The sequence below is a fragment of the Gossypium hirsutum genome, chromosome A10 (assembly GCF_007990345.1).
Source record: "Gossypium hirsutum isolate 1008001.06 chromosome A10, Gossypium_hirsutum_v2.1, whole genome shotgun sequence".
NCBI classification, from domain to species: domain Eukaryota; kingdom Viridiplantae; phylum Streptophyta; class Magnoliopsida; order Malvales; family Malvaceae; genus Gossypium; species Gossypium hirsutum.
In genome coordinates, this window is record NC_053433.1 from 106,640,021 (window position 1) to 106,712,109 (window position 72,089).

General features: G+C 35.5%; 1 protein-coding gene and 1 pseudogene across 1 annotated transcript; one reads left to right on the forward strand and one right to left on the reverse strand.

Moving 5' to 3' along the window:
* Nucleotides 1–27,487: 27,487 nt before the first annotated feature.
* On the forward strand, nucleotides 27,488–27,588 carry LOC121208745 (uncharacterized; annotated as a pseudogene).
* An 18,760-nt stretch (nucleotides 27,589–46,348) lies between these two features.
* Nucleotides 46,349–47,005, reverse strand: LOC107895428 (uncharacterized). The gene has a single exon (XM_016820711.1). The coding sequence runs from the start codon at nucleotides 47,003–47,005 to the stop codon at nucleotides 46,349–46,351; it is 657 nt and encodes a 218-aa protein (XP_016676200.1).
* Between the last annotated feature and the right edge of the window lie 25,084 nt (nucleotides 47,006–72,089).

A 72,089-nucleotide genomic window follows, 5' to 3' on the forward strand; every position in this document is an offset into this window, starting at 1 on the left:
AGACGAATTTGAACATACCGAGCATTTGAAAATTGTGTTACAAACACTGAGAGACAAGCAACTGTTTGCTAAATTCAGCAAATGTGAGTTTTGGCTACAAGAGGTAGGATTTTTAGGGCATATTGTTTCAGCGGAAGGTATATGAGTTGATCCTAGTAAAATTTCAGTAGTTGTTGACTGGAAACCACCAAGAAATGTGTCTGAAGTCTGAAGCTTTCTGGGATTAGCTGGCTACTATTGGCGTTTTGTAAAAGGATTCTCGATGATTGCTACACCGATGACTTGGTTGCTACAGAAAGATGTAAAATTAGAGTGGTCTGAGAAATGTCAATAGAGTTTTGAGCAGTTGAAAGCATTGTTAACTGAGGCACCAGTTTTAGTTCAGCCTGAGTCGGGTAAAGAGTTTGTGATTTTCAACAACGCAACATTGAACGATTTGGGTTATGTTTTGATGCAAGAGGGTAAAGTGATAGCTAATGCTTTTAGACAGTTTAAACTGTATGAAAAGAATTATCCGATGCACGACTTGGCCGCTATTGTGTTCGCATTGAAAAATTGGCGACATCATTTATTCGGTGAGAAGTGCCATATATTTACCGATCACAAAAGCTTGAAGTATTTAATGACTCAGAAAGATTTGAATTTGTGACAACAAAGATGGCTTGAGTTGCTGAAAGACTATGAGTTAGTAATTGATTATCATCCGGGGAAAGCGAATGTAGTCGCGGATGCTCTGAGTAGAAAATCTTTATTTGCTTTGCGGGCAATGAACACACGGTTAACTTTGTCTGATGATGGTTCAATTTTAGCTGAGTTAAAAGCTAAATCGTTATTTCTTCAGCAAGTATGTGAAGCTCAGAAATGTGATAATGAATTGCAAGCTAAAAGAATGCAATGTGAGTCGACTACTGATTCAGATTTTCAGATCGGATCCAATGATTGTTTGATGTTCTGAGATCGAATATGTGTACCAAAGAATCCTGAGCTTCTTCAGAAAATTTTAAACGAAGCACATAGCAGTTGTTTATCTGTTCATCCGGGAAGTTACACGGGGTACGACACGAGCTGGGACACGGCCATGTGATCCCATTTCGATTGTCCACACGGTCGGGCCACACGGGCATGTGTCCCCTATTTTTGGAAAATTTTACTAAGTTTTCTGAAAATTTTCTAAATTATTGATATAGTCTCGAACCACTCCGAATGCATGTTTTGGGCCTCGTAGGCTCGTAATAGGGATAATATAATTGTTTATGAATGATGTTTTTACGGAATTGGAAAATGTATGAGAAATGTATGTTTAAATGTGTGATGAGTTCAATAATACTCCATAACCCTAATCTAATGTAGAATACGGGTGAAGGGTGTTACATTTTAGTACTGCAATCCATCCCCAAATCGACGGTCAGTTTGAGAGAGTAATCCAGATTCTTGAAGATATGCTTCGTTGATATGTTTTAGAGTTTGAAAGCAATTAGGAGAAATATTTTCCATTGGTTGAATTTGCTTATAAAAATAGTTTTCAATCGAGCATAAAGATGGCACCGTATGAAGCATTGTATGGTCGTAAATGTTGAACCCTGTTGTACTAGACCGAACTTAGTGAGAAAAAGATTCACGTGGTTGATTTGATTAGAGAGACTGAAGATAAAGTGAAAGTAATTCGTGACAATTTGAAAGCAGCTTTAGATCAACATAAATCTTATGCGGATTTGAAATGTAAAGACATTGAATTTCAAATCGACGATAGAGTATTTTTAAAAGTATCTCCGTGGAAGAAAATTCTTCAATTTGGTCACAAAAGGCAAATTGTGCCCGTGATTCATCGAGCCGTATGAGATCATCGAAAGGATAAGGCCAGTGTCATATCAGCTAGCTTTACTGTCAGAATTAGAAAAGATCCACAATGTTTTACATGTTTCGTTGTTATGACGGTATCGATCAGATCCATCGCTTGTAATTTCTCCGACGGAGATTGAAATTCAACCTGATATGATGTATAACGAAGAACTAATCAGAATTCTAGCTCGAGAAATTAAAGAGTTGAGAAACAAAAGCATCGCTTTAGTGATAGTACTTTGGCAACATCATGAGGTAGAAGAAACTATATGGGAACCTGAGGAAGCTATGAGAAAACAATACTCTAATCTTTTTTCTGGTAAGATTTTTAAGGACGAAAATTCTTAAGGGGAGAGAGTTGTAACGCCCGTTTTTAGTCAAATCGAAACAGTGGTTTTGAAATCACAAATACGAGGTCAAAATAATTATTTAATTATTAGTTTAATGTCTACAGTATGATAGTATGACTATGTGAAATTTTTGTTAAGAAATTTTATCGTTTAAATGCTTAATTTAATAAAAAGGACTAAATCGCGTAAAGTGCAAAAAGTGATGTTCTAACAACTAAAGGTATTAAATGGCTTTGAAATTAAATAGTTAAGTGATTTATAGCCCATTTTTAATATGAGTGGACATTCTTAGACATCATTTAAGTGATTTTAATGTTTTATAATAAAGGTTAATTTTGGTATTTGGTAATTAATGGTTAAAATAAATAAAACAAAAACCATATTTTATGTTTATCATCTTCCTTAGCTGAATTTAACAAGACTAAAAGCCAATTTTTATTTCCTTCATTTGGCCATGCTATCCTTGCTCATTTAGGTATGGTTTTTGTTCTGATTTTAATGATTTCTATATTTTTGAGATCGTTGCAGCTTAATCTAGCTAGCCTAGGGACTAATTTGTAAAACTGTTAAAGGTTTAGGGTTTTTCCATTGATGAATCTATGTGTATTTTGATGTTTGATGATCGAAAATAGACGCTTGTTGTTAGATAAACAACATTTGTAAAGTGATTTTTGACAAAATTGTCATTTAGGGATTTAATTGAGAAATGTTGAAATTTTATGGTTAAATTGTGAAATAAATAAAAAAATATGGGCTACTAGGGACTTAATTGAAATTTGGCTATCATGGGTATAGGTTGAATTACATGATTTTGTATTTTTATGAGATAAGGACTAAATTATAAAAATGTTAAAATATTAGGGGTAAAAGTGTAAAATTGCCTATATAGATCAAGAAAAGTGAAATTTAGATTTAGATCAGGGGAAAAACAAAGTGTTGGATTAATCGATAAATTTCGTCGTTTTTGCATCCGAGGTAAGTTCGTATGTTAATAAGCATTATTATAATTGTGTTTTAAATGCTTTAATATTGAATAAATTGTGTAAACGACCTTGCGGATATGTTCGACGAAGATTTGACAATGAGAAAGCCTGGTTGAACCTTAGGAATAGATGAGGATACGAATGACATGTAATTAGGGGTTATGTGATTGGGTGTTGGTCCGTACGTCCTACCGGTGGCTAAGTTATCTCGCATGTGTTGCGAATTCTCGTTAGCTTGTGTGAGCAGCACCGTGTAGCTACGTCATGACCGTCAGCTTGTGTGAGCAGACCCATTGATAGCTCGAGAGTGAGCATTATATGTGATATGTGATTGAGATAGTTTCGACTATATATGTGGCACTTAGTGTGTGAGATTCCCGAGTATCCGGTAGTATTCCGAATGGTTCAACGAGTATATCAAAGATACGGATGAGTATGAGATTAATATGAGATGTTACAGGTATGTATATGAACCATATAAGCTTTGAATCGAAGAAAATTGTGAAGTTCACATTTAACCTTGTGATTGAAAATGTGATAGGTTTGTGTATTTATATGAGTGTTATATTGATATGTTCACTTGTTTGAATTGTATATTTTTGGTAAGTTGAGTTTATTGTTATATGAACTTACTAAGTTTTATAGCTTACTTTGGTTATTTTCCTATGTTTTATACTGATATCGAAGCTAGCTCGGATTTGGGAATTGTCAGAGACTTCATCACACTATCAAGCTATCACTTTGGTACTTTAGAATCTATGTATTTGGTTATATGACATGTATAGGAGCTTCGCTCATTTTGGTATGTCTTGGTGATGAATTTAGTCATTTTAAATGGCTAGTAAATTTTATGTGATTGGTTTTGTGTATTGCCATGAGAGTTGGCTTATTTTGGTTTATTTGGTAATGTATATATATGTGCATATGGCCTTTGTTATGTGGTTGATAATTTCCATGTAAAAGCTTACGGTGAATGGTTGTTTATGATTTGGTATTTAGAGTACCAATTGGTTAAAATATGATATCGGTTGACTTGTGATTTTAGGTAAAGAAATACATAAATGAAAGTGACCATTTAGGTGATTTGTCAATGTGATTTTGGTATGTAATTGAATGGCTTGTCTTAAAATTTTGAATCTTATGGGTTGATAGTATGGAATTAGCATGAATTAGGCTTGGTTGTGATTAGTTTAAATGCCTATTTATGCCTTTTGTTGTGCCATTTTGCTTGGTGTAGGTGTATACAAATTTGGGTGGCAAGATGGCTTGGTAAATAGCCTATTTTTGTTTGCACGGGCAGAGACACGGGCACGGCTACACACAGTTAGGTGACACGAACCTGTGTCCCATGGTGTTCAATTAGAAATCAAGTGAGTAAGCTCCACATGGCCCAACACATGAGCGTGTGACTTGGTCGTGTGACATAAGTCAGTATACCCTATAGGTTTGGCACGGCCTAGCACAGAGTCTGGCACATGGGCATGTGAGGCCATTTCGAAGGGCACATGGGCTGGTCACACGGGCATGTGGTTGGCTGTGTAACCCAAGTCAGCGAGTTACATGTGATCCCATTTCGATTGTCGGCACGGCCTGTGAAACGGGCATGTGTTCCTTATTTTTGGAAAATTTTACTAAGTTTTCTAAAAATTTCCTAAATTATCAGTTTAGTCCTGAACCACTCTGAATGCATGTTTTGGGCCTTGTATGCTCGTAATAGGGACAATATGATTGTTTATGAATGATATTTGTATGGAATTGGAAAATTTATGAGAAATGTATGTTTAAATGTGTGATGAGTCCAGTAATACTCCGTACCTGTATTTTGGCTTTGAATACGGGTGAGAGGTGTTACAGGTATAACCTGTAACCAAACTTCCTTTGCTATCGAACAATCTCGAAGCATGTGGAGTGTGTCTTCTATTTCATAGCCACAAACAGGTCAAGAGCTATTATGACCAATTCCCCATATAGTTCTCTCTAGATTAGTCATAAGTTTTTGTCTGAAGGCTAGCCAAAGGAAAATTTTAACTCTATGTGGCCCATGATATTTCCAACTATTCTTTTGGAAAGCATCCTTAGGATTCCAAGAACTTTTCTTGATAGACCAAAAGTGCTATGGATCGAAAAGGAACCATAAGCCATGCGAGTCCAAATAATGTTGTCCATTCCTGAAGAAGGATAAGGAGGAGGAATACATACAATATGATTGATCACCTCCTCAGATAACCTGATGCGAAACAAATCAAGGTTCCACCCTGTATCTGGCATGATCATTTCACTGAGAGTACAACCCAAATCCAGATGACCATGAGCAAGGATTTGAGATACCAATGGACCTATAGTCATAATCCAAGAGTCTTTCCAACAGAGAATGCTATTGCCATTACCAACTAACCATGCTAAGTTCTCACGGAGTAAGGGCCAAACCTTAGATAAAGGTTTCTAAAGGCACTAGGTATGAATTCTAATAATGGATTCTGGTAATCGATCTCTTATACCATACTTCACCTGAAAAACTCATACCCATAAGGCATTATCCTTAGTCAAAAGATTAAAACCAATCTTCATAATAAATGAAGTGTTTTGATCTTGCAAATATCGGAATCCAAGACCACTATGAGAGCATGGTTAACAAATGGAGTCCCATCCAACTAGAGCCATCTTTTGCTATCTTTCAGAGCAACCCATTCCAAAAAACCTATATAGTAGAAGAATAAATGGCAGACATTATCACTTTTCGGAGGAAATTCGAAACACCAACTACAAAAAGTAAAGCATCGATAAACTCCCATCTCACCCTGTCATAAGCTTTCCCCAAATCAATTTTAATTGTGATCTATGTCCGACCAGTTCACTTCCTTTTCATGGAATGGATTACTTCCTGAGCAAGAATTATGTTATCAGAAATACTATGCCCTGCAATAAATCCAGCATGCTCTTGGGAATTAGATTAGAGAAAACCAATTTGAACTGAGTAGCAATAACTTTCATGACTAACTTACACAGAATAAAGTGTAAATTAATGGGACGAAACTACATGAAGATCTCAAGATTGTTGACTTTAGGAATAAGAACAAGTGAAGTGTTATTCAAATCCAGATTGATGTCTTTGCCTGCAGAAACCTCATTCAGCAATTCATAAATGTCTTTTCTAGGATGTCTCACTGACTCTGAAAAAAGAAAGCATGAAAGCCATCGCTCCCCACTGCCTTCAATGGTGCCATATCAGATAAAGCTTCTTGATTTCATCCTTTTAAACCTGTTTGTTCAAGAAATCAATATCCAAAAGACTAGACATGAGAAAGTACCTGAAGGGAGACCTCTCATGGGCTCTAGAGCTTCCCCATAAAGTTTCTGAAAGAAATTCACCGCCTCAGTATGAAGAACATTTTGATCAGAACTCCACTCCCCATTGTCGAGACGTTAAGCAGTAATATAGTTAAACTTTCTTTTCTACCTATGAAAGTACTTTGTATTTCAGTCCCCCAAATTAAGCCAATCACACTTGACCTTATGTTTCCAAAGTAGTTCTTCATGGTTCAAGACACACTCTAGTTTTTTTTGAATATCCGTCTCAAGTTGGATCAGACGGAGAGAACTTGACCATTTGAGGACCCTTTGAATATTTGAAAGGTACTTCATTAACTGTCTCTTTCGAGTACCAATAAATTTATAAATTGACTTGTTCCACTCCTTAATGCATAAAGTAAAGTGAGATAAATAATCAACCACATTACCTGAGAAGCTCCACTTCCCTTTGACGTCAGAGTGCTTCGTCCAACAGGCTAAGAAACGGACAGGTCTACCTCTGCTTGAATTATGCTCTGGTTTCATAGAAAAGATGATAGGTCTATGATCGGACTTGATCCATGGGAGGTGATATACTAGGAAATTTGGAAATGCTGACATCCAAGCATTATTAGGAAGCACTCGGTCTAATCTTTCAAATGTGCCTCCTCTCTGCCAAGTAAAGGATGGGCATGAAAACCCTAGATCCTGAAGTTCAGTGGATTCCACAAAATCACCGAAAAAGGTGCACCTTCTTTCTACGGTAGAGCTATTTTTCTTTTTGTAAGGAGATAGTATGGCATTAAAATCACCAATAAGCACTCATGGACAAGACCTCTACGGCATAGACAATTTCAAAGTACACTAAAGAGAACTTTGCTTTTTCCTGTTAGGGCTACCATATACAAAGGATATGTAAATTGAGTTGGAAAAAACATTGCCAATAACACAGTGCATAATAAACTACAGGTGATTTCGAATAATCTTAACCTTGACAAAACCTTTCCAGCCAATCCAAATACCCCCGAAAAACCAATGGCTTCAACACGGTAAGAATAGTTATAGCCTAGCTTAGCAATGATACTGTCGAATTTCTTCCCACTAACTCTCGTTTCCAATAGACACATGATATCTAGCTTAGCAATGATACTCCCAAAAAATTATTTTGAATTTAGCGTTAGCACAACTTTAACAATTCCACGAAAAATATTAAGATTTAAATATAATGCCAAAGGGAAAGAGACAAACATTACTACCTGGGATGCTCTGAACTGATTTGATGCTCGTCTACCTTGATCGAACCCCCTAAATAAATGTCCACCATATTCTGTGAGGATATCGAATTAGCCATGAAGTTCATTGACTCCCACAAAGGGACATGTGAGCTATCGGATGTTTTAAAATGGCTCCCTCGATCGTGAATAATTTTATTGAGCTTCTTACCAATTCGACCATCCCCATTCTTTCCTCCAGGACTTTGTTCATTGAATCGTGCCAAAATTCTATCAGGACCTAATTTAGAAGTTCCTTGTGAATGTTCATTTAGAGAAGGATTTTTGTTCCCTTTAAAAATAATGACAGAATGCTTCACTGGGTTAAAGTCCCTATCCTTCACTGACATGACGCACTCAGCATGCTCCATAGTCTTCTTTTTTTTGATGAAAAGACCCAAAGGGTCAAACCTTAATTTATTAAATCATTCATGACTATTTCATGGATATCTATAGGATAATCCAAATTAAAAATCAAATTACAATTCTTATCCATTGCCATTTTACAAAGATAATCTGCAATCCTATTACAACTTTTATTGGCCTATATTATTTTGGGCGAATTAAAGTACTCCAGAATCTTACTAACATCATTTATGCAGTGGCCTAGCAAGGTAATATCTTGACCTCTTTTGTTAATTTTGTTGACCAAACTGACGCAATCAGTTTCAAACACCACTTTGAAAATGTTAAGGGATCTAGCAAAATTAAGGCTCTCTGTAAATGCTCTCACTCCACCCATTCAACTTGCATGTCTGTCTTAATGAGGCCAACGCTTCCACCTAGAACAAATTCATCTAAATCACGAACCAGCATCCCATAACCCATCTTGTAACAGCCCGTTTTTGACCCAAATCGAAACAGTGGTTTTGGAACCATAAATCTGATGTCAAAATATTTATTTTATTATTTTAATAAGGTTTATAGCACAATATATTTATTATGTGAAAGTTTCATAAAGAAATTTTATCGTTTAAATGCTTAATTTGGTAAAAAGGACTAAATCGTGAAACGAGTAAAAGTATAATTCGGCCGTGTGTGACACATGGCCTTGGCACACGACCGTGTGTCCCTGGGGTAGCCTTGAGAATTAAAGTCAGTATACCCTACAGACTTGGCACGACCTTGACACATGGGCGTGTCTATTGGCCATGTGTGGCACATGGGCTGGCACATGGGCGTGTGGTCGGCGGTGTGACCTAAGTCAGATTCGACCACGGCTAAGGCAGACGGGCGTGTCTCCGGCCGTGCGATGCAAGTTAGCATGTATGCCCTATTTCCACACGGCCTGGACATGGGCGTGTCTGATGGTCGTGTGAGCCACACGGGTTAGACACACGGGCGTGTGGTCTGGCCGTGTGAAGTAAGTCAGTAAGCTCTACAGGGTTGAGAACGGGATAGGACACGGCCATGCGAGTTCAATTCGAATGTCCACATGGCTTGAGACACGAGCATGTCTCTTGGCCATGTGAGGGACACGGCCAGGGCACACGGGTGTGTGACCTTTGTAATAAGGAAAATTTCCTAAGTTTTCGAGATGTCTCCTGAGTTATCAGTTTAGTCCTGAACCTCTTCTAAGCATGCTTTAAGGTCTTATAGGGCCTTATAAGGGATAATATGAATGAACGTTTAAGAGTTTTAAATTGTATGCAAAAATTATGATTCGAATGTACTTAAATGTTATGTATAAGTCTGGTAATGCCTCAAACCCTGTTCTGGCGTTGAATACGGGCAAGGGGTGTTACATTTAGTGGTATCAGAGCTACGGTTTACTCGATTCTAGGACTAACGTAGTATATATGAGTCTAGCTATACATGTCATATATTAAAATTGTGATAGTATGATGACTCCTGACATTTATAAATGTATTTTTATATAGCAATGGATCCCGAATGAGTACTAGCAGACAACGTAGAAAGTAATGCACCAGCTTCCGCTCATGGGACAACGCCTTTTAAAACTAGACCTGTGACGAGTAGTTATGAAGCTGAGGCGAAAGACTCCTTCTTTCAAGTAATGAATGAGTGGTTCACTTAGTATATTCGTTCGAACTTGCAGTTCAACAAGCTCCACCCCCACAAGTTCCTCAACTGATCCCTATAGCTCCTCAAGGTATCGATCCTTTGCGATTGAATAAAGCACAGGTTGACAGGATACGGAAACACGGGGCTAAATATTTTAGAGCTGCTGCTGGCTTGAGAACATGATTCGGGTATTCGATGAATTATCTTACACACCCGAAGTACGCTTAAAATGTGTTGTATCATTGTTGAGAGACGTTGCATATCAGCGGTGGAATACCTTGATATCTATAGTTCCGCGAGAGAGTGTTACTTGGGATTTCTTTCAATTTGAATTTAGAAAGAAATACATCAGTCAAAGGTTCATTGACCAGAAAAGAAAAGAATTTCTTGAATTGAAATAGGGTCGTATGTTAGTAACAGAATATGATAGAGAGTTTGTATAACTCAGTAAGTATGCTCGTGAATATGTTTCTTCTGAAGCTATAATGTGCAAAAGGTTTGAGGATGGGTTGAATGAAGAGATCAGAGTGTTAGTTGGAATTCTTGAGTTGAAAGAGTTTGTTGTCTGGTTTAATCGAGCCTGTAAAGCCGAGGAGCTTTGCAAAGAGAAAAGAAAAGCTGAAACGGAGGCTAGAGATGTTACAAAAAGATTTGCAGGCAAATAACATCAGTCAACATCAAAGAAATCTAGAGATTTTCATCCTCGTTCTACAGCTTCTGCGAGAATCTCGATTAGAGACAGAGATGCGAGACACTACAGTTCTAAACCTTAAGCAACATCCGTTGCTAGTGTGGGAAGTGTTAAAAATGGTGGACCTGAGTGTAAATAATGCAATAGGAGACATTACGGTGAATGTAGATTTGTGAGCGGAGCTTGCTTTAAATGTGGATCTCTTGATCATTATCTCTAGGACTGTCCTAAGAAGTTCACAGTTGAAAGGGATCAACCGGCGAAAGTAAGTAATACGGCTACTAGAGGGAGACCACTCCGAAACACTGGAAATACGACTAGTAACCGAGGTGCTATGAGAGATTCTATGGTTAGATTCGAGGCACGAGTGCCTGCTCGAGCTTATTCTATACGTGTACGAGAGGAGGCATTATCTCCAGACGTTTTTTATACTGATATAGTTGCGTTAATAATCAACCCATTCATATGTTTGTATGAATTTAGTAATTAAAAAAGATTTTACATGTCGAGTCTATAGAGTTTGTAACTAAGCTATCGAACCCCCTAGGCAAGTTTGTCTTAGTTGATAAAATTTGTAGGAATTTTCCTTTGATAATTTGGGGTTATTGTTTTCGGGCTGATTTGATCCTTCTATCGTTCAATGAGTTTGATGTTATTTTGGGAATGGACTGGTTGACTATGCACGATGCAGTTGTGAGCTGCAGATAGTAGACTATTGAATTGAAATGTCAAAATGGTGAGATTCTTCGGATTAAGTCTAATGATTCAAATGAATTACCTATTGTGATATTGTTTATGTTAGCTCAAAAATATTTGAAAAAGGGTTATGATGCATATCTTGCCTACGTACTGGATACAAAGTTGTCTAAATCAAAGATTGAATCTGTACCTGTTGTTTGTGAGTTTTTGGATGTATTTCCAAAAGAATTACCAGGTTTGCCTTTGATCAAAGAAGTTGAATTTGGTATTGAATTAGCGAACAACACCAATATCGATATCTCTGTACAGAATGGCTCCAACAGAATTAAAAGAATTGAAAGCTCAGTTGCAAGAATTGACAGACAGCGGTTCTGTACAACCGAGTTATTCATCCTAGGGTGCACTGGTATTGTTTATAAAGAAGAAAGATGGCACGATGAGAATCTGTATCGACTACAGACAGTTGAACAGAGTGACTACAGAGAAAAAATATCATCTACCATAGATTGATGATTTGTTTGACCAGTTGAAAGGGGCTACAGTATTTTCAAAGATTGATTTAATATCAGGTTATTAGTAGTTGCGAGTCAAAGAGGTGGATGTGTCGAAAACTGCTTTTAGAATAAGGTATAGACATTAGGAATTTCTCGTTATGCCTTTCGGTTTAACTAATGCTCCTGCCATTTTTATGGATTTAATGAATAGAATATTTAGGCCATATTTAGATAGATTTGTGGTTGTATTCATTGACGATATTCTGATCTATTCACGTAATGAATCTGAGCATACCGAGCATTTTAGAATTGTGTTACAAACTCTACGTGATAAGCAGTTATTTGCAAAGTTCAGTAAATATGAGTTTTGGCTCAAAGAAGTCAGATTTTTAGGGCATATTGTTTCAGCTGACGGTATTAGGGTTGACCCAAGTAAAATTTCTGCTATTGTTGATTGGAAACCTCCGAGAAATGTGTCTAAAGTTCGTAGTTTCCTAGGCTTGGCGGGTTATTATCGAAGATTTGTGAAAGGGTTCTCAATGATTGCGACACCGATGACGCGACTGTTTCAAAAAGATGTGAATTTCGAATGGTCAGAAAAATGTCACAGAGTTTTGAATAGTTGAAAGCACTGTTAACTGAAACACCAATATTGGTTCAACCGGAATTGAGAAAAGAATTTGTGATTTATAGTGACGCGTCATTAAATAGTTTGTGATGTGTCCTGATGCAAGAAGGAAAAGTTATAGCTTATGCTTCTCGACAATTAAAACCTCACGAGAAGAATTATCCAACGCATGATCTGGAGTTAGACGTGATTGTATTCGTATTAAAAATTTGGCGACACTATTTATACGGTGAGAAATGCCACATCTATACGGATCACAAGAGTTTGAAATATGTGACGTCACAGAAGGATTTGAATTTGCGTCAACGTAGTTGGCTCGAGTTATTGAAAGATTATGATTTTGTGATTGATTATCACCCGAGAAAAGTTAATGTGGTTGCTGACGCCCTAAGCCAAAAATCCTTGTTTGCATTGCGAGCGATGAACACCCAGTTGATGATTTTTAGTGATGGATCGATATTAGCTGAGTTAAGAGCTAAACCAATATTTCTTTTACACATTTGTGATGCTTAGAAAGTAGATCGTGAATTACAGGCTAAATGAATTCAATGTGAGTCTATTTCTGATTCAGAATTTTATAGTGGAACTGATGACTGTTTAATGTTCCAAAATAGAATTTTTGTACCGAAAAATACAGAACTTATTCAGAAAATTCTGCATGAAGCACATAGTAGTCACTTTTCTGTTCATCTGGGTAGTACCAAGACGTATAATGATTTGAAATAGTTGTACTGGTGGTCGGGTATGAAACGAGATATATCAGAGTTTGTGTCGAGATGTCTAATTTGTCAGTAAGTAAAAGCTGAACATCAAATACCATCTGACTTATTGCAACCTGTAATGATTCCCGAGTGGAAATGGGATAGAATTTCAATGGACTTTGTATCGGGATTGCCTTTAACTCTGAAAAAGAAAGATTTTATCTGGGTTATCGTTGATCGACTAACAAAATCTGCTCATTTCATACGGGTACGTATAGATTATTCACTTGATAGATTAGCAGAATTGTACATTTCAGAGATTGTTCGATTACATGGGGTACCATTATCTATTATTTCAGATAGAGATCCGAGATTTACATCGTGATTCTAGAAGAAACTGTAAGAAGTTCTAAGAACAATGTTGAATTTCAGTACTACTTTTCTTCATCAGACTGATGGTCGGATCGAAAGAGTTATATAGATTCTCAAAGACATGTTAAGATGTTGTATTCTTAAATTAGAGGGCAGTTGGTAGAAATGCTTACCGTTGATTGAATATGCGTATAACAATAGCTTCCAAACGAGTATAAAGATGCCACCGTACGAAGCCTTATATGGTCGCAAATGTCAGACTACGTTATACTGGACTGAATTGAGTGAGAAAAAGATTCACGGGGTTAATTTGATTCAGGAGACTGAAGAAAAGGTGAAAATGATTTGAGACAGTTTAAAAGCAGCTTCAGATCGATAGAAGTCCTATGCGGATTTGAAACGTCGAGAAATTGAGTTTCAAGTCAGAGACTGAGTATTCCTAAAAGTGTCACCATGGAAAAAGGTTCTTCGATTCGGCCGAAAAGGGAAATTGAGTCCGCGTTTCATTGGGCCATATGAGATCATTGAAAGAATAGGTCCTGTAGCATATCAATTATTGTTACCGTCTGAACTTGGAAAGATACATAATGTCTTTCATGTTTCTATGCTACGTCGATATAGATCCAATCCGTCACATGTGATTTCGCTAGCTAATGTTAAAATTCAACTCGATATGTTGTATAGTGAAATCAAAGAGTTGAGAAAAAAACGTGTAGTTTTAGTAAAGGTTCTCTGGCATAAACACGAGATTGAGGAAGCTACGTGGGAACCTGAAGAAGCTATGCGAAAACAGTACCCTAACCTCTTTACCGGTAAGATTTTCGAGGACGAAAATCCCTAAGGGAGGAGAGTTGTAACAGCTCGTTTTTGACCCAAATCAAAACAGTCGTTTCAAAACCATAAATCCGATGTCAAAATACTTTTTTTATTATTTTAATAAGGTTTACAACACGATAGATTTATTATGTGAAAGTTTCGTAAAGAAATTTTACCGTTTAAATACTTAATTCGGTAAAAAGAACTAAATCGCAAAACGCGTAAAAGTAGAGTTCTATTGTTTAAAGACATTATATGGTTATTATTTGAAATATGGGAGTCCTTGCATGTCAATTAGACCTTTAGTGACATAGTGGAAGTTGTTGGCTTGGTAATTTTGAAATTATCAAATGTTTTAAAGGGTAAATAGGTAAATTAGCTATTAAGTTAATATTAACATAACAAATAAAAACTTCTATGCATTCATTCTTCATTTTTGTCGAAAATTGAGAAGAAAGAATAGCAAAACTTAGGTCTTCATTCGACCAAGCTTCAATTGTCATTTAAGGTACGGTTTTGGCTCGATTTTTAATAATTTCTACGTTTTTAATATCGTTGCTTTGTAATCTAGCTAGCCCGTACCTTGATTTTTTATTTTACTTATGATTTTGAAGGGTACCATTGTTGAATACTTGAATTCTTTGATGTTTAATGATAGATTATGGAAGTTTGGTGATAGTTAAGTAAGTTTTGTTATGTGATTTTTGACAAAAATGTCAATTAGGGATTTAATTGTGAAAAAGAGAAATGTGGTAGTTCAAATGATGCCTTGTTATGTGATTTTCATGAATGAATGATACTTGGTTATAGTTTGGTATTTGAGTACCAAGTTGATTTGGTATAAAATTTTGTGGAATTTGCACGTTTTGGTTGCTTATAAATGCATGAAAATGGTATTAATTGAGATGGTTTGGGTATGCTTGTGTTGGGTGAGGAATGTGGCTTAAACCAAGCCTATTTTCACTCTATACGGCCGAGCACACGGGCCTGTGACTCGACTGTGTGTGACATATAGCCTTGGCAGACTGCCGTGTATCCCTGGGGTAGCCTTTAGAATTAAAGTCAGTATACCCTCCAGACTTGGCACGGCCTAGACACACAGGCGTGCCTATTGGCCGTGCGTGGCACACGGGCTGGCACATAGACGTGTGGCTGGCCGTGTGACCCAAGTCAGATTCGACCACGGCCAGGGCACACAGGCATGTCTTCGGCTGTGTGATGCAAGTCAATATGTACGCCCTGTTTCCACACGGCCTGGACATGGGCGTGTCTGATGGCTGTGTGAGCCACACGGGCTAGACACACGGGCATGTGGTCTGGCCGTGTGAGGTAAGTTAGTGAGCTCCACGGGGTTGAGCACGGGCTGGGACACAATCATGTGAGTTTAATTTGAATTTCCACACGGTCTGAGACACGGGCGTGTTTCTTGGCCGTGTGAGGGGCACGGCCAGGGCACACGGGCATGTGACCCTTGTATTGAGGAAAAGTTTCTAAGTTTCTGAGTTGTCTCCTCAGTTATCGGTTTAGTCTCGGACCTCTTCTAAGCATGCTTTAAGGTCTTGTAGGGCCTTATAAGGGACAATATGAATGAATGTTTAAAAGTTTTAAATTGTATGCAAAAATTATTATTCGAATGTGCTTAAATGTTATGATATAAGTCCAATAATGCCTTGAACACTGTTTCGTCTTTGAATACGGGTAAGGGGTGTTACACATATTTTTCATCAACACAGTGGCATCAAAGTTAATCTTCACAATACCATAAGGGGGTTTCATCCATTTCTTTTCAATAGTAATCATAGGCAGCAAAGGCTTTTTCAACAAGTTATGAATATGAAAATCATGGCATAAGGTCGCAACTCTTTCCCAAACCACCCTGGCCTTATCCTCTTTACCCTGGAAAATAAAATTATTTTTGTTGTTCTAAAATTCCAAAAGGTGGTGATGAAGTCGGAGAAGGCTTTTTGATCTGGCACCCTCATTGCATCTTCAACCCAGTCAATACAGTCTGTATAATCACCAACAAGAAGGTTATTGTTTAGGCCCCCTAAGACAAGGATTTCGTGAGTAGTGAAACAGTCTTTCAACATATGGATAAGCGTCTCAGTGCAAGCTCCACATCTATGGCAGTCACTCTTAAACTCACGACGAATGGTGGAAACTTTCTCATAGGTTGATAGGATGTCATGCCCCATTCTCTAGTAGAAGATGCGGATTTTAGGCAGTGTTTTCAGCTTCCAAATAATTCTCTAGAAGATGTGGTGAGGGCCATAGCCAACATGCTTAAGAAGCAGCTAAGAGTTCGTTGACTTTGAAGAATAAAATCTATAAGGGTTGTGAAACCATATTCTTCAATCGTTAGGGCCATTAGTAATAATGAGAACTTTACAAATCTGCTCCCCCATATTTTTTCCAAAAATCTCATTGGCCCTATTTTCGTTCAAGCCCACGTTATTCGTATTCCAAATATCACACGCTTTTTGTTCCTGAATAGTCAGCCTGCTCAGGCAGATTGATTCACCAGTCAGCCCCTCAAAATCCCAATTATCACGCCGAATATCGATGCTCTTCCTGTCGGCCACCATCCAATCGAAGCCATTTTTGAACATTCTAGCAACCGAGGCAATGCTTTGCCAAGTATATGAAGGCTTATCAATACACTTGGGATGAAAGATGTCCCCATTTGTAAAATACTTAGCATTCAACATATGGAAGCACAAATCGTCTTTACATGTGTTTAGCCGTCACACCTATCTACTTAAGGGGGCCAAATTAAAAAAATAGAGGCCCCTAAACCCAAGACCACCATACCTTTAGGGTAACAAATCCTCTTCCAAGCAAGCATAGACTAGCCCCGACTTTTACCAATTCCCCTCTACCACATGCAACTGATTTTTAACTAAACATCCTCAATGTTGCCTTTAGGAGCAAGAAACATCGAGAAAGCATAGTTTGGGATATATTGGATAATGGACTTAACAAAGATTTCTTTACCCCCATAAGATAAGAGCCTTTTTCGACCAACGGTCGATTTTGCATGAAATGCGGTTAGAAATACTTTGAAAAGCAATGGATTTTTTCTTCCCAATGGGGAGAGGGAGGCCGAGATAACTATCAAGCTTGTCTACCACTTTCATATTGAGTAAGCCACCCAAGAAAAGAAGCTGAGACATAGGAGTTTTAGGGCTAAAAAACACCACAGACTTGTCGAGGTTGATGATTTCTCTCGACATTTTTTCAAACGTGCCAAGGATATTCATGAATGCCTCCACTTCACTTTTTTTGTTCTTAAACAAAAGAAGGGCATCGTCAGCAAAGAAGAGATGATTAATACTAGGGCCATTCTTGCTTGCTTTAATGCCTTTGATAGTATTAGCATTTTGAGCATGAAGTAACATACTCGAGAAAAATTCCATGCAAAACAAAAAAAATGTAAGGGGATAAAGGGTCCCCTTGCCGGAGACCCCTTTTCGAAATAATAATGTCGGACAGAGTCATATTGCATTTAACCATATAATGAACCGAACGCATACAATGCATGATTTTCTTGACCTAATTGAGTTTAACACCCAATTTAATCACCACTTTCTCGAGAAAACTCCACTCGACTTAGTCATAGGCCTTACTCATGTTGAGCTTAACAATAAAACCTTTGTTCGGGCCATTTTTTGAGCTCTGAAGGTAATGCATCTGCTCATGCGCAATTATAATATTTTCGTGAATCATGCAACCTGGGACGAAAGCACTTTGGTTCTAGCTAATGCAACATGGGAGGAATTCTTTGAGATGGTTATCCAAGACTTTGGAAATAATTTTATAAACAACCCTGCACAAGCTGATGGGATGAAAATTAGTCATATTAATCGGGTCTTTAATTTTTGGAATCAATACAAGCAAAGTATCATTAAGGCGGGCAACATCTTTGTTGCTATTGAGCACATCCTAACACAACTTTAAGATGTCTTTCCCAGCAACTGCCCAATGCTCTTTAAAAAATTGCATGAGAGGCTATCAATCCCTGGAGCTTTGCGTAGGTCCATATTGTTAAAGGTAGCAGTGATCTCATCATCAATAAAATCCCTCTTCAATCTAGAATTCATATTATCGGTAATGCACATCCAGATATAATGCAAGTCAGGATCATCATTTGAAGTGGTGGTAGACTTGAAAAGATTGTGGAAGTAGCCCAATGTAGTTTGACAAATGTCCATCTTTCTTTTTCAGTAGCATGCACGTGGAAATAGCGAGTGTTCCTATCACCCTCTTTGATCCACTTAATGCGAGCCCTTTGCGCCCAATATCCCTTATCCATAGCATACAAGTGCCCAAGCTTAAAGTGAGTCGATTTAATAAGGTTAGCCGTGTTCTCCCTGTTTGGACCATCCATAAGCTTGTCGATCTTCCTCTCCAACCCACTAATATGGTTCTTCATTCTTCTATATCATTTTTGCTACCACGGCCCAAGATCATCACGCACCTTCTCTATTTTATTCAAGATATCCCCATTGTTCTCAGTCCAAATTCTATTAATGATTTCTTTAGCTTTCTTATCTTTAGCCTATCATACATCATATTTGAAGATCAATCTAGGGTCTTTAAAGTTCTTAAATAGTTTACTACCCATCGTGTCCATAAGAATAGCATTATGGTCTGGTTTTAATTGTCTCACCATCTTAGTAACAAGGTATGACATATTCTCAATAACATATGTGGAAACTAAAAACCTGACCAACCTTTCCTTGACCATGTTCATCCCCTCTCTATTATTAACCCACGTAAACCACCCATTGTTAGTCTTGATATCAACCAGGGAGAGCTCCTCCAGCAGCTCGCAAAAATCATCCATCATGGTCTTAGGTTTCTTTCGACCCCCTCATTCTCTACATCATTAATGATAGCGTAGAAATTTCCCCCCACCATCCAACCCTCCCTAACTGCACCACCCACCCTCCTAAGAATATCCCACGACCTTTTTCTTGAGTTTAGATCAGCATGTCCATAAAACCCCATGAAGCGCAGATTTTCATTATCATCCATGCTAACAAGAGAATCAATATCGTGGTTCAAATAATTTTGAAAAGCCACCTCCACCTCTTCTCTCCAAAGAAAAGTTAAACCCACATTGCGCCCCTCTGAGCTAACAACTAAACAACCCTACATCCTGCAAAGGTCCCTAACGTGAGAAAGACTACTATAATGCAATTTAGTTTCACAAAGGAAGATAAAATCTGGGTTAGTAGCAATGAGCAGTTGCTTGAGCTCTTGAACTGTCGCGGGGTTCCCGAGCTCATGATAGTTCCAACAAAAGAACCTCACTGCTCTAGGCAGGGTTGTTCACCAGCCGCCACCTTACATGGTGAGAGATTATCAGCTAATTTTCTACGAACGGGTCTAATAGGCTTTCATTAGTATTCTTCTTATTGCTCACTTTCAATCTCTTCCTTTTACACTTCATTTTCCTGTTCCTTTCTGATTTGTTCTCTGTTGGCATTTTTCCATGGGAGAACATGAGATTGATTCTTCTTCATCATTTTTGGCTTTTTCTTGCCGTTCAAGATTGTGGACCCATTTTTTCCCCTTGTCTGTCACTGTTTGATTCTTTTTCCATAACTTTCTTCTCATCTATCACTTCGATGTCATTTCTCCAGTTGGCTCTGGCTTATGTTGATCCTCTCACCATAGCTCAAAGCCAATTGCCATCTTGGAAATTTTGTTCATTTTGTTCTTCCTTCTTTTCACATTTTTGAATGGTATGATTAATTAGCCCGCATATACAACAGAACACTTGTAGGCGTTCATATTTGATCACACATACAGTTTCGATCCCATCATTTCTCACCAAATAGACCACTCTGCGCAAGGGTTTTTGGACATTAATTTTCACCCTAATTTGGACATTAATTTTCACCCTAACCCTAATGTACTCAGTCCACTTTCTATCATTGTCTCTCTAATCTATCGCAAAAACTTCTCCTATAGCTTTACCTACATCTAACGCCACTTGTCTATCTATGTATTCAAGAGGAATATTAAAGATCCTCAACTAGAAAGGCAAAAAATTGAAAGTATAGGTGACCGTGTGATTTTGTGATATATAGGTTTTAAATATATATGATTAATCGTTTTTGAAACTAACTATTATCACGATGTAGGCAAGTGTACCTATCGAAAAGTAGTATAGCTTTAACAAGACCAGATTGTCGAACCCAAAGGAACTAAAAGTACTAGTAATGACTGTCTTTTTATTATCTAGCCTAAAAATAAAGAGGTTTTGTTTTAATTAACTAATTATTTAAACTAATAACTCACAGAGAATAGAATTGGGGAATTACTTTTGGGAAAATCGATTGAATTAAGACAATACCTAAGGAAAAACCCACCTAGACTTCACTTGTTTTTCTGGCTCCGAATCAGATGATTTATTCACTTAACTTATTCCGTAGAGATCCCTAAGTTATTTTATTGTCCCTATTCAAGACTAATAACGTCTAATTCCTAAATTGAATAATTGAGACCTTTCTCTAATTAACACCCTAAGTTTGCATTAACTCGATCTATGGATCCACTTACTAGGTTTCACCCTAATCTGGCAAAATCTTGTCACCCTATGTCTAGGCGCGCAAAAAACTCCGCTTAATTATGACAAATGTACTCTTAGACAGGGTCTATTCCTCCTCTGAATAAGAGCTTATCTTGAATCAGTATCCTGGGATATCAAAACAAGAATTAAGAACACATAATTAAGAACAAGTTAAATATTTATCATACAATTCAGAAAATAATAACAAGATTCGTCTTAGGTTTCATTCCCCTTAGGTATTTAGGGGTTTTAGTTCATAACTAAATAAGAAAACATCTCAGAATAATAAACAATACAAAACATAAAGAAAACCCAAAACTCCTGAAGGGGAAATTGAGGAGAGATCTTTAGTCTTGATGGTGAATCCAGTTTCTGAGATGGATCAATCGGCTTCCTTGGAGTAATTTCTTACTCCCTACTCTGTGTGTCCTCTTTTCTTCCTCCTCTATGGTGTATTTATAGGCTTTGGAGTGCCTAAGAGCCCTCAAAATTAGCCTTTTCCGAATTGGACTTAACTTCGGCTTGACAGGGACACGCCCGCGTGACACGCCCATGTGTGATTACTTCAGGCCGTGCTCGAGCCTGCCAAATTGACACGACTGTGTGGTCTGCTCGTGTGAGGAGGTCCAAGCCGTTTTGATTTCGTACTGTGGCCCATTTTCTTCATTTTTGGCTCGTTTCTCGTTTCTTTCACTCTCCTATGCTCTCCTAGGCATAAAACATGAAATAAAAGCCTTAGGAGCATCGAATTCACCAATTCTAATGGAAAATCATCCATAAAATGCATTAAACATGGGGTCAAAATATGTATAAATTACGGTTTATCAAATACCCCCACACTTAAGCATTTGCTTGTCCTCAAGCAAAATTCTCAACTCATAATCAAAATAAATTCTTCCCAACTTATAATTTCTATCGATAATATCTCAAAATAATCCATTGGCAATCATACATTGAGAATTTAACTAAAAGAACATAAAAGTTTCAAACATTCCAAGTTGAGCATTTTATCCTGAAAACATAGGTGTCTCCTCTCATCTAAGTAATTACCTTTGATTCAGAATGTCACAGAGTTTCACATCCTCACTAAAGATTCACTCAAATCACTCGAGGTATTTAAGGACAATAAATGAAGCACTCAATAGTCAATATTGAAAAGTCATTACCATAGGCTTGCATGAAAATCAAATCTCCACCACTGATAAATTGAGATGAAACATCAATCAAAAGGTTTTTAGAGGGTTGTAATGAGACTTGGTTAGGGGGTGTGGTCACAAGCTGAAAGAAAGGGTTAGAATCGAGATTGAATTGAAAAATTATCTAACTAGAAAAAGAGTTAATCATCACTTGTGTACAACAGAGTTTCTTCTCAGAATATGGAATTACATTGTTTTTTTTAGAACAAGTTAAATATTTACAAAATAGAATAAAACATAGCTAATCAACTATTCTAGCTCAGATTCTCGACAAAAATAGGGATCAAATTAATTTTGGGGGATTTCAACAATAATGGGTTAAGGGTTAATATTCAGGGTAATACAAGTAATGGCTTGTTAGGCTCAAGGGGGTTTACTAGGGGTTAATCGTGGAGGTAGGCTTTTCATGGCATGAGTGGGTTAATCCTAAGTTTTTTAATCATTTTGATATATCAAATCAAATGGTGTGGTCTCGATATGCATAATCAAGTAAGTTTTAGAATAACAGTTCAATACTGACGCACTCAAAGCAATAATAAAAGTAAGCATGAAAGAATTAATAGACGCTCAAAAGGCTCAAAATCTCACAAAAATTATGGCTTTTTGATGTTTAAAACTTGTGAATTCCAACTTAAAGTAATACCTAAACTTTGGGGAAATAACCTAAGATTTTAAATTCTTAAAAATCAACTTATCATGCTTGATTCTCTGATGTCTTGAAGTTTAAACAATCAATGCATACATGCTTATGTTTTAATTCAAGATATATCAACAAAAATCATAAATCAATCAAAATTTATCCTAAATATGATATGAGAGCTTTCCAAGAGAACAAGATAGTTATTCAGGGATTTTTCTGATAATGAAATAAATACCCCCACACTTAAGATGTACATTGCCTTCAATGTACAAATATAGATATTAGAGTATAAAAATAAGATAGGGAGAGAAGTGAAACTTCCTGTATGATGAATCCCTCGAATTAGAGTTTTGGAGAGTAATCGGTTTGAGAGTGGAGGAGGATACTCCGGCGATCGTAGAGGTTCATTAGTCCATAAGTCCTGTGCCAAATGAATATTATATCTAGTGTTAGTTATGGTCGTGGTTGATCAGGATATGGCAGTCGTGGAGAACCTTTCCCGGTGGAGTTTTTAGTTCCTATGCGATGATGAGCATAGGAGTTCTATATAACTGTGATAAAATAATAACTTTTTAGGAGATATAAGGAAGGATAATTACTCATAAAGAAATAACCAAAATTGATAATTAAAAATAAAATCTAAAATCTACTAAAAATAAAAATAAAAAGTAGTTTTAATAAAAATTAAAAACATAAAATAATAAATAAATGTTTTTAAACATCTTCATCGCTGGATGGTTCGCGAGGTGGGACTGGCGATGAGATGTGGAGGTGCCGACAAATCTGTTGTAGAGTAGCATCAATGTTGTCAAATCGTTGAAAACACTGCTGCTCGAATCGAGTGAGGCGCTCAGAGATGTCAGCATATGAAGTCACCGCATGAATTGGATGAGAGGGTGGTGGTGGCTGAGTCGGTGGGTCCTCGTGCTGTGGGGGACATCATCAGGAATGTCCTCGTAGGCCTCCTCCTCGGTAGGTTGGGCGAGACGATATTGGGGAGGGTAGGTTCCTCGGCGCCTCTTGATCATCCTTATACTAAGCATGCTCGAGATGCTTTATGGAGACATCTGGCCGATGAGGGTAAGGGATGATTCTTGGGCCGCAATGCTGAGGAGCCCGAAGTGTCGAGCCAACCAGGTTACATAGGGGCCAATGGAGATGAGCCCCTTCCGATGCCACTCCGTCTTATGCTGAATCGTGAGGGTGAGGAAATAGGCAAGGTCGATGACGTGCCCGTGCGACATGCACCATAAGAAGTAGGCGTCGTGAGAGTTGACGACACCAGTGCTCTGTCGCCTCTCTATAATCGTGTAAGCCAAAATAGCGTGTAGGTACCTTAGAGAGGGAGAGAGAACTGATGCCTTGAAGTGGATAGGATTGTAGGAGGCTGCGCCAGGGGCCAAAGTGTGCCAGCACTTCGAGGGAGAGAAATGTATGTGGCGAGTGAGAGCATGTAGTTTATTCTCCTCCTTGAACTCCTCCGTATATAATCCTAGTGCAACACTGAACTCTGGGACACTTAACTGGCAGATTAACCTGCCTAGGTGAAACTGGACCGTACCGAAATCATCGTAGTTTGTCATTACGGTCTGAAGATGGAAGTTGAGCATAGTTCTATCGTGAGCTCGAGGTATGTTGGTTCGATGATCCCAAAGAACAAATCGCAAGGGTCAGTGGTTAGAAGGGCCCGAATCGCATCAGCCAACTGAACTTGTTCTAGGCAGCCCAGTTGATGTAGCGACCCACAATTAAAGGTCATGCCCGAAGTATTTGGAAAAGTTCTTCCTAGGGCCCATGGGGGAACTGTAGGAGGGGTTGATGAATTTCTGCGGTTGGACCTGTGGAAGATGACACTCCCTTCCTCTTCTTTGAAGCAGGGACAGTGGCCTTCTTCCCTCGTGAAGACAACACTAAAAACCTGTAATATAAATAATAATAATAATAATAGGTAAACGAATTTGAAAAAGTAAAAAGTCATAAATTTGAACTAACTATTTCTGCCAAGACTACTAATATAAAGCAAACTCAACCAAAATAACAATGAGAATGAGAATAGTAATGTAATGGGTATGAGGTTTTCCTAATCTCGATTTAACACGGAATGTATGATAACTAACCTAAGAATGCAAATTAAATGATAGACATTGGCATGGTAATAGCATGAGAATAAGCATAGTAATGTCATGGGTATGGGGTTTCCTTAATAACTTGATTTAACATGAAATATATGATAACTAACCTAAGAATGCAAATTAAATGATAGACTAGTGAGCAAAATGAAAAATAGTTCAAAAGATATGGAGATTATGTTGATAATAAGCATTAGAAATAAGTAAAATATATGTGAAAGGAGAAAACAAACATTAGGGGGGAGAGATTGAGCGTCAAAAATAGAGTGGGAAGCGGCGCACGGGCGTGGTAGGGAGGCCATGTGGACTTGCAGCAGCTACGGTTAGGGTTTTTGAAAGGGGAAGAAAGTGAATAATGCAGGGTATTTATAGATTTTGGGCCACACGACCAGGGCACATGCCCGTGTTCCCCAATTTCAGCCCGTGTGATTCGCGAATTTCAAATTTAGGCAAGTTTGACATTTAGTACACGCCCGTGTTTCTTGGGCGTGTGGATGCACACAACCGTGTCGTACGGTTGTGTCTAGCGTTGCTCGCTTCTCCCACGCCCGTGTATGCAAGCCCCACGCCCGTGTCAATCTAACAGGTTCAACTACGAGTACTAGACACTGGCGTGTTGCATGCCCGTGCTGTTTTAACAGGTTCGCCCATGGTTCTTACACACGGGCGTGTCGAACGCCCGTGTTGTTTTGGCAGGCTTGACCATTGCCATGTCGCACGGCTATGGTGTTTTATCGTAGCCCGTCTCTGGGGTTTGCCCTATTTTCACATGGCCTTAAGCACACCCGTGTCAGTGGCTGTGTCTCTGTGGAAAACCTATATTCAAAAGCTCCGTTAGTAAGTTAGGTGTTGAAGACTAAATTTTAAAGAGGTTAATACAGTTAGTGCTTGGGTTGCCTCCCGAGGAACGCTTGTTTATAGTCTAATCTCAACTTACCTCTCCGTTGAATGATCATGGTGGTCTAAGGAGTTTATACTCCTCATTCCTACTATCAATCTCATCAAAATAAGGTTTTAAACGGGTGTTGTTTACCTTAAAAGTGCCGAACTTGGGATGGCTCACCTCCACCGTACCGAATGGGAAAATACTGAGTACTGTAAGAGGGATTTCTTCATTCGGTGTAGTAGCGACAATGTAGGGATCTGCAGCATTTAATAAGACTCTATCTCCAACCTTAAGTTGATTTGGAAAGGTATTGAGCACGTTCCGTCGAAGATTCAGTTTGTCGGGTGTTCTCGGTTAGCCTTCGATCTTCATGAATAGGTTCTCTATTATTGTTTGAGAATGGCTCATGTACTTCCTTCAGACTCATTTCCTGCAAAGAAGGTTGTGTCATATTGTCAATTTTAGTAGAATCGGTTAAACGATCACCTTTAATTTCTGATGTGTTGCCAGAATTGCGAGCTTGAAGAGTGAGTTTTTCATCTCCCACACGAAGTGTGAGTTCACCTGTGCCAACATCAATAATCATTTTAGCAGCTGCTAAAAAGGGTCTTCCTAAAATTAAAGGAGTGTTGCTATCCTCCTCTATGTCGAGAACAATAAAGTCAACGGGAAATATGAATTTATCGATTTTAACTAGCACATTTTCAATAATACCCCTAGGGAATCTTATAGTTTTATTTTCTAATTGAATACTCATCCTAGTCTGTTTGGTTTCCCGATACCTAGTTGCTCAAATATTTTGTAAAGCATGACATTGATACTAACCCCAAAATCAGCTAATGCATTATTAACATCAAAACTACCAATTAAGCAAGGAATCATAAAACTCCCTGAATCTTTTAGTTCCTTTAAAAATTTCATTGCGTTTGGCATCTGCGATAGCGCTTCAATAAACGGTAAGTTAATGTGTAATTTTTTTAAGAGTTTAAGGAATTTACCAAATTGTTCATCTAAGCAGTCTTTTCTTGTCGCGTTTGGGTATGGTACACGAGGTTTATATTCGGCATTCACCGATTTGTTTTTATTATGACCTACCTCACCTTGACCTTTGCTTACCATAGTTTCTTGCCTCGATCCTGGTTCAGGCTCAACAACTCCTTTATCATCTTGAATATTAATTGCGTTGAGTTGTTCCCTTGGGTTGGGTTCAGTATTACTTGGCAAGTACCTTATGGTCGTTCGAAGATTAGTTTGGAAAGCTGACCTATCTGAGTTTCGAGCCCTTGGATCGACGCTTGTTGATTTTTAAGTGCTGTCTAGGTGTTCTGAAAATGGGTTTCTGACATCGATATAAACTTTGAGAGCATCTCTTCAATGGTAGGGTGGTTGTTGGTAGCCTGGAGGTGGTTGTGGGCTTTGATTTCTTTGACCGCCCCACGAGAAATTGGGATGGTTCCTCCAACCTGCATTGTAAGTGTTATTATATGGATTGTTTTGAGGTCGAGGATTATTACCTATGTAATTTAATTGCTCATTATCCATCTCGTGGCCATAAGGTTGGTATTCTGAATGGCTTGTTCCACCTCCACTTAGTTCGCACTGCATTACTGGGTGAACCTGTGAAGAATTAAGAAAACCATCAATTTTCTTATTCAAAAGTTCTACCTGATTAGAGAGCATGGTGACCGAATCGACGTTATAAACACCGGCTGTTTTAGTTGGCTTAATCCTCATGACTTGCCACTGATAGTTATTCAGTAACATCTCCTCTATAAATTCATAAGCATCTTTAGGTGTTTTATTATTGATGGTTCCGCCAGCAGCTGCGTCAACCATTTGTCGAGTCGAAGGATTCAGGCCATTATGGAATGTTTGAACCTGAAGCCAAAGCAGTAACCTATGTGAGGGCACCTTCTCAAAAGGTCCTTGTATCTCTCTCATGCATCGTAGAGTGTTTCTAAATCCATCTGCACAAAAGAAGAGATATCATTATGTAATTTGGCCTTTTTAGCTGGCAGAAAATATTTTAGTAAACTTTTTCGGTCATTTGTTCCCAAGTAGTAATTGACCCTTGTGGTAACGAGTTCAACCACTGTCTAGCTTTGTTCCTCAATGAAAAGGGAAACAACCGAAGACGTATGGCATCGTCAGAAACGCCATTGATTTTAAATGTATTGCATAGTTCCAAAAAGTTTGCTAAGTGAGCGTTGGGATCTTCATCCTGTAAACCATCAAACTGAACAAACTGTTGTATCATTTGAATTGTGTTAGGTTTCAATTCAAAAGTATTTGCAGCTACCGCAGGTCTAACTATGCTTGATTCAGTTCCTGTTAAAGAAGGTTTAGCATAATCATACATAGTGCGTGAAGCAGGATTTTGATTAGCCGCAATTACAGGAAGTAGCTGATTATCTTAGTTTTCAGCCATCTCTTCGGTTAGGGGTTGAGTATCGTCTTCTTGCTCGTTCTCTATATATCTTAGGCTTCGCCTTATTTCTCTTTGGTTTCCGCGAACTGTGCGATCGATTTCCTCGTCAAAAAGTAGTGGTCCTGATGGGTCTCTTCTAGTCATAAACTATAAAAACCTGCCAAGAGAAGGAAAAGGTAAATTAATAAGTAATAAAATAAATTTAAATTGCAAGAAAAATAAATGGCTAAAGTAATAAAAATTGAGCATTCCTAATATCTTAGTTCCCCGGCAATGGCGCCAAAAACTTGATCACGTGATTTCGTGATAGGCTTTAAATATTTATGATTAATCGTTCTTGAAACTAACTATTATCGCGATGTAGGCAAGTGTACCTATCGAACAGTAGTATAGCTTTAGCAAGACCGGATTGTCGAACCCAAAGGAACTAAAAGTACTAGTAATGACTGTCTTTTTATTATCCAGCCTAAAAATAAAAAAGGTTTTGTTTTAATTAACTAATTATTTAAACTAAGGACTCACAGAGAATAGAATTGGGGAATTGCTTTTGGGAAAATCAATTGAATTAAGACAATACTTAAGGAAAAATCCACCTAGGCTTCACTTGTTATTCTGGCTCCGAATCGAACGATTTATTCACTTAACTTGTTCCTTAAAGATCCCTAAGTTATGTTATTATCCCTATTCAAGACTAATAATGTCTAATCCCTAGATTGAATAATTGAGACCTTTCTCTAATTAACACCCTAGGGTTGCATTAACTCGATCTATGGATCCCCTTATTAGGTTTGACCCTAATCCGGCAAAATCTTATCACCCTATATCTAGGCATTCAAACAACTCCGCTTAATTATGACACTCTTAGACAGGGTTTATTCCTCCTCTAAATAAGAGCTTATCTTGAATCAGTATCCTGGGATATCAAAACAAGAATTAAGAACACATAATTAAGAACAAGTTAAATATTTATGATACAATTCAGAAAATAATAACAAGATTCGTTTTAGGTTTCATTCCCCTTAGGTATTTGGGGGTTTTAGTTCATAACTAAATAAGAAAACATCTCAGAATAATAAAGAATACAAAACATAAAGAAAACCCAAACTTCTGAAGGGGAAATTGAGGAGAGATCTTCAGTCTTGATGGTGAATCTGGCTTCTGAGATGGATCAATCGGCTTCCTTGGAGTAATTCCTTACTCCTTACTCTGTGTGTCCTCTTTTCTTCCTCCTCTATGGTGTATTTATAGGTTTTTGAGTGCCTAAAAGCCCTCAAAATTAGACTTTTCCCAATTGGACTCAACTTGGGCTCGGCAGGGACACGCTCGCGTGACACGCCTGTGTGCGATTACCTCTGGCCGTGCTCGAACCTACCAAATTGACACGACCGTGTGGTCTGCCCGTGTGAGGAGGTCCAGGCTGTGTTGATTTCGTACTTTGGCCCATTTTCTCCATTTTTGGCCCGTTTCTCGTTCCTTTCGCTCTACTATGCTCTCCTAGATATAAAACATGAAATTAAAGTATTAGGAGCATCGAAATCACCAATTCTAATGGGAAATCATCCATAAAATGCGTTAAACATGGGGTCAAAATATGTATAAATTATGGTTTATCAATAGGCATCTAACTCTTGATCTTTGACATATGAGAGCATGGCAAATAGGTACTGGTCGAGAAGCCATGGAGATAGGTTCAAGATCTGCGGTCTATCTTCTATAGCACCAAACTTGACAAGGATCATAGACATTCTCCTTAGTAAGTCTTTAGAACACGATACACGGCATCTTTTTTATCTTCTCCCCTGACATTATCTTTCCTACTACCCACGCTTCATGGCCTTGGGGTTTTGATGACCTCTATTTGAACTTATCACCTTTATTGATCTTTCCTTCAAAATTGAGTCTTTCTAAGAGAACTGATTGCGATTTTTGTATGACAAGTTTTAAATATTTATAAAATTTTTTTCTTGAAACTAAATATTATCACGATGTAGGCAAGTGTACCTATCGAACAGTAGTACAGTTTTAGCAAGACCGGATTGTCGAACCCAAAGGAACTAAAAGTACTAGTAATGACTGTCTTTTTATTATCTAGCCTAAGAATAAAGGGGTTTGTTTTAACTAACTAATTAACTAAACTAAGAATTCACAAAAAATAGAATTGGGGGATTACTTTTGGAAAATGATTAAATTAAGACAATACCTAATGAAGAATCCACCTAGACTTCACTTGTTATTCTGGCTCTAAATCAGACGATTTATTCATTTAACTTGTTCCATAGAGATCCCTAAGTTATGTTATTATCCCTATTCAAGACTAATAACGTCTAATCCCTAGATTGAATAATTGAGACTTTTCTCTAATTAACACCCTAGGGTTGCATTAACTCGATCTATGGATCCCCTTATTAGGTTTCACCTTAATCCGACAAAATCTTGTCACCCTATCTCTAGGCGCGCAATAAACTCCGCTTAATTATGACAATTGTACTCTTAGACAGGGTCTATTCCTCCTCTGAATAAAAGTTTAACTTGAATCAAAACCCTAAAATATCAAAACAAGAATTAAGAACACATAATTAAGAACAAGCCAAATATTTATCATACAATTCAGAAAATAATAACAAGATTCGTCTTAAGTTTCATTCTCCATAGATATTTAGGGGATTTAGTTCATAAATAAAAAGGAAAACATCTCAGAAAAATAATAAATACAAAACATACTGGATGGAAATTGAGGGGAGATCTTCAGTCTTGATGGTGAATCCGACTTCTGAAATGGATCAATCAGCTTCTCTTGAGCAGTTCCCTGCCTCATTCTCTCTGTGTGTCCCTTTCTTCCTCCTCTAGGGTGTATTTATAGGCTTTGGAATGCTTAAGAACCCTCGAAATTAGCCTTTTCCGAATTGGACTCAATTTGGGCTCGGCAGGGACATGCCCGTGTGACACGCCCGTGTGCGATTGCTTCAGGCTGTGCTCGAACCTGTTAGAATGGCACGGGCTTGTGTTCTACCCGTGTAAGTCGTGCTTCGATTCTGCCAAATTGACACAGCCATGTGGTTTGCCCGTGTGAGGAAGTCCAGGCCGTGTTAATTTCGTACTTTGGCCCATTTTCTTGGTTTTTGGCCCGTTTCTCGTTCCTTTCGCTCTCCTATGCTCTTCTAAGTATAAAACATGAAATTAAGGAATTAGGAGCATCGAGTTCACCAATTCTAAGGAAAAATCATCCATAAAATGTATTAAACATGGGATAAAAATATGTATAAATTACGGTTTATCAAATACCCCCATACTTAAGCATTTGCTTGTCCTCAAGCAAAATTCTCAACTCATAATCAAAATAAATTCTTCTTAACTTATAATCTCTATCGAAAATATCTCAAACTAATTCATGAGTAGTCGTACATTGAGAAATCAACTAAAGGAACATTAGAGCTTCAAACATTCCAAGTTGAGTATTTAATCATGCAAAACTTAGGCATCTCCCCTTATCTAAGTGGTTACCTTGATTCGAAATCTCACAGAGTTTAACATCCTTACTAAACATTCACTCAAATCACTCAAAGTGTTTAAGGAAAATGAAAGTAGCACTCATCAGTCAATATGAAAAGATATTACCATAGGCTTGCATGAAAATCATATCTCCACCACTATAAATTGAGATGATACATCAATCAAAAGGTCTTTAGAGGGTTGTAGCATGGCTTTGGTTAGGAGGTGTGATCACAAGCTGAAAGAAATGGTTAGAATCAAGATTGAATTGAAAAATCACTTAACTAGAAAAAGATTTAATCATCACTTGCGTACAACAGAGCTTCTTCTCAGAATATGGAATTTAAATACTTAAACTCAAAAACAAAAGATTACTACTAACGTGGCTTTGGCCCGTTTCTCGTTCCTTTCGCTCTCCTATGCTCTCCTAAGTATAAAACATGAAATTAAGGCATTAGGAGCATCGAATTCACCAATTCTAAGGAAAAATCATCCATAAAATGTGTTAAGCATGGGGTAAAAATATGTATAAATTAAGGTTTATCAAGAACGTTCATGTCCTCCACTACCCCTACCCCCAAAAAACTATACTCCTCCCCTGAGTGCACGAAACCACCATCCAACCCTCCCTGATTGCACCGCCCACCCTCCTAAGAATATCCCACGACCTCTTTCTTGAGTTTGGATCAGCATGTCCATAAAACCCCATGAAGTGCAGATTTTCATTATCATTCATGCTAACAAGAGAATCAATATGGTGGTTCAAATAATTTTGACAAGCCATCTCCACCTCTTCTCTCCAAAGCAAAGCTAAACCCCCATTACGCCCCTCGAGCTAACAGCTAAACAACCCTCCATCCTACAAAGATCCCTAACGCGAGAAAGACTACTATAATGCAATTTAGTTTCACAAAGTAAGAGAACATCCAGGTTAGTAGCAATGAGCAGTTGCTTGAGCTCTTGAACTGTTGCGGGGTTCCCGAGCCCACGACAGTTCCAACAAAAGAACCTCATTGTTCTAGGCAGGGTTGTTCACCAGCCGCCGCCTTACATGGTAAGAGACTATCAGCTAATTTTCTACGAATGGGTCTAATAGGGCTTTCATTAGTATTCTCCCTATTGCTGACTTTCAATCTCTTCCTTTTGCACTTCATTTTTCCTACTCCTTCCCGATTTGTTCTCTGTTGGCATTTTTCCATGAGGGAACATGAGATTGATTCTTCTTCAGCATTTTTGGCTTTTCCTTGCCTTTCAAGATTGTGGACCCATTTTTTCCCCTTGTTTGTCACTGTTTGATTCTTTTTTCATAACTTTCTTCTCATCTATCACTTTGATGTCATTTCTCTAGTTGGCTTTGGCTAATGTTGATCCTTCCACCATAGCTCAAAGCCAATTGCCATCTTGGAAATTTTGTTCATTTTGTTCTTCCTTCTTTTCACATTTTTAAATGGTATGATTAATTAGCCCGCATATATAGCAAAACACTTGTAGGCATTCATATTTGGTCGCACATACAGTTTCGATCCCATCATTTCTCACCGAATAGACCACTCTGCACAAGGGTTTTTGGACATCAATTTTCACCCTAACCCTAATGTACTCAGTCCACTTTCCATCATTATCCCTCTAATCTATCGCAACAACTTCTCCTATAGCTTTACCTATATCTAACACCACTTTCCTATCCATGTATTTGAGAGGAATATTAAAGATCCTCAACCAGAAAGGCAAAATATTGAAAGCATAAGCATCTAACTCTTGATCTTTGACATATGAGAGCATGGCAAATAGATACTGGTCGAGAAGCCATGGAGATAGGTTCAAGATCTGCGTTCTATCTTCTATAGCACCAAACTTGATAAGGATCATAGACATTCTCCTTAGTAAGTCTTTAGAACACAATACATGGCATCTTTTTTATCTTCTCCCATGACATTATCTTTCCTACTACCCACGCTTCTTGGGGTTTTGATGACCTCTATTCGAACTTATCACCTTTATTGATCTTTCCTTCAAAATTGAGTCTTTCTAAGAGAATGTTGATGTCCTCCGCTACCCCTACCCCCAAAAAACTATACTCCTCCCCTGAGTGCACGAAACTAATGGTTACCAGCCCAAGAAACTCGAGCCCCTATGCCAAAATAACATGCTCCATAGTCACTGCATTAAAAAGAAGGTTAAAATTTGAATTAAAATAAAAAAATTAGCATAATTATATTTATTAAATTCATTTCCACCATTAATAAAAACTCTGTTGTTAGCATTGGGTTCCATAATATTGCTTTGATTATCCCTATTAGTAGGCCGAACCATACTTGAGGACAACGACTATCAAATTCACCATGGTCGACCTAGATTCTTTGCCCAATTCTTGAAATGTTAATGAATTAATAAAACTCGCATTCTTCACTGGCATTTTAATGTTCCCAAATTCTAAAAGACTATCATTTCTTTTTACCGTTTTGGTCTTATTACCCACAATAGACTCCTTCCTCCAAAGCCCCTTATCAAGCATATTATCCACCATCTCTTGGGAGTTAATTCCAAGAATCTCCTTCCCTTTGTTACTTTTATTACCTGAGCCTTTATCTTTATCTCCAGAATCTTCACTTGTATTATCTAGAGAATTAATGCCCTAAAACGAGACCCTTTCTCCTTCTTCGCCATGATCACATTACCAGTTATTTTAATAACCCTTGATTTCTATCGTGTGTTTCTTCCCATAAGCATCCAAGGCCCATACGAACCACCCTCTTCCCCCGAGCCTTCATCGATCATCGATGTGGCCACTGGCGATGGTTTAGGTATTTCCGGCACTGGTTTTAGAACCTCTGTTCGGACAGACGTCTTTCAAGTGTCTGTACTTACCATAACCAAAGCAAACTGTGCGAAAAAACTCATACTTGACCTTTTTTAAGGTACCATTGATTTGGATTTGGGAAATCAACAGTTTGTCCAGATTGACATACACAACCAATCGAGTGAAATGGCCTCGTATTCTACTGTCAGTATTTAGATCTAACTTAGCAACTTTCCCAATAATTCCTCCAATTTCCATGAGTATCTTGCGCTTGTACATGTATCTTGACAAACCTGGAAGTTTGATCCACGTTATTACAACGCTCAGATATGGTTATGCGAGATTGAAGGCCACTGTCCATGGTTATACTGTTAGGTATTGTCCAAAGATGATCCAAGGGCGGCCAATAAGCACTCTATTACAATTTTTCTTATTTTTAAAACTTGCCAGAAAATATCCGTTCTCGATGTTCATCTATTGAAAAGGCGGCAATGGCTTCCAAAGGCTAAATATTTTGTTCTACAAAGTTGAATAGCGGATATTACAACCTAACAATTTTAGAATCACAGTGTTATCCATACCTTTGATAAAATCTGTTGGATCCTTTCCGAGAATTCGATTGAAGGGATTTCGTTAATAACTGATTTCTTAATATCCCCTTCCAACAAATCAATCTTTTCATCCTCCACTAGACTATTCCCTAGAACAGAAGAGGAAATTCCTAATAGCATGTCTTTCAATGATGTTCTTAGTAAGGATGGTAGATCAACTTGCATAGATCCACTTGAATCATCTGATTTGTCTCTAAAACGAACTTTTATAGGAATCAAATTTTCCTCCGTACCAATCTTAAACTCACCACCTTCACAGCAAGAAGCGTCCATCACATCAATCAATAAATATTGTTAAACTTTAAACAATCTCCTAAAATGAGACTTTGGGCACTAAAAAATAACAAAATTTTAATTTAATTCATTGAAAATATATAAACATATATTGTTAATCCTTTTTTTATATCATAGGAAATTAGTAGTTCAATCATTTATATGTAATTAATTAATAAAAGTTTACAGTTTAATAATTTATATGCAATAAATTACTAAAATATAATAATTAATGTGTCCTATTTTAAAATAAAATTCCTCAATCAAATAAACACTTAAATGAATAATTTTACTTCGCAATTTAATGTTAAAATGAATATTTTATTTTTTAAAATTAATTTTTGACAATAATGATAAATAATAAATCTTAAATTAAACTTTTGAAAAACATTTTTTAAGTTGATTTTCAAAAAAACATCACTGTATTTTTAAAAATCATTTTCCAAAAACAATTTCTTAATTTAAATAAATTTATAGATTAAAAAATAATTATGAAATTAATAATTTAATATTTGCTTAGCAATCATTTGTACTATTTAAACATTCAAATTATTTAAACATTCAAAATTATTTTCCAATTTTATTTACGGAAATGTGCCACTTTTTTTATTATTTACCGGAATGGGCTGAAAACACCAAAACGTGTCCATGTAGGAGCATTTTAGGGGGAAATTCCACCAAAATGCGTCCCCGATTGAGCGATTTTGGCATGTCAGCACAAAACATGCTGACGTGGACGCGCTTTACTGACGTGGCAAAATCGCTCCCTTAGGGACACGTTTTAGCCCGTGTTTTTTTAGGGTTAGGGCTATTTGCATGTCTAGTGGCTAGGGTTTGTAGGCTTAGGGTTTTAGGGTTGTAGTGTTAGTAAAATAATTTAGGGTTTTATTTATTTAGGATTTAAGAATTTTAAAAAAAAATTTAAGGTTTAGAGTTTTAGTAAAAAAGTAATTAAATTAAGTTTTAGGGTTTTAAATAAATTAATTAAATTATGGTTTAGAGTTTTTAATAAAATTAATTAAATTTTGGTTTATTTAAAAAAACTAATTTTTGTGTTTAGCTTTTAGGGTTTTTGTAAAAGGGTTTAGGTTAAGGGTTTAGAGGTGTTTATATTGACAAGAAGGATTTTGTTTTTTTTTCTACAGTAGTTTCAAAAAAATTAATTTTGAGAAGATGGTTCTAAAAAGATAATGTCAAAAATATTTCAAGCAGAATGTACTGTCAGCAAAATTACTAAAAAAGCTCCCACGTGGACACTCCTTTTCTACAGTAGTTCCTTAAAAAATAATTTTGAGAAGACGGTTCTGAAAAAATAGTGTCAAAAATGCTTCAAGCAAGATGCGCTGTCAGGAAAATTACTGAAAAAAGCTCCCATGTGGACGCTTTTTTTCTACAGTAGTTTCTAAAAAAATAATTTTGAGAAGACAGTTCAAAAAAAATGGTGTCAAAAACGCTTCAAGCAGGATGCATTGTCAGCAAAATTACTAAAAAAACTCTCACGTGGACGCTCTTTTTATACAGTAGTTCCTGCTTGGCCTTATGCTATAAATGAGTTAAATTTCATTATCATGTTGCATAAGTTACAGCAAGAAAAATTAGAAAGGCTAAGCAGAATAGAAATTGAAGATGAGTGAATGTATTAGTGTTGTTATTTACTATGATGGTGATGTCCATGACACCAAGAACAGCGTTTTTTTATCGGAGAACACAACGCGACTGGTTTTTAACCAGAACATAGGTTTGACAGAACTTTGTAAAAGACTTAGGCACAAAATCTTCGGAACGACGCCAATGAGAGTTTCGTCTATTAAGTATTGATTTTATGCTTCGGTTGATCCCGTGACATATGACTTATTGATATCAAAGGTGTCATAGTTTGGAGGCGATGGTGCAAACTCATCTCACTAGTGGATCACCCTATCTTGAGTTATATGTACAATTTTCATTGCCTAATGAAGCATTTGTGACTTCAACCTCTATTGCTGTTCGAGAGGAATACACAACCCCTACTCGACACTCTGTTAGTGGGAAGCAGAACACGAAAACGCCCGTGTTTGGTGGCAATATGGATTACACAACTCCTGCATGACACTCGGTTAGTGGATGGGATATGCACCTCGGTGGGTCAATGTTCGATGCTAGAAATACGTACTGAGAATGACATCAACTTCTAGTGGTTGGCAATCCACATCTAATTGGGGAATTACCAAACATCCACAAGTAGGGATGATGTACTCCCTATGATGTCCACTGGATAGGAGACCTCATACGTTGCAGATAATGATGGATTGGATGATGAGTCCGATATGGATCCACCTCGAGAGCTCGGGCCCGATAGTGTAAAAGTTGTATTATTTTCTAAACCAGAGCCAGTTCCAACAAACCTGAAGACGATGAAGGGGGTTCAGATGAAGAAGAAGAAGATCTATGATTCAGGCCGTACTTGCCTCCAGCCCACATGCATAATGTCGATCTATCGGCAAATGATGCGTTGGTGTTTCTAGATCTACCTCACAGAAGGCGTGACCGTACAAGTTCATCATTAGATTCAGGTGAATTGGAAGTTGGTAAGGAGTTTTCCAGTAAGGATAGTTTTCTTGGTGTATTAAAACAACATAGCATCATAAACGGGGCTAACTAGCACATGGTTAAATCCAAATTCGAGAAGTTTGAGGCCAAGTGTGCAGTGCAAGACGGTACATGTTCATGGAAAATCATGGCTTTAGTTAAGAAAAAGACAGGCTTGTAGGAGATAAAAAAAGTACAAAGGTCTACATGCCTGTGTTGATGGTACAGTATCACTAGGTGTTTAGGATTTTTGAATAATAATGTTATTACTTAATGTTGCATTATTTAACGTACTTCATTGACAGGTGTTTCACAAGGTCATCCTAAGATGGATTCAGATATGATAGCTAGCTTAATATTATCGATGGTGAAGGCGGATCCCAAGACTTCTGTGTTGGTCTTAATTTCCAATATTAGTAGCCAATTGAGGTACACGCCCTCTTACCGCAAGGCTTGGATAGCTAAGCAGAAGGCATTTGAAAATATACATAGTGGGTAGGACGCTTCATATAATGAGGTATGACAATAGTGTTAGGTCCCAAAGAGGTACATCCCAAGTTACATAACAGACCTTGAAACGGGCCCTACGTATTACAACGACCACTTGTTTCATGGATGCCAAGTGTTCAAGCGTCTGTTCTGGAGCTTTAAGCAATGTCGGGACACATTTGTGTACTACAAGCCTTTGGTACAAATTAACGGTACCTTTATGTATGGTAGATATACCTATCGGCCATTGCTAGCTGTGGCACAGGATGGTGGTGAGAGAATCCTTCCAATTACGTTTGCAATAACACCGGGGGAGCTAGGTGATGATTGGGATTTCTTTTTTTCTTGGTTAAGGAGGCATGTTTGCCCTCAACCTGATATCTGCATTATATTGATTGGGGCACTGGAATACTAGCCATAATTGAGCGACAGGGAAACCTATGGGATCACATACACCATCGGTATTATCTAAGGCACGTTACGTCCAACTACTACAGGTAATATCGGTCTACCATTGAATGACGGCAAGTGACCAACATGGGTATTTCATCTCTATTAGTATAATTTCGTTTGTAATATTCAATTAATTTTGAATGGAAGAGTGGTATGTAATTTTTGCTATCAACTTATATTGACAATATTCGAGATCAATAAGGACCATTTTAATGAGATGTTGGTGATTTTGCGGTCAGGTAATAATCAAGGCGCAGACTACCTCTGTAATATACCTTTCGATCAGTGGACACAAGCATACGATGGTGGCCTACGATATGGTCATATGACCTCAAACCTGGCTGAATGTATAAATTCTATTCTAAAAGGAATGCGCCATTTACCGATAACCTCGGTTGTGCGAGAAACATATTTTTGTTTGGCGGCACTATTTCCAAAGCGAGCAACGAGTTATAAAGGCCAAATGTAGGGAGGCCATGTTTGGTGTCGGAAGGTATTGCAAGAAATTAACAAGGCAAAGGCACAGGCTAACACCATGCACACATTGTGTCACGATCTTGACAACCTATGGTTTCATGTAATGAAGTTCGACAGACCGAACCAAGGTATTATCGACGGACAATATTGTGTACACCTAAGAAATAGGACTTGCGACTATGGGACATTTGACGCACTTCGTTATCCATGCGCTCATACAATTGCAGCTTGTCAGAATCTCCGTTTAAATCCCATGAGCTATGTCGACGAAGTGTACAAAATAAAATTCATGTACAATGTGTGGAGCCACTTATTCCCACTGATCCTAGATGAAAATAAGTGGTCGTCTGTATATCTTGCTCCATTTAAGTTGTTACCGGATAAAGAATTGTATCGCAAACAAAAGGTCGACCTTGCTTGAGTAGAATACGTGATAATATGGATATCTGGGAAAGAACAAACCAATAGAAGTTGTGCGGATAGTGTAGGGACCCAGGTCATACAATTCGAACATATCCAAATTGAAATAGTTGATAATTGTTTAAATGAAACTATGTTGCATTATTTCTATTGCCTTATTCAAAAGAACTTCTATTTTTATTAAATAGGACAAAATATAAAAATAATTTACTATTAAAATATTCAAAACAACTTTTATTTTATTAAATGAAACAATATAAAAATAGTTTGTACAAATATTTTTAAAAAATCAATGTATGTTCCGATGATCGATTTGCGAGTAGGTATATGATCATACCGATTTTCCCAAATTTTGATAAATTCCGAGAAGAATACCTGCTAATGCGTATTCGATTGTGTAAGTCGATTTTGTACTTACCATTGAGCACTTCAGGTGTCAAGGGAATCGGTTGTCGAAATCCAAATTGCTGCAACACTCTATCCGTTTGGTGCATGTCGACAGTAGCATAGTTGACCAACGAGACCTTAACATGCCAAATGTTCGGATTTTAAAAGAATTCATCCGGAATTACTGCTCGAATTATTCGATCCTCGTATGGTGTCCATCGAAACTATATGAACGTGATAAAATTATTAGTTATATACATAATACTAAATACTAAATATGAAACGACTATGTTATGTATATATATTTTATTTAATACTTACATGCGCTTCCAACTGTTGGTCTAATAGAAGCCGTATACCTTCAAGAGCGGTAGGTATTCCAATATAACTCGCCGAATGGTTCCACCTAATTAAATAAAATTTTAACATAAATTTATATTTTAAATCTACATAATAATTTTATAATCTAATATAAATTTTACCTCGTTATGAGTGGGAATGTATATGGGTGGTTCACTCGAGAATATAAAAATGGAAAGCGAAATTGAGCCCATGATTGTAATAGTATAGGCAACCTCCAATTTTGGCTTTATTTGGTTTCGTCTCCACAGACATCTCCCGGTATAATGTTGCCAACACGACATCAGATAACCTTCGATGATCTCAAGGATGTATGCCCGAACATATCGTATTCTTTTTACTTCAGTTGAATTATTCTCCGACTCCTAGAATGTGTCTCATAACAAGCCCATCTCGATCTGACCTTCGTAAATATTATCCGAAATTGCACCCTAAAGATCGTAGCATATGGCTCCCCAATCAGTAATTTAAACAGACCCGGTGAGTACAGACCCATCCACTAACAATCCAATTGTAACTGCATGTCCTCCAAAGTGATGGTACACTCTCCGCATGGAAGATGGGATATGTACGTCTTGGGTCTCTACCTCTCTATGAATACGCTGATAAGTTTCGGGTCCAATTTGCACCCCCGGCCTATATTGGTCACGTGCCAAAAACCCGCTTCCCTCAAGTAATTTTCTATCAATGGTGATGGAGGACTAGACATATTTCGAATATAACATTGTAACACCCGATCTATAAGCTGTTATAAAAAATTATAAAATAAAAATTAATTAAAATTACATAAATAAAAAATATTAAATAATATTCAAAAATTGAAATTAACCCTTACTATTTTCATTTGTTCGACAGAGAAATGTTTATGATCAAGACGAATTAATTCCCCGACCATTGCTAACATGATCAAATATTTTTGAAATTAAAAAAAAATACTAATTTAGAAAGAAATTAAAGGAAATAATTAATTAAAGAGAGCTTTGAGAAATTTAGGGAGAAATTTGAGAGCTTTTTTGAGAATTTGGAAGAAATGTTTGGGTGAAAAAAATAGGAGGGGTTTTTTATAGTTTTTTTTTGTTTGACCATTGGTTCCCCCAGCGGTCAAAATTTTAAATGACCGTTGAGGTGACCGTTGGGGCTAAAAAACATGGGCTAAAACGCGTCCCTGAGGGAGCAATTTTGCCACGTCAGCAAAGCATGTCCATGTAAGCACGTTTTGTGCTGACATGGCAAAATCGCTCCCTCAGGGACGCGTTTTGCTGAAAATTTCCCCTAAAATGCTCCTACATGGACGCGTTTTAGTGTTTTTGGCCCATTCCGATAAATAATAAAAAAATGGCTCATTTTCGTAAATAAAATTGGAAATAGGTTTTTATTAGTAAAATGGTCCAAATTATTGATGTACAAAATGATGATTATAATTATTACGAGATAATAAAGCAAAAAAGCAAAAGAAAAAGGGAAAAATAAAAAGAAATACACTAACGAAGAAGACTTGTCAGATTTAAGTACACCACTTAAATTTATTGTGTTCTCGGGGTGAATTGTAGCTTTCTAAAAAGGAAAATGTTTATGAAAAATACTAATTATTTAACTATTATTAAGTTTACTTTGTTATTTAATTATTGAAAAATATAAAATATTATGTTATAAATGCTATTAAGTGAATGTTCATTATAATTAATTAGTCACATTTCATCTTCCTTAACTCTTTAGTTTTTATCATCTTTAAATTTTTTTTTTATGTATTAAAAAATAAGGAGTTTAATCTCTCTTTATATAGGAATATACTACTTGTAATAAAGAAGAAAAAGAATAAAATGACAATAGAAATCGCTCTTTTTTCTCATCTATAACTCTTGTATGTTCTTTGTATTATTATTTTATAACATGTTATCAGCACGAGCTTGCCATTAGAGAATGTAAGTAATTTAGACATACGACATTCTTGTTGAAGCAATACTCTTAAGGTATGTGATTTCTATGCGTGCTTGAAAGTTTTTGAAATTGAGATTAAATTTAGTTGCTAATTTGTTTTTTTATCTTTTAGATGAAATGGTCATAAAGAAAAGTAAATATTGAGAGTTTAATATTTTAGAATCAAAATTAAATTAACACAACGTATAAATGTTATCTAACTCGTGACTAAAAAGGATAAAATTGAATAATTAGATGATTATTTGGGTGTTTTACCTAAAAATACCCTTTTTTAAAGTTAATTACGGAAATGGGCCGATTTTTTGGTTATTTACCGGACTAGGCCATTTTCCCTGAAAACGCGTCCACGTCAACGCGCTTTCAAAGTATGTGTCAGCAAAACGCTTCCCTGGGGGAGCGCTTTTGTCCACGTCAGCAGAAAACGCTTCCTGGAGGGCGCACTTTGCTAACGTGGACAAAAACGCTCCCCCAGGGAAGCGTTTTGCCCTGTAACGGTAAAAAATTTGACCGTTGGCTTCCAACGGTCCAAAAAAAACTATAAAAAGGCCCCCCAAAATCATTTTTTCACACTAATCTTGCACGATTTCTATTATTCTCTCAAAATTCCTTTACTTTCATTTATTTTTCACACAATTCTCTCATAATTCTCAACATTCTTTCAATATTCCCTTCAAAAATCTATCAAATTTCATTGAAATTTTCTCAAAATTCTATCAATTTTATTTTTTAAAAATTTTTTTGAATTTAATTTTTTTAAAAAAAATCCGATCGTGTTAGCAATGACCGAAAAATTAATCCGTCTCGATAATAAACACATCTCCGTTGAGCAAATGACAATAGTAAGTGAAAATTTTAAATTTTCAATACTATTCGATATTTTCTTAATTTATGCAAATTTAATTAAATTTGCAATACTATTTGATTTTTTTTCATTTATGCAATTACAATTAAAATTTCAATACTGCTTGATTTTTTTTCATTTATGATGTTTGCATTAATTAATTTATGCAATTTTAATTGATATTTATTTTATAAATTTTTATAATAGTCTGTAAATCGGGTGTTGCAATGCTATATCTGTAATATGTCTGGTCCTCCATCGCCGTTGATCGAGAATTACTTGCGGGAAGCGAGATTTTGGCACGTGGCCACGATAGCCCGAGGTGCAAGTTGGACCCGAAACTAATCAGTGCGTTGGTAGAGGGGTGGAGACCCGAGACGCACACTTTTCATCTTCCATGCGGAGAGTGTACTATCACTCTGGAAGACGTGCATTTGCAATTGGGATTGCCGGTGGATGGGTATGCAGTCACCGGGTCCGCATCATCTACTGATTGGGGAGCCATATGCTACGAGCTTTTGGGTGCTATACCGGATAATATTAACGGAGGTCGGATCGAGATCGGTTGATTATGAGACACATTCCCGGAGCCGGATAATGATTCGACTGAACTCGAAAGAATACGATATGCTCGTGAATACATTCTTGAGATGATTGGAGGTTATCTGATGCCAGACTTGTCACGAAACCTCATACATCTGAGATGGCTGACTCGTAGATTTTAGAGTAGCTGGCAAATTGAGTTAGAGGTTTGCCGTGTTGGCAACATTGTACAAGGAAATGTACAGGGCGACGCGACCGAACAAAGCCAAAATAGGAGGTTGCCTATCACTACTGCAATCATGGGCACGATTTCGCTTTCTATTTTTACGTCCTCGAGTAGACCACCCATATACATTTTCACTCATAAAGAGGTAAATTTTATATTAGATTTTACAATTATTACATAGATTTAGAATAAAATTGTATGCTAAAAATTTATTTAATTAGGTGGAACCATTCGGCGAGTTATGTCGGAATACCTACCTCTCTCGAAGATATACGGCTTGTATTAGACCAACGATCGGAAGCACAAGTATTAAATAAAATATATATACATAATAAAATAGTCGTTTCGTATTTATTATTTAGTATTATGTATTATGTATATAAATAATATTTTTATCATGTTCATATAGTTTTAATGGACACCATACGAGGATCCGATAATTCGAGCAGTAATTCCGGATGAATTCTTTCAAAATCCAAATGCTTGGCATGTGAAGGTCGTATTGGTAAACTATGCTACCGTGGAGATGCACCAGTCAGATAGAGTATTGAGGCAATTTGGATTCAGACAACCGATTCCCGTGGCACCTGAGGTGTTTGATGATGAACACAAAGTTGACTTACGGCAACTACATATGGATTGGCCGAGATTCTGGTCACACTATATCCAAATGTGGGAAAATTGGTATGATTATATACCAACTCGGGAACCGATCATCGTTCTAGAGTTAGCGTACGTACCGAAATACATGCCATGGTTTAGGATCCATAGCAAGCCATATTTATTATCGGAAGAGGAAAGGCGACGACAAATTCGTGCCTAATGGGAACTACGAGGGCCTTATCCAAGAAGAAGGGACGATGATGCAGGCCCATCAATAGCGCCCACACAATCACCAAGCCCAACAGTTCAACCAACGACACCCACATCACAGCTTTTTCAGATTACGCGAGGTGCATATGCTAGCCCTTATATGTATCCTAACCCTTATATGTTTCCTTTTTCTAGTCTTATGATAGGTTGGAATGTATGGCCCGGTTCATCTCCGTTCTCGATTACTCCAAGTCAACTGTTGATCTATAGGTTGCCGTTGCATAAGGGATCGCATGAGGTGCCATCGGGGAGCTCTTCTTTCTACTAATCCTGATCACCTTACGGGATTCAAACACCTTCGCCATTGGTGATGCAAACACTGCCGCGGTCATTATTCTATAAAGGTGGGTCACCCTCCCAACACCCACAACCAGATCCCCTGCCGGAGGAACCACAACCCCTGCCGGAAGTTGGTCAAAGGAGGAATCCAACACGGACTCGTCGACGACCCCCATGTGGCATTGATTCTGACCGTCACGGATATTGATTTTTTTAATATATTTGTACAAACTTTTTTATATTGTTTCATTTAATAAAATAAAAGTTCTTTTGAATAAAACAATTGTAATACAACATAGTTTCATTTAATAAAATATAAATAATACAACATAGTTTTTTTACGATAACTATCAACTATTTCGATTTGGACATGATCTACTTGTATGGCTTGGGTTTCTACACCATCCGCACAACTTCTGTTGATTGGTTGTTTCTTGGATATCCATATTGGTACGTATTCTAGTCGAGTAAGGTCGACCCTTTGGTTTGCGACGTAATTCTCTATCCGGTAACAGCTTAAACGGAGCAAGCGATACTGGCGGCCAATTACGTTCATCTGGGACAGGTGGGAATATGTGTCTCCACACGTTGTACATAGTTTCTAGTTTGTACACTTCGTCGACATAGCTCATGGGATTTAGACGGAGATTCTGACAAGCTGCAATTATATGAGCGTATGGATAACGAAGTACGTCAAACCTCCCACAGTCGCAAGTCCTATTTCTCAAGTGTACACGATATTGCCCGCCAATAATACCTTCATGCATTCTGTCAAACTCCGTCACACAAAACCATAGGTTGTCTCAATCGTGACAGACTGTGTGCATGATGTTCGCCTACGCCTTCGCCTTGTTAATTTCTTGCAATACATTTGCGCACCATAAATGGCCTCCTGCATTTGGCTTGATAAGTTGCTGCTAGCTTTGGAAATAGTCCCGCTAAACGAAAATATGTCTCTCACAGAACCAATGTTATCGGTAAATGACGCATTCCTTTTAGAACAGAATTTATGCATTCAGCCAAGTACGAGGTCATTTGACCATATCGTAGGTCGCCGTCATATGCTTGTGTCCACTACTCGAAAGGTATGTTACAGAGGTAGTTTGCGCCTTCTTCGTTAACTGAAAGCAAAATCTCCAACATCTCATGAAAACGGTCATTACTTATCTCATACCTTGCCAATATAAGATGATAGCGAAAATTACATACCACTCTTCCATTCAGAATAAAAAGAAATTACATTAGTAGAGATTAAATACCCATGTTGGTCACTTGTCGTTGTTCACTTTTAGATCGATATTGCCCTTAATAGTTGGACGCAACATGCCTTAGGCAATACCGATAGTGTGTGCGAAGCCACAGGCTTCCCTGCCGCTTAATTGCGGATAGTATTCCGGTGCCCCGATCCAATATGATGCAGATATTAGGTTGGGGGCAGACATGCCTCCTTAACCTAGAAAGAAAGAAATCCCAGTCATCAGTTGACTCCCCCAGTGTTATTGCAAATGCAATTGGAAGGATTCTCCCACTGCCATCCTGTGTCACAGCTAACAATAGCCGATGAGTATATCTACCGTACATAAAGGTACTGTCAATTTGTACCAATGGCTTGCAATATAGAAATGCGTCTCGGTATTGCTTAAAGCTCCAGAACAGACGCTTAAATACTTGGCATCCATGGAGAAATCGGTCGTTGTAGTACGTAGGTTCTATTTCAATGTCTGTTACGCAACCTGGGACATATCTCTCCAGCACTTGACACCACTGCCACACTTCATTATATGAAGCATCCCACCCACCATGCATCTTTTCCAATGCCTTCTGCTTAGCTATCCAAGCCTTGCGATAAGAGGGTATGTACCTCAACTGGCTATAAATATTGGCAATTAAGACCGGCACTGAAGTTCTAGGATCCGCCTTCACCGTCGGTAGTATTAAGGTAGCTAACATATCTGAATCCATCTTGGGATGATCTTGTGAAACACCTGTCAACGAAGTACATTAAATAATGCAACATTATGTAATAACAATATTATTCAAAAACCTTAGAATTTTAGTGATACTGTACCGACAACACATGTATGTGGACCTTTGTACTTTTTTATCTCCCACAAGCCTGTCTTTTTCCTCAACAAGGCTATGATTTTCCATGAACATGTACCATCTTGCACTGCACACTTGGCTTCAAACTTATCGGATTTGGATTTAACCACTTTGTAGTTAACCGCGTTCATGATGCTGTGTTGTTTTAATGCACTAAGAAAACTATCTTTATTGGAAAACTCCTTACCAACTTCCAATTCACCCGAATCCAATGAGGAACTTGTATGGTTACGCCTTCTGTGTGGTAGATCTTGAAACTCCAACGCATCATCTTAAGATAGATTGACATTATGCATGTGAGCTGGAGGTGAGTACCTTGTCTAAATAAGACGGTACTCATATGGTCGGAAGACATCACACTATCACAGATCAGTGGCATGTATAGCTAAACTTTTACACATGCTAGGTTAGTCCGAGAACCGAATAAACCTACTCTGATACCACTAAATGTAACGCCCCATACCCGAGACCGTTTCCAGAGTCGAACACTAGGTGTTAACGGACTTAATTCATTACTTAAACAGCTCATACAATTCATTTTAAAATTTCCAGACAAGTTGGCTAACTGCATCATAGTCGCTTTAAAAATCATATCTCGAGTTCCGAAACTCGAAATCCAATTTCGTAAATTTTTCCTGAAACTAGACTCATATATCTATCTACTAATTTTTTTCTAGAATTTTTGGTCAGGCCAATTAGTACAGTTTATTAGTTAAAGTCTCCCCTGTTTCAGGGTTCGACTACTCGGACCTCTGTGTATTACGAATCAGATATCTCCCTGTACAGAGCTTCAATGACTATGCCGTTTGTCTCTAATAAAGACTTCTAATTATCTTTTTAAAATTTATGGTGAATTTCCAAAGTCAGAACAGGGGATCCAGAAATCGCTCTGGCCCTGTTTCACAAAAATTTAAACATCTCATAAAATATAGCTCATATACCTGTTTCGCTTCTTCCATATGAAAATAGACTCTTCAAGCTTCGATTCCATAACTTATTCATTATTTAATTCCATTTCTACTATTTTTAGTGATTTTTCAAATTCACATTACTACTGCTGTCTGAATCTATTTTATGGTAAATTTTACCTATTTCATGGTTTCCATGGATTAGCTAGCAATTTGACATACATAACACCAAATATGATCATGATTAGCCATTCCAATGGCTAATCATTACCAAGCATTTCCATACCACTCAATAACCATATCATAAGACCATATATACAAAATGATTATAATGCTATACATGCCATACTCAAAATATGCAAGCCATTATGCCAAGATGGTATACGGATAGTGTGAGCATGCCTCCGACCGTTCCCGATTTTCGAGCTGGCTTGTCAACACTACAAGGAATGAAAAGGAGGAAGTAAGCATAAATGCTTAGTAAGCTCACATGCGAATAGCAAGTAACACAACTATATAAGCAAACATAAAACATCATTTGCATAATCATCACCAAGACATTCATATCACATTTTCATTTATCATCTTACCATATTGTTGTTATATCGAGTTTTCAACCCGAGGGTTAAGTACATACCTGTTCAAAGTATTCATTTCACAACACTTACCAATACGTCCCTTTCATCTCGAGTATTCCTCCATTTGAGTAGAATTTTACCCGTTGAACACATCGGAATATAATTCGGATACATGGAAAGTTTGCACATAAGTGCCACATATGTAGCCAAGCTACCATGTAACCCACCCATAAGTGAACTCGGACTCAACTCAATGAGCTCGGGCGTTTGCATCCATAAGTGAACTCGGACTCAACTCAACGAGCTCGGATGCCTAGTTACATCTCTCAAACTGGGACTCAACTCAACGAGTTCGGACATTCGCATCCATAAGTGAACTCGGACTCAACTCAACGAGTTCGGATGCCCAAATATCCTAGTGACATGTCACTTGTATCCTACTCCATTCCTAAGGTTCAACGGGACCTTTTTCCCGATCATGTGTCTCAACCATGTTTTACGGAATGCCGATACCGATACTCGGTAGTATTTCACATTTTCCAAGTATATCACATAATTTGACATATTATCAAACAATTATCACAAGTATAATATTTCATAATAATTATCATATCATTTAAATAACATTAAAACATTTAAAACAATAACTATGTTACCAACATTTACATATGAACTTACCTCGTATGCGTAAATGGTTACTTTTACCATTTCGTCCACAACTTGGTATTTTCCCCATTTTAGCCCGAATTTCAATTTTCATTGCTCTATCATTTAAAATATAATCTAATTAGGACTCACATTATTCAAATTGACCCAAAATCATATTTTGGAAAAATTACAATTTTGCCCCTAAACTTTTGCATATTTACACTTTTGCATATTTACACTTTTGCCCCAAAGCTCGTAAATTAAACTTCAGCCTATTTTCTTATGTTTTATGACATGCTGATCATTTTTCCCTTCTATGGAAACATCAAATTCTCACTCTAACATGTACTTATGACTATTAGGTATTTTTACCGATTAAGCCCTTTTGCTCGTTTTCACTTAAAACCGAGTAGCACAAGTTATCTAACATAATTTAAAACCTCATATTCTATCATAAAACACCAAAATACACAAATTTCACCTATGGGTATTTTTCCAAATATAAACCCTAGGTTAAATTATTGCTAGCACAAGCTAAATCGAGCTACCGGGACTCCAAAAACGTAAAAATCATTAAAAACGAGGCTAGAACGGACTTACAATCGAGCTTGGAAGCTTGAAAAACCCTAGCCATGGTTTCTCCTTGCTATATTCAGCCATGGGGTTGAAGATGAGCAAAATTGGCTTTTAATTTTGTATTTTAATTTATTTTACCCCTAAATGACCAAAATGCCCTTACTACTAAACTTTCCAAAAATTCCATCCATGTCCAATTTTTGTCCATAGACTTAGAAATTGGTAAAATTGCTATTTAAGACCTCCTAATTAATATTTCAAAACAATTTCATACTAGAAACTTCTAGAATGCAAGTTTTGCAAATTATTCGATTTAGTCCCTAATTTCAATTTAAGCACTTTATGCATAAAATTTCTTCACGAAATTTTCACACAATCATGCAATCATATCATAGACCTTAAAATAATCATAAAATAATTATTTCTATCTCGGATTTTGTGGTCACGAAACCACTATTCCGACTAGGCCCAAAATTAGGATATTACAACTCTCCCCCCCTTCAGGGATTTTCGTCCTCGAAAATCTTACCAGAAAAGTGGCCTTCACTTTTAATCTCATATTCGGTGCCGAAGAACTTGCACTTAGACTGTACCTCCAATACATCTCTTCAATTTCTCATATGATCTAAAAGTTTACAGTCTCAACTCTCAACTGTTCTTAAATTTTCAACCCTTCTCAGTTTCCCATTATATCATGACATAAAACCCGAATCTCAACTTGATTTAATGGAGACCGGAATTCCAAGAAATCCAACAATCAAAGAGACCTGAAATTCCATGAATCTGATGAGTAGAAATTCATTCAATACAGATATGATTTATAGATCTCGCCAAACATTTAACAATAGGATACGTCACATTTTCCTCTTTCCGCCATAGAAATAATTCTGATATGGCCTCAAGAATAATCCTTCTCATTTCCATCCCGATATCAACACTGACAAGGATAATTTTGATAGATCCCAATGCTCGGCTTTAACCCCTTTAACAACTCCGATTTTATGTAACATCGGATGCTCTAAACTATCACATTACTTCACTGTCTTGAAACACATCACAATTCATACAACAATACATTACTGAAAGTCAGGAAGTCTTTGCTCAATGTAGACTAGTCTAGTTCAGACGCTTTGGTTACCAATATTCTCATCTATCCAAACTTTGTCAACATGTAATAAACTTTTCAGCTTTCACAAGACGAAAACCTTATCATTCGTAGTGACTTAAACTAATATCCAACTCTTTCTAATAAATATACACTTCTCGTTCAAACTATTTACTCTTTTATCCGTACAAAATGAAATTCTATTATCAGACTTGGGAAAAATAATCCTGACATAATTGTCACATGAAATCTTTCAAATAAATAATTTACCATACCAACTGAAACTCGCGCTTTTATCACCTATGCCTTTACTGATGTCAAATCCTTACACAGAAATTAGAAAAAATCCCAATACTAAAATCACCACATTACCAAGATCAAATTAGAAGTATAGTCATATTTGACATGATTATCACGAGCTGAAGAACCCACTTCGAACATGAGTAATAATTGACAAATTATGGAACAAAGATAACAAGAAAACCGAATAAAAAATCCAAGATAGAGAAACCCGGAATAAAGAAATCCAGAATAAAGAGATCTAGGATAAAGAAACCCAAGATACGATACTATGCCGGAGAATCAAAAACCAAATTCATAGAGAAAATACAGAATACCCCGATAATTCTTCAAAGAAAGAAAGTCCAAAAGAAAACATCATTTAATCTCACTGAAATCAAATATAACAAGATCAATATATCTTCTCATACATATATATCAGATGAAGCATCAAGTAAAAGAAACAGAATCATAATATCATACGTATTCTCTCATCAATTCTTATCAGACGAAATGAAATAGAATACCCGATGAAATAGAGCAATATAAATTATAAACCAGTCAGACTACCAATGCTTTCATCCAACTCCAGAATTAAAAGACATTCCCATATAACAAGAATTTCTTCAGAAGATCAATAGCCATAGAAATATTTCTGAGAACGGGTAAACACATAGAACATCTCAAAAGAGACTGCTAAATCTGTCCAGTCATAACTGTCACAATCAGATAGTTCACATTTCAATTATCATTTCCCCAACTAGTTCTGCCGTCACAAATTTCATATTAAACCATTCACTAAAGAAGGCCAGTTCTGAATAAATTTCGATTTACACTTTTCTCAACCTTGCACCTGAGTAATTCAGTTTACCAAGGAGAATTCCTTTTCTAACTGGGACAGTGCATAACTCCAATAATTTTTACGTCAATCCGATACTTTACTGGCTCTGACTTTACTTATAAGCTCATTTTCAATCTCTAATCATACTTATAATTATTCTATCACTGTACTCTTTGGGTTCTCAACCGAAAACTTATTCAATACAAATCTCATGAAATTCCATTATAAGTACCACTTCGGTAAGGGGGAGGGGTTGTAGGACCTCTGACTCGACTTTCTTATACATACACATATGACACAACTTCCATCATCATAGTAACATCATCAAAATCATGTCATTCATTCATGTTGGCTTACACCAATTTTCCTATTGTCCCATTTAGACAATATACTTATGCATACATTCTATGTTTTATAGACATCTTTACTTATCCATTCATTTAATTAAATTAATTCATGCTCATGACATTATATAAGGCCAAACAAACATAGATATTTGCATCACAATCACAACTTTCATTTCGTGCATCATCATGTACATATCATTACAATCATATAATTCAATCCAACAATTTAACATAGATAAGTTCATTTCATTATAATCCTTTATCTCATAAAAATTATATATCATTAACATTTATCAACATTCGACGTCCAAATCAAGACAAGGACATTTTCACTCGTATCATAATATTATGACCTTTATTCATACCTCTACTACTTTCTATTTATTCCGTTCATCTTATCAAGTAAGCCACATACACTACATCATATGAGCATTAAGCAAATATGAATATTTATCACATATGTATCATAAAGATTTATTCATACTTTTCTGAACCGAGACTGATCATAATCATAATTTTACTCAAATACCTTCACATAACATTGAACATGGTCGGCGCAGCTCGGTTGGAGAGTACCCTGTCTAAATAAGACGGTACTCATACGCGTCGGAAGACATCACACTATCACAGATCAGTGGCATGTATAGCTAAACTTTTACACATGCTAGGTTAGCCCGAGAACCGAATAAACCTACTCTGATACCACTAAATGTAACGCCCCATACCCGAGACCGTTTCCAGAGTCGAACACTAGGTGTTAACGGACTTAATTCATTACTTAAACAGCTCATATAAATCATTTTAAAATTTCCAGACAAGTTGGCTAACTGCATCATAGTCGCTTTAAAAATCATATCCCGAGTTCCGAAACTCGAAATCCAATTCCGTAAATTTTTCCTGAAACTAGACTCATATATCTATCTACTAATTTTTTTCTAGAATTTTTGGTCAGGCCAATTAGTACAGTTTATTAGTTAAAGTCTCCCCTGTTTCAGGGTTCGACTACTATGACCTCTGTGTATTACGAATTAGATATCTCCCTGTACAGAGCTTCAATGACTATGCCGTTTGTCTCTAATAAAGACTTCTAATTATCTTTTTAAAATTTATGGTGAATTTCCAAAGTCAGAACAGGGGATCCAGAAATCGCTCTGGCCCTGTTTCACAAAAATTTAAACATCTCATAAAATATAGCTCATATACCTGTTTCGCTTCTTCCATATGAAAATAGACTCTTCAAGCTTCGATTCCATAACTTATTCATTATTTAATTCCATTTCTACTATTTTTAGTGATTTTTCAAATTCACATTACTACTGCTGTCTGAATCTATTTTATGGTAAATTTTACCTATTTCATGGTTTCCATGGATTAGCTAGCAATTTGACATACATAACACCAAATATGATCATGATTAGCCATTCCAATGGCTAATCATTACCAAGCATTTCCATACCACTCAATAACCATATCATAAGACCATATATACAAAATGATTATAATGCTATACATGCCATACTCAAATATGCAAGCCATTATGCCAAGATGGTATACGGATAGTGTGAGCATGCCTCCGACCGTTCCCGATTTTCGAGCTGGCTTGTCAACACTACAAGGAATGAAAAGGAGGAAGTAAGCATAAATGCTTAGTAAGCTCACATGCGAATAGCAAGTAACATAACTATATAAGAAAACATAAAACATCATTTGCATAATCATCACCAAGACATTCATATCATATTTTCATTTATCATCTTACCATATTGTTGTTATATCGAGTTTTCAACCCGAGGGTTAAGTACATACCTGTTCAAAGTATTCATTTCACAACACTTACCAATACGTCCCTTTCATCTCGAGTATTCCTCCATTTGAGTAGAATTTTACCCGTTGAACACATCGGAATATAATTCGGATACATGGAAAGTTTGCACATAAGTGCCACATATGTAGCCAAGCTACCATGTAACCCGCCCATAAGTAAAATCGGACTCAACTCAACGAGCTCGGGCGTTCGCATCCATAAGTGAACTCGGACTCAACTCAATGAGCTCGGATGCCTAGTTACATCTCTCGAACTGGGACTCAACTCAACGAGTTCGGACATTCGCATCCATAAGTGAACTCGGACTCAACTCAACGAGTTTGGATGCCTAAATATCCTAGTGACATGTCACTTTTATCCTACTCCATTCCTAAGGTTCAACGGGACCTTTTTCCCGATCATGTGTCTCAACCATCTTTTACGGAATGCCGATACCGATACTCGGTAGTATTTCACATTTTCCAAGTATATCACATAATTTGACATATTCTCAAACAATTATCACAAGTATAATATTTCATAATAATTATCATATCATTTAAATAACATTAAAACATTTAAAACAATAACTATGTTACCAACATTTACATATGAACTTACCTCGTATGCAAAAATGGTTACTTTTACCATTTCGTCCACAACTTGGTATTTTCCCCATTTTAGCACGAATTTCAGTTTTCCTTGCTCTATCATTTAAAATATAGTCTAATTAGGACTCGCATTATTCAAATTGACCCAAAATCATATTTTGGCAAAATTACAATTTTGCCCCTAAACTTTTGCATATTTACACTTTTTCCCCAAAGCTCGTAAATTAAACTTAAGCCTATTTTCTTATGTTTTATGACATGCTGATCATTTTTCCCTTCTATGGCAACATAAAATTCTCACTCTAACATGTACTTATGACTATTAGGTATTTTTACCGATTAAGCACTTTTGCTCGTTTTCACTTAAAACCGAGTAGCACAAGTTGTCTAACATAATTTAAAACCTCATATTCTATCATAAAACACCAAAATACACAAATTTCACCGATGGGTATTTTTCCAAATATAAACCCTAGGTTAAATTATTGCTAGCACAAGTTAAATCGAGCTACCGGGACTCCAAAAACGTAAAAATCAATAAAAACGAGGCTAGAACGGACTTACAATCGAGATTGGAAGGTTGAAAAACCCTAGCCATGGTTTCTCCTTGCTATATTCGGCCATGGGGTTGAAGATGAGCAAAATTGGCTTTTAATTTTGTATTTTATTTCATTTTACCCCTAAATGACCAAAATGCCCTTACTACTAAACTTTCCAAAAATTTCATCCATGTCCAATTTTTGTCCATAGACTTAGAAATTGGTAAAATTTCTATTTAAGACCTCCTAATTAATATTTCAAAACAATTTCATACTAGAAACTTCTAGAATGCAAGTTTTGCAAATTATTCGATTTAGTCCCTAATTTCAATTTAAGCACTTTATGCATAAAATTTCTTCACGAAATTTTCACACAATCATGCAATCATATCATAGACCTTAAAATAAGCATAAAATAATTATTTCTATCTCGGATTTTGTGGTCACGAAACCACTATTCCGACTAGGCCCAAAATTAGGATATTACATAAACAACCGTCTGGTTTCAGGTTTTTGTACTATTTAGAAGCTTTTAGAGTAATACACGAAACTCCTTTTACGAAAGTATGATTAGTCCATTAATAATTATTTCAATGCGAAATGCTTGAAAAGGATTATACTAATGGACAAGAAGAAAATTGTCTAAGAGCATAACTCAAAACAAACAAGTTAAACAATGAGAGCAAATGTAAGTTTATTGGAAGCGCATTTTGAAAAGAATAAGATAATCAAAGATAAATTTAGAAATGGGTAAAATGGAAAGCTAAGTGCCCTAAATATCGCAGCCTGAGCTTCTCTGTACAAACTCCTTTGAGACCATTTTGAGTTCAACATGTGTTTAGGGGATTCAGAGTACTTTGTCGATGCCCCAAGACGTAGCATACTTCTTTACTGTCAATTCAAGTATAGCAAGACTACCATATGCCCCACCTTTGAACAAAATTTGAGCCGCCTTTTTTAGGTTTCAACTCAAAACCCCTTTGGTCTCAAGGCGCCCTTTGTGGGTTTTCACCTTGACCTCTCCATTTTCTTTTCTTTCTTTTTCTTTCTTTCTTTTTTTTTGCTTTTGAATGAATGAAGGTCACAAAGCGCCTTTTGCGAGTTTTCACCTTGGCCTCTCATTTTTAAGTATCTCTGGACTGAATCCGAATTTAGGATTAGATCAGTGTTCTTCCGGGGAAAGCCTCCTTTACCTCATAAAGTTCTTAAGCATTCATTTTCCTTTGAAATCCTTTTGTATAGAAAGGATCTTCTGCAATACCAAGTTCCTACTATGAAATTCCTTTGGGTGAACCATTTCCGTCATAACTCAGCATCATACACGTTTGACTTTCAAACCCTTTTCTGCAGTCAAGTTTACTGAAGACATTTTACTTCATCCAATTCCTGATTCAATCAAAGCTTGGAGAAAAAGAATCTTAATTTCCATGGGCAGAACCACCTCTAATGCCCCAGTGAAGGTCTTGGTCAACTTTAATAAGCACAAAGAGTAAAAGGTAGCTTATTATGCCAATATTTACAAGTCTCGGTCACCTTCCATAACTTTTCTTTATTTTTGTATTTTTCTTTTGGCAGCCTTTGTTGCATTGTGATATGAACTTGTACAGTTACGCATTAAAACATGATTCTTTCTGGCATTTGATCTCTTTTTTTGTTTTTTTTGTTTTTTTTTCATGACTGTCAACTTTATGATATTGGCATATGAAGCAACATTCACCTTCTTAGTGAAGCAATTGACGGCCATGACGATGATGTCCACTAGAAGCTTTTGATGAGATCATCCCCAGAACATCTATGCTCCACGTATTGAAAAGTTTGTGAAGAGCTGGAAGAAGTACATGAGTCTTGATGATATAACTGCTGCCATTCCCTTCCCATGGTGGACCAACAATATCCGATCCTCATTGATTAGCCTGGCTATTGTAGAACCATTGTCATGTGTTCTTTAGACACCCTTATGGATCTCTTTCAAGATGTTCTTAAGTGCGTCTTAATATGATCGTGCGAAAACATCCCTGAATTCTTGGAAATAACAAAATAGTGTTGCCTTATTTCTGCGGTGAGCTAGGTTTCGATCTTCATCTCTTTCCCAAGCTCACAATGTCAGCTGACCCTTTGTAAGTTAGGGTCTGTCTTTCATCTCATTCTGTCATCCTTCATGAATCGGAAGATAGACATAATCTCTGTCATCTTCGAAGTCCTGAGATCGCTCTAGACACATATCTTGCTCCAAAGGGAGTTAGTAATAGTGTCGCTCGTGACATTGATATCTGGGGACCTACTGTGGGTAAGAAGGTAAATTCTAGAGAATAAATGATTCTAAGGATGATTATTTGTATAGGATGATCATGAATGTAAAACAAAAGAATGAAAGTCCAAATAATAAAAGAATCTATAAATAGAAGAAAATTTACTCAAAAAGATGCATTTCATTGAAATAAAAATCTTGGACCAAAACCTATTTCTCAAAAGAAGTCTTATCACCTCTAAGTCTTAAGGCAATAAGTATGTTTTGAGTATTACTCTAGATTAGCTTTAAAAGTACACGGATCTCTTCCACTATCCCATTGTTCAAAACACTCCCAAGTATGTGAAGTTCGGAGGTGGGTGATATCGAGGTCGTGGTTGAGTTGGGTACGAATTAGAAGTATAGTGGCTTCCTGTTCCCACCACATGGGTTTCTGGCTCTATTTTCTTTATGGGTGCTGCCCTTTTGAGCTCTCGGGGCCTTCCATCCTTCCATTTTTGATGGCATTCTCTATAAGTTCCAAGATATCACAATGTCCGCAAAGTCTTTCGTAGCACTTCCTACCAACTTATCGTAAAATGGCACTTTCAAAGTGTTGATGAAGAGAACCGCTATTTCAGTTTTGGTTAAAGGGGGTTCTACTTGTGCCAAGATGTCCCTCCATCTCTGCGCATACTGCCTAAAAGTTTCCGTCGGCTTCTTTTCCACCATCTGCAGAGTCAACCGATCAGGCACCATGTCAGGCACATGCTTGTACTATTCACAAAATGCTGATGCTAAGTCTTTCCATGATCAGATCCTTTCTCTACTAAGTTGATTATACCATCGAAGAGCCAATCCGACCAAGCTGTCTTGGAAATAGCGTATTAGCAACTTATCTTTATTCACGTGACTCATCATTTTTCGGCAAAACATGACAAGATGCATTCTTGGACATCTCGTTCCGTCGTATTTTTCAAAATCTGGTGCCTTAAACTTCAGAGGCAGAACCAGATCGGGCACCAGACTGAGCTCCTTGGCACTTAATGCAGAGAAGACTTTAGTGCATTTGATTGTTTTGAGCCTTTCTTCCAAACTCCTATACTTGTCCCAAACATCATGATCGTCTAATTTCAACTTGGCTATCTCTACTGGGTCATCCAAATTTGGAATATTGGGATCAACAGGATTAACTTCGGGGTTTGATACAGATATACCTTGCCCTGGATGAGTAGGTGGTACAGGTCGTTGCTCCAGGCCTACAGGTTCCCTTTGAGGACATCCTCTTTGCGTTACATGAACGTGAGGTGGGGTAAATCTTGGGGGATAAAACGAATCCTGATCATGATTAACTCTCGACTGAGGTTCCATAACGTCAGGACTCTGCATAAGTCCCTTCCCTTTAACTAAAGCTGACATCATCTCTATCATTTTGGCCATTTGATTCCTTTGCTCGAGTGATTCCTCTCGAGATCTTACCATCAGATCTCTTATTTCCTGCTGTGATTTAGCCAACTGTTCTTGCAATTCTCTTTGGGCCCTTTCCATTCTTTCAATTCTCTCATTGAATTCGGCCTCCATAGTTCTAGCTTTTAGCCGCGTCTTATACGAATGGCATGATTCCAGACTCGTAGTGTCACAACTGTAGATCATACGGTTTCAGCCTCAGTGAATGATTAAGGGACATGTACATGCAATGAATGGATGAATGAATAAATGTCAAATGAATGACAGTCATGAATGAATATGCAAAAATTTGGTGTTAATTTCAAGATAGCCCCATATTTAGGCATTTCCTTTATCAAAAGAGTCTATTACACAACGTTTTGATCACTCGTGTAATTGACTCCTCCATCAGAAACCCGTTTTTGGCAACCAATCTCTAATCAACACCTTCCTAACAAGATGCCTATGATGCATGATGAAAAATAGAAATACAGACAAACAACCTTAGTTAGCACAACACATATGAACAGAGAAAAACTATGGAAAATCTAACAAATTAAGCTACTTAGTCCAATGGACTCGATTCCCTTGCATAGAAAGCGTAAATGTAAAAGAAACAGAAGGTAAGATGTGTTTTTCTCGTGTACTTATTTCGGTGACTAGTAAACAGACAAAGGTTAGGCATGGCTCTAATTAGTTGGCTCGTACGATTCACTATATGTGGTTTTGGCTCTAGATAGGTACTCGAATTATCCATACTGTTATCTACTAAGATTAGTATAGAGCCTCGGTCATTGCCCATCATAAGCTTTCGAGTCCAATTCGAGGGATTACATTTACTTATGCCTATGCGGAGGGACAAGTTAACTCACAAAAGCATAAGTCATATATAACCTGAAAGTATTCACTAGCCTGTACGGAGGGACAAGTTAACTAACGAAGGCATAGCGCTTACTTTCACTTAAACGGACGGAGCCCGGGTAGAGAGCTCATGTTATGCAAAAATGCAAGTGCAGGGTGTGTGGGGAGAAACTCACAAACCTTTACGTTTTATTTAAAACTACGAAACTAAAACTATAAAAACTTAGAGCTGGAAGACAAAAGATAAAACAATTTAGAAAAATATTTATAACATGATGCAAATGCATGATTTTTGAAAACAAAATTTGAAGATCACGACTAAATATTAATTTGAACAAGGAATTTCGAAAATTTTGACAACACGCGTTTAATTTGACTCGACTCTCAAAAATGGTCCCCAGCGGAGTCGCCAGTTGTAGCGACGTAAAAATTTCTTGCTTCCAGTCGCTAATTGAGGCGATTTATTGGAAATTTGAAAATCGACTTTCGATTTTACTAAAAAGGGAGTCGCCACCGATCCTTTTTCCTAGGTGTGATCGGACACCTAATAAATCATCTTTTTTGAAAAGAAAATTTATTTTTGAACAAAAATGAAGGCCAAATTTGGGTCTACACGAAAATCTAGAGAAAAATAGGGTCCGGGAGTCGGTTACGCACGAGAAAGGTATTAGCACCCTCGCGACACCCAAAATTGGTATCTTATTAAACACGCGTTGTCTTGATTTTCAAAAATACAAATTCAATCGTGATCCGATTGAAAAGACGAGAATTTTTAAATTTTGATTTGTTAGAAGGGCGTTCCGTTTTCAACACGAGCCGATATGATTCATCCAACATAGCGATGAAATCAACGACTTAGTGTTAAACCGATACGTTGCCTCATGTATTGAAATTAATTAGAAAACAAGAATAAGATTTTCGAAGTAATGCAAAGCAAATTGATATGAAATAAAAATAAATAAAAGAAAGAGCTAGAAATATATTGAAGCAAATAATAAATGTGACAATAATATTAAAAACAATAAAGATGTATGCGATATTAAACGTAATACTAGAATTAAACATGAAATGGAAACAATGAATGTATATGTATACACATATAATAATGGTTAATATGATTATGAAAACATGATATTAAAAATATTAATGATGCTACATATACGTATACATAATAATAACAATAAAAAAAACTATATACTTAATGGTATTTGGAACATGTACACGATACATATGAAAATGTATAAATAACATAGTATTAAAAAGTATGTATATAATGATGTTGAAAGATACGTACATAATACGATGCTAAAAATACATACATCATATAGTTATTAAAAATATATATATAAGATAGTACAAAAACATTAAAACGTATATATACATGACATACATAATATGGTAAAAAATCTATGTAATATAGTATTGAAAATATATACAATATGGTATTAAAAGGATAGATATATAATATAGTATGAAAAATATATGTACATAAGATAATGTAAAAAATATATATATAACTAATAATATGAGAAGTACATACATAATATATGAAATTGTAATATACAATATAGAGTTAAAAATAATGTGCATAACATAAAAGAGATATAATGTTTAAAGCAAAGTATGTGAAACAATTTTAAAATGAGAAATAAAACAATTTTAACTAAATAATACATGAAAGCAAATTTGAAACAAAAATATATGAAGCAATTTAAAGTAGATAATATAAAATAATTTAAAATAATTAATATATAACATAATTTAAAATAAAATAAAGCAAAAATAAATAATGTATATAACAATTTAAAACAATATGTAGAATGTCTAAAATGAATAATGTGTGAACAAGAAATTTAAAATAATAATAGGTAAAGCGAAAAACAATTTAATGTAATAATACATAAAATGAACAAATTAAAACTTAAAAAGAATAACGTAAAAAGATTTGAAATAAGTGGTATAAAATCTAGAGATAAATAATGTACATAAAAGAATTTTAAAATAACAGTATGTAAAGATTTAAGAAATAAATAATGTATATGAAAGATTTAAAAATGACAGTAAATATATAAAAATTTAAAACAAATAATGTATATATGTATAAAGGCATAAAATAAGTAATATATATATATAAATAAGGGAAAATCTTAAAATGGATAATAAATAAGACATTTTAAAATAAATAAAGAGAGCTTACAAAAGTATATGAAATAATTTAAAATAGGTAATATCTATAAGTCAATTCAAGATAGTATATAAACAGTTTAAAAATAATATGTGTAAAAGAGAAATTTAATAAAATACCAAAACAGTTTTAAAAGCATAATATATATAAAACAATTTGAAATAATCAACATGTAAAACAAGTTAAAATATAAAATATACAAAAATAATTTAAAGCAAACAGTATATTAAAATAACATACAATAACAGTTCTAAAATAAAGAAATAAATTAAATAGCTTTAGGACGCGATTGAAAGCGAACTGAAGTTTAAGGTAAAAATCGTAAAAAGGGGCCAGGGACAAGAGTGAAACACGCTTCAATGTGCAAGGACCAAATGGGATAATATCCCTGATCTCAATGTGTTGCGTTTCAATTCACTAAGCCATGGATCAAATTGAAAATAAAATGGAAAGAGCGGGGCAAATTCAAGAAGAGAAAAAGAAAGGGGACTATATTGAAGCACTCCGCAGAAATGGAAACCCCATATGTGCAAATATCCCCATATGCATCCAAATCCATGGCACTAACGGTGCCATTTAGAACATTACAAAACTAAAAAACAAAAACCCTAAAACTAATCGTTCATTCATTCTTGAACATCAAACAAAAAAAAGAAAAAGAAAAAAAACTCTCCTAATTCCTCTCCATTTGACCGACCGTCTGCCTCACACCATTCCACCATCATAATCGGTTTCTGGTGATGAAAGAAGGCTCCGTTTAAACCCACTTAAAACCAAACTCGAAGGTCTCAGTATTCAGTCCCAAAATCCCCTCTTTGATTCGATTTCAGCGAAGAAGAAGGGTTCCGAAAGCACAATTAAAAGGTAATCACCCCCATTTCCCTTTTTATTTTCAAAACTTCAAACCAAAATAAAAGAAAAGATAGAAAAGAAGTCGAAAAGCATAAAAGATGCAACCTTTTTTATTGATTTTTCTTTTGTATTCAAAATTCGGAGGGATTTTTGTGTTTGTCTCTTTTTCAATATTGTAAAATCCCCCCTTACAATTGTTTGTTTTAGTGGCTTTATAGCCGAATACAAAGAGTTATTTTTTTGTCCATATATGCCACTGTTTGGTTCTGCTTTGTGTGTTGTTGTTGTTCTATCTCTCTTTGTTGTCCTTGTTTGCGTGATTGCAGGTGCTAGGCTCGGTCAACGGCGGAGGATGCGCTGACATCTCACGTGGGGGGCAAATGGTGTCTCTGGAGAGGAAGCTGCTAGGGTTTCTAACTTCGGCTGAAAATGTTTAATTTTTGGGCCAACTTTGGGTCATTGTAATTGGGCTGCTGTTTGGGTGTAAATGGGTTTAATTTTGGTTTTGTAAAAATGGATTGTTTATTATCTTTATTTTGATTTCTGGTTTATGAGCCCCGGGCAAATTTGGGCCCTTACAAACATCACATATTTCCTTATATTCTACGTATTCAATCTTGAATACTAGTTTTTCAAATGACTATTTGAATGTATTTGATAAGCATTTATATTACCATTCTTTTAAAAATCATGAGTGAGGGAAATTTCGGGAAATATATTTTGATCTCTTTAGGAGATTCAACAATGATCATAACAAACTTTAATCATGATTCTTATATAAAAACACAAATAGGTGTTTTGGATCATTTTATAATCTTTCTTCAACTACTCAAATTTACCACATATGTTCAAATTATTTCAATTCATGTAAATGACCCGAGAATTTCAATATGCTTCTAGCATTCTAACTCCTTCAAGGATTTTAATATAAACTTTATTATATAGTGATTTATAAAGGTTGTAACAACAACCATTAGACGCAAGTTAAATCTCTTATGAATTGTCAATTTAATAATATATCTCAAGTTTATTGCTTCCGCCACAAAAGAATATTATATCTTTTTATAATAAATACCAGTACTTAGCGAAAAACTTTATATTTTTATTTTGTTTTTGCAAAATTACTTCATTTGCACCCTCATTAGCTTTATACCTTTAGATATTTGGACTACTGGTCCAAAAACTCCATAAATTTAATTGTACTTGAGTTGCATCTTTCTATTTTGATCAATTTATTCTATATCTATATTTCTCAATAGATTTATTCAGGATCCTCCTTTTATTTCATTATAATAATACTGCATGCAAAATCATTGTCGACCACTTTTATTATTCGGTTCCACATTTTCTCGAATTGACATAACTTATCGAGATCTCTTATTTTCATTATTTTAAAATTCAGTTTTAGGTACCTAAATCTCTTCTGAAGTTTTACTTATTAGTTATGTCTTGGGTCTCTTCTGGAGCACCCACCTCCACTATATGACCATCTAGAATAATTTTCATATTTGGAACCGATCAATCTATTATTTATTCCAATTGATTGTCCTACTGAGACTTTGAATCAAATTAAAATATTAGATGGTATATAACACTTGGTTATTCTCATTAAGTTTGTAAATACATCTAACAATTAACTTGTAATGAGTTATCCTTATAGAACTTTTGGTTCAAATTATTCTCCCCCAAACTCATTACAAGTTATTATTTCTCTCCCTCTAATGTAGGGAAAACTATCAATCAAAATTGTAATCACAAATAAACTTGTAATTAATATATCTTCCCAACTTTCTTTCAGGATTCGCTCATCTTTGTGCGTTGTGGTGGAGCAATTGGAACATATACGCACATACAAAAATTCAAAGATGAGAAATATTTAGGTATTGGTCAAAAACCAATTGTAATGGGGTGTATTTATAACTTATTGGTTTGAGGCGTACAACACATAAATCAACATAATATCATGTTAAAATAGAAAGTTTAGTTCTCATAAGTAATGGTTTAGCTATCAGTTGGAGGCATTTGATAAACAATTAAGCTAAATTATTTTGTCTGTGAACATGAGCTACAGGATGATCAACTTTTATCCCAATTGACATGCAATAATCATTAAAAACTTGGGATGTAAACTCGCTAACATTAGCAAGATGAATTGTTTTAATTGCATAATCTGAAGTTAATCATTTAAACAAGTAACCTCGCAAACGATAGGTTGCTGGTTGATAACGCATGTGATTATTTTGTAGATGCATCTACCAAAATCATATAATATCAAAATCATTCACATGGTGGATAAATGGTGGATGAATGAGCCCATATTCGTTTCAAAAATGTAAGACATTAAATCTCAACTTTATCTAGTGAGTTCCTAGTAATCAATTTTTATTAAAAACAAGCAACAAATGAGAATTCTTTAAATTAAAGAATCTTTTGGTTCTTTAATGGATGTCTATATGAATTCTCAATTTATTTCCGCATTATATACGATCCAGGATAGTCTAACTGGTCATGCCAAGTAGTAAACGCATTTGTATTAGTAAACTTCTGGTTTACTTTATCATGTGTTTCAATTGTACTAAATTGTAACAAATTGATAATTTTATTGTCACTCCTTTTATTTTGTATCCACATTAAATACTATTGTGACATTTACTACTGGAAATGTCTAAATCATTGTGAATTCTATAATGCCACTAAGTCCATAAATATAATTTCTAAATAATTATATGCAGTATTCGCTTTAGGAAATATGTCAAAATCTTCAAATGCCCAAAAATCTATTAATAGCAAACTTTGAGAGTGAATCTTATTTTCCATATGTATAACAGGTACATAACCAATGACTTTTCGTACATAAGTTTTCTTTCTTGCAAGTTCTCATTAGTAATATTTTACCACATAATTTTAATTGAAAACTTATTCTGAATACTGTAGAGTTATACTCATGGTTTTTAAAAAATATTTGCAACTTTAGATGCATCCAACCATAATAAGCTTTAGATAGAATTATCATATTCTATTGCTCATGAGTAGAGCTTTCATAGTCAAATATTTTGCTTTCAACCCTTTAATAGTGATGATGACAAAAGAATATCATAAATATTATAAATTAATAACTCAATCCGCTTTTTTTATTCATATGAAATATAATCTTTTCCACATTCACAATCTCAATATGATATCCATTACAAATACCTTTTAAAAGTAATACATTAACCATCACAAATTTTGTGCTTTCTAGATAGTGATATATTAGCTCTTCTGGAGCTTTCAACTAATTTTTTGTACTATGCTTTCAACTAATTTTTTGTACTATCAAATATTGGAATAATATTTTTTTTTGTTTCAATACCAAATAAGATAAATATTTTCTATCTATAATGGTAGAATTCATATTCCTACATTTTCATATCCTTTCTCAAAGAATATTAACAGAAACAAAATATTTGGGCATACACCACATATGTGGCCAATAATATTTCATATCACATATTGATAACATAAGTTATCTTTACCCTTTAAAGAGTTATCTTGAGAACTCTCATTGTTCTCTTATTTATTACTATTTTTCCACTTTTAGTGGTCCATTAGTATATCTTTTATTTTCTTTATGTTTACATTCACTTCGAGGAATGCAACAAATCTATTAGGACAGATTTATAAATATCCCAATAGATTCTTTATTTCATAATTACCATTGCAAACATGCGTGAGATTTCAAATCAAAATCTATCTATGCATGTTGTCATGATTAGTCTCCAATTATAATAAACAATAAATAAAACATAGTAAAATATACCTAAAGATCTTTAACATCACCGTCATCACTAGAAGGTATGAGATAGTTCGAAAATATTCTTGATTTCATATAGATAACGTTAACAAATCTTTCATCATCCTTAAGAATAAAAAGTAAAATAAGTTAATCAAAACAATGATAACATATAAGGAAAGAAGAATGAAAAATAATACTCAGATATGAAACATTAAATAAAAGAAACTTCCTGTAAAAACTTTGCATATTACCGTCAAAGAAATTGAAAATCATGGAGGATAAATTTGATCGTCGATAAAAGGAACTATTACTTTGAGCAAGATCGTGCTGATAACATGTTATAAAATAAAGAGAGATAGGGAGAATAAAGAATAAAGAAAATATGAAAGCAGTAGAGAATGTAAGAAGCAATAGAGAATGTACTTTATTGATCAATTGGGATGATTTACAATGCTTCATCAGAGTCTCTATTTATAGGCATAAGAAGTATAAAAGAAGTAGAGATCTAATTCTAATAACTATTAGAATTTAAAGTATATCAAAACTTTATCTTTATCATGATGGACATCTACTTAATAAGATATTCATAACAAATTGAACTTAAATGTTACTTTTCTAGAATCATTTTGGTGTACGTTTTTCGAATTTTTAAAATTTCATATATAATCCTTTTTTTAAGAAATGCAGGTGATAATGTGGCACTAACAATATTCAAGTAAATTAGACTATTTAAAGAAATCAAAATTCAAAAATTAATGTAAACAAAAAAAAGTATAGAAGTTAAATAAAAAAAGGAATTATTATGAGATAATAAAGCAATAAAGCAAAAGAAAAAAAAAGGAAAAACACAAACGACGAAGAGTTGGAGCTGAGTGGTCTTGTCATATTCAAGTACACCACTTAAATTTGCTGTGTTACCGGGGTGAATTGTAGCTTTTTAAAAAGGAAAATATTTATTAAAAGTATTAATTATTTAACTATTATTATTTTTTTAACATTTAATTATAAAATAATTATCCAATTATTTAATTATTTTTTATCATCAATTGGTTATGATTGTAATAATAATTTTAACCATAATTTTTATAAATTATATCAATTTAATATTGATTCTAAAAAGAATATAATCATCAATATTTATACATTGTGTTGGGTTCTTGTAATAGCTCATTTTTGTCCAGTCCATTTCAGTATTTAAAATAATAAACCCCTAAAAAATAAAAAATAAAACAAAGTCCAAGTCTAGTACAAAATTACAAACATATAATTTGGCCCAATCGGAATGGCCCGTTATTTGAAAAGATTTAAGGTCCATCTATAAGCTTGACTCATATGGAAATATAATCTTTAAGGATATGCAATCTTAGATATGATATACAATCTTAGATATGATACAATCTTAGATATGATATGCAATCTTAGATATGATATGCAATCTTAGAGATTTAATTTGTAGATATCCTTTAATCTTAACCGTTGATGTAATTGATCTGTACCGTTGGATTTGGGGAGGCTCAACTATAAATAGAGGTCTCTCCCTTCATTGTAAATCACTTGAGTTTTGAGAAGCAATAAGAATTCTTGAGAGCATTCACTCAAATTTCTCTCTCTCTTGCGTTCTTACTCTCTGTGGTTTGTTCTTATTTTATTCTTCGTCTATCTTAGTTTTTCAACCTTTTTTTATTTTAATTTCTTCATTTTTCAAATATGTATATTTATTCCTACCTTTTATACATTTGATTATGTATTTTATATATTATAATATTTAACCTTTTTATATAGTTTATTTTCAAATATATATTTTCTATGCATGTATATATACTATATTATCATTTCATGTATTTTGAACTATTGCATTATATTTTTATAATTTGTAAATGTTCTATTTATTCATTTTTTTAGTATATGTCATTTATCTTATTTGTGCATAGTTTCATTTTTTTTATATGCTATGTTTAATTATTTCTTTTATGTGCTATTTTATGATATATATTGTTGTATAATTTTTGCATGTATTATGTTTTTCTTTTAGTTTACTCATGTTTTTATTTGTTTATTATCTTATATTTACCCTAGTATGATTTTTTTTCATTAAACGTATGTTCATGTTATTTAGTTTTGTCTTAATGATATTATTTATGTTTGTATGGAAATGTTAGAATATTTTGTACATCTATGCTTCATGATGCATTAATATGTCATCCTAAATCGTCATTTAAAATAATATTCCAAGGGTTTTTTTTTTAAAAAAATAAAAGGCAATGCTTGATGTTTGGAAACTTCGAGAAAGGTAGTGCCATAACTTACACGGTTGCGAATTTTCTCGTTGAATTCGAATAGTCAAGCACCCTTCTAAGTGATTTTGAGTTTTCAAAACTTAAACAATTATTTCGAGATTTCAAAACATAGTGTCCTAACTTACTGGATATGGCATTTTGTTGTTTCGAGATAGAAATTTTCGAAAGACGAGCTTAGTTTTGAAGGTTTTAAAATGTTGCGTCCTAACTTATTGGATGTGATGTTTTGACTCGCTTGAAATAAGTGAGCCTTAATTTTCAAAATTGAGACATTCTAATTAAAAGAGGTTTGCATCTTAAAACTTTCAAATTTCCGACATTAAAGACACTTGATAATCAATTAGGTACCAATTTTTGGGTGTTACGAGGGTGCTAACCCTTCCTCGTACGTAACCGACTCCCGAATCCGTTTTCTTGACTTTCGTAGACCAAAATTAATGTTTTAAAACAAAACATTTTATAAGGTGATCCAATCACACCTAAAAAGATTGGTGGCGACTCCCGTTTTCGTTTTTCTTAAAGTCGATTTCCATTTTTCAAAACTCGATTTAAAAATGGTTTCGACAGTTCTTTTATTAAATTTGTTTTTTTTGTGACATTAAGAGTTAATTTTAAAAGAATGAAAAAAATAAAAAATATTATCTTAAATTTTTGCGTGTTTCTATTTTTTTGTATATTTTAAATTAAATTTAGTTGGCAATTTATTTTTTTAGCATTTTAGGTCAAATGGTAAAAAAAAAATACACATTATGTAAATGTTAAAGGTTGAATTTTTTAGAATGAAGACTAAATTAACATAATGTATAAATGTTAAGGATTAAAGTTACTATTATACCATTTTAAATGATGTCATTATTATTCAACTAAATAATTATATAATATTTTGGGTGCGTTTGGTTCGCTGTATTGGATTAGAGGTGTATTGGATTAGAGGTGTATTGGATTAGAGGTGTAATAGCTAATCCACTGTTTGGTTGAATGTAATGGAATAGAGGCGTAATAGTAATCTTGTGTTTGGTTGAATGGAATAGAGGTGTAATAGCATAATGGAAAAAACTAAAATGACTAGAATACCCTTAGCATAAATTTGTTTTGGTAAATGATTATTGTTATTGTTATTGTTATTTAAATTTTAATAAGATTATTATTATCAATAATAAATAATTTAATCATATTTAAACATAATTATTATTAAATATATTTTAATTAAAATATATAATTAAAAAAAATTCTTAATAATTAATATTCTTTATATTAATTTACTGAAATCATAATATATGATACTGTAAAATATAAATTAACATAATTTATTATTAAATAAATTTTAATTAAACTATATAATTTAAAAAAATTCTTAATAATTAATATTCTTTATATTAATTTACTCACATCATAATATATGATACTGTAAAATATAAATTAACATAATTATTATTAAATAAATTTTAATTAAACTATATAATTTAAAAAAATTCTTAATAATTAATATTCTTTATATTAATTTACTGAAATCATAATATATGATACTGTAAAATATAAATTAACATAATATATGATTAAATATATATTAATTGAACAATATAATTTAATAAAATTCTTAATAATTAATATTCTTATATTAATTTACTCAAATCATAATATTCTTAATAATTAATATTCTTATATTAACTTATACTAAGAAAAAGTTAGATGAAAATTTGCATTGTACATCATAATCCATATGTTCAAAAGTTATACAACATCAAAAAGTTTGAACATTGATATTTAATGGTGAGAAAGAAATCTTCTGACCCATTCCAATCGGGCAACAGAAGGTAAACTGAAGAAAACGATCATTTGAGTTGGATGATCGGGAATTTTACTCAAAGCATCATACCGCTGATCATCGGTTAAACCTTCAATTGACCATTCCAATCGAACTCTCTTTTGCTTCCCAAAAATGCAGTGCTCACAGAACTTTAGTTTGTAAATTCCTTACCCATCAAGAAGTCCTCTTTTGCTCAATTATGCCATGCCATTCTCACTCATATACCCTAGACGCATATGCCAAAGTTTAGTAATATCATCATTTGACAAGGAAGAGGAAGCGACAGCTGCACCACCAGTAACAGTAGAACCTTGCAAAATATATAACTTGGCAGTCTTTCTCTGCCCTTTCATCACAATGAGGGAACCTTTGGAAATCTTCAAAACCCCACTTTCAGCTGTGTATTTGTACCCTTTTGAATCAAGAGTACTCAATGAAATTAAATTTCTCTTTAATTTTGGAACATGTCGTACGTCACTAAGTGTTTTGACAACTCTATCAAACATCTTAACTTTAATTGTTCTAACACCTGTGATTTTACGTGAAACATTATTTCCCATCAAAACAACACCTTTGAACACTATTTCATAAGTTGTAAACCAATCCTGATTGGGACTCATGTGGAAGGTGCAGCCCGAATCAAGGATCCACTTATTGCTTACTTTAGAATTGTTGACAAAAGTGACTAGAAGTTCACCACCGCTGTAGTCTTCTACAACATCAGCTTCACTGGAATTTTCTGGTTATTTTCTCTTTTGACTCGCAGCCTCCCTTTTAATCTTGTTCTGTAGCTTATAGCACTCAGATTTAATGTGCCCTTTCTTCTTGCAGAAGTTACAAGTTTTACCTCTGTTTGAAGACTTTAATCTACCTTTAGATTTACCACGAGGATTTCATTCTTGTGTCCTTCCACGATTATCATCAGCATTCTGATCTTGTCTCCTACGAGCAATGAGACCCTCTCCCTGAGAGTCGATTTTAACCACAAGATGCTTCATCTTATCATACAAAGTTAAAGAATCATAAACCTCATCAACTGTGAGAGACTCACGGCTATATAAAATCGTGTCTCTAAAGGTTGAATAAGACGGGGGCAACGAACAAAGTAGAATCAACCCTAGATCTTTCTTATCATACTCAACCTCTATGGCCTCCAAGTTTGAGAGAATTTCTTTAAACATTGTTAAGTGTTCGTGCACAGACGCATCTTCCTCCAAACGATGAACATAAAGACGTTGTTTCATATGCAGCTTGCGT

What these genes read in the sequence shown, in the direction of transcription:
- LOC107895428 (XM_016820711.1), bottom strand. Translation starts at nt 47,005, where the DNA reads ATGGATTCAGATATGTTAGCTACCTTAATACTACCGACGGTGAAGGCG.